Source organism: Prinia subflava, assembly GCF_021018805.1.
Source record: "Prinia subflava isolate CZ2003 ecotype Zambia chromosome W unlocalized genomic scaffold, Cam_Psub_1.2 scaffold_31_NEW, whole genome shotgun sequence".
Classification (NCBI taxonomy): domain Eukaryota; kingdom Metazoa; phylum Chordata; class Aves; order Passeriformes; family Cisticolidae; genus Prinia; species Prinia subflava.
The window spans coordinates 2,993,626-3,065,478 of NW_026960608.1; the positions used below are offsets into that span (position 1 = coordinate 2,993,626).

Genomic DNA, 71,853 nt, shown 5'->3' on the forward strand with positions numbered 1-71,853 from the left:
TGGGTTGATCAGAGCAGCAGCAGGGGAGAAAATCCCCGCCTTGTTTATTACTTCCTATTTTATACTTCTCGCAAGGTGACCATGGATTGGAGAGTGGGCATTCCCACCTCTTATCCACATTGGTCAAGGAGGCTGTCATTCAACCCCCCCTTCTCTTGGAGAAGGAATTCATAACAATGGCAGTATTTACAAAACACGATCTTCTGTTTACATTAAGGAGCATGAGAAGGTGCACCCTTCTACTTTAATATGAATGCTCAGCAAACTAGGAAGATCTCATGGTGACAGTCAATTACCAGGTTAACGATGCTGCACTAATGCTAGGGAAGAAATGCCCTCATTAGAAAGAAAAATACATCTCACCATCAACCTGAACACCGCAAAATGGGGGAGAAAAAAATACCTACAAGTGTAAACACAGATAGTTAAAAGGGGAACTAGAGAGACAATGGGTTTGTGTTGATTTGGCACGGCCTGATTTTTTTTGGTAGCGAGGGGAGGGCCTCAGGGGCAGCTTCTGTGAGAAGTTGATAAAAGCAGCATGTCCAATAGAGCCAATCTCTGATGGCTCTGAAGATGGATATGCTGCTGGCCCAATTAGAGGTTGGTAACGCCTCTGTGATGACATATTTAAGAAGAAAATCAAAACAGTGCACATGATACAATCCTCCTTGAGGCCAGCGTGTTATGAGCCCCATGGAGGTGTATCAAGCTCTGAGGGTTGACCAGCAATCTCCCAGAAATGGCTTAACAATAATTAACTAGACAGCTGATCAGGTGTATTTTGAAAAAGCAAAAGGGTTTAATTAAAGACAAAATAATGGAATATACAGAACAAAAGAGTAAAAGCCATGCACAGTGCAGGGAAGGCCCTTGCACCTGCTAAGACACTCCAAAAAGTCCCGAGAACGTCTCTGCTCTTTCTTACGTATTTAACAATTTAGGAGGGATTTTTGGCTTGCTGTCCAATAGAAAACAGCCACATACCTTGAGGGACAGCTAAAGATCCAACAGGTGCCTTTGTCCTGGCACTGGGTCAATTACAGTGAGAGAAGCATAGAAGATTTTGGTTCTTCTTCCCTAAAAGTTCCAGGGGTGTAACTTAAATTCTTTTCCTAATACAGAAAACACCTACTCGGTGTGTGGGTGTTCACTGCAACATCTAAACCTTTTTTATTACAAAAAAAAAAGAAAAAAAAAAAGAAAAAAAAAAGAAAAAAAAAAAAGAAAAATAGTTACCTATAAAAAGTTCTCACTCTTTTTGAAAACTATATTTGTGCCAATAACTTATTATTGCTTTACAATTTGGTTCTATAACTTAACTGTAATTTTTATGGATTAAATTATTTTGAATTTGTTACCCTTTCTTCTCTTCCAGCCAATTATTTCAATTATTAATTTTTTAAGATTAAAATTCAGTCTCTCATTGCTTTGGAACTATAATTTGCCTTTTAGTCTGTTGAGATGTTTTCAAGTGAACTATATTCTCTTCTTCATGTAGAATTGGGACTAACAGAACCTTTTAACTTTTTTAACATACACAAGTTGAAAACAAGAAAATAACATTAACATGACAGAAGTAACTTAGAAAAACTTGCTTAGTGCAAAGAATACTGTGCTGAGTAATCTTTAACTAGTGCAAATTTTATAAAAACTCAGTCTCTGCTTTGAAAATGTTCCAGTGTCCATACTGCTGGTTTTGTCAAGGTGTGGGAGTCTTTTTGAAGCCATGGTCTGTGGTCTTTTGTGTGGTCTTCTTCAGGTGTGTTCTGCTGCTCTTTCATCTGCTGAAGTTGTAACTTGACATCTTTTGCAGGAACTCACTCAGAGCCTGCACTTGTGGAAACATGCAAACCTCTCCCCCATGCCACAGAGGACAGGCTCCAAAATTTGTTCTGTTTCTGGATTTTTTATGAATATAAGAGATTAAAAGCATATATAGCTCTGTTCAGTCTTTCTATAGACTGGCTTTTGGATAAATTAAGTATATTTGTAGTATTTTTGATGTCTTACATGTTGAAAAGATTGTGCAGTTTGTAAGAAATGTATGTTTTGGAAATGAGAATGCTTACAAGAAATGTTTGATTACTTTTTTGGTCTTTTTTCTGTTATGTGCTGATGCAGAAATTGCTCTAGAAAATGTGTTGGTAAGAAGATGTATGTGTTTGAATGTTTTAAATGGCTGATATTGTGCTACATTAGTTTGCCATTTCTGTAAGCTATTTAAACTTTGGGAGTCATTATTGTTTTTGTGGTATAGCTAGCTTTTGGTAGTCTGGGTATAATTGGACTTGTGGATGCATGGCTGGAAAAGCAGGGACATGTGCACAATCCTGCTTTTAGCCTAAAGGATGAGTAGAAGCTGAAAAGTCCTTGAACTGTTCTTTAGATGGGATAAGGATGAAGTAAACTTTGGAGCAATAGCTATAACAGGATGCTAGACAGGATGTGCTGAACACAAGTTGGGGAAGGCTCACAGCATCCAGCCGCGTGGACAGAGCTTCTAAGCCAATTATATATACTGCAAGGACGCATGAACAGTATGGTTTAACCAATGATGTTCAGAGTTAGGTGCATGATATGCTTAGCACAGTATAAATGTAAGCCAAATAGCTGAATAAATGAGCAAGATCTTTAACTCATATTGAGTGCTGTCTTGACTCTGGCTGATCTCCGGCAACATGGACTATTGCTTTAGCTTGATTTTGAGATATGTGAAATATTTTTTACAAGTGTTGATGCATTTTGAGGAAAGATGCATGGCTTATTCGAGCTTGTTTAATATCATTTAGTAGTGTGGTTAGGATTGTCATTGCCACAAGGTCTGTTATGGCATTGCCTTCTGCTTGAGAATTTAGTGTGTAGTTTAATGTGTGTTGTAATATGTGTAAAGAAGTAAAGTTGCTGTTGAGAAGAAAGAAAAAAGATTAATTTGTAAGTAAATTGTTCACCTGGTTACTAGAAATTTTTCTTTGAGCAGAGATCCCTTGGCTTTTTCTAGTAAACCTGCAATATAAAAAGAATTTGTTAAAAGGAAACACGAACTTAGAAAAAACATGCAGAACAGCTGCTAGCTTCATCATCTGAGTGAGGTTTTTACTTTCTTAATATCTGATTTTTATTTTTTGGTGTTTGGATTCTGCTATATGACTACAGGGTTTTGAGATTTTATTGAGTTATTTGTAGCAAAGGGTAATTGTTTTTAGGGGTGTATGAGTTTTTAAAGGTTTCTGAGTTAGTTTCAAAGACGAATTTAAGAACTTATGTTTAAGATAATGACTAGAGATTTTTCTTACAAAATTTGAGGGCAATTTGTAAAACTTTTTAATTTTGAAGTAACTATTTTAGATAAATATATGTGGCAGGCAAAATATTTTTGCAAAATCTTTTCCTGTAAAGGAAAAATATTTAGGACATAGCCTTTATAATTAGTTGTGATATAGATTTCTTGGGCAAGTTGTGATAGTTTTACCTAATTGACAAAAGAAAAATACTAGTTATAAAATTATTAGATGGTTCTTTTCTTGAGATTACACTGGAAATTAGCTTATAAAGTAGTGAATTTTCTCCTAAAACTGCAAATAAAATTTAAAAAGATAGGTTAAGGTTACAACATTGTTTCTAGCATATTAGGATGGCTCGCAGTATTTTTAAGGTATCTTGAGCTTCTTTGGTGAATTTGTGATATACAGTATGAAATAATTCATGTTTAATAAAATATATGGTATAAAGTCATTCATGCTTAAGAATAAAAAGTGTTCAGGAATTGTGAATGCCCCTGCCAGTGGCAGGGGAAGGGACTAAAATTTGCAATAGAAAGAAGGGTAGCACCGAAGAGATGGGCCTTCTCCGGAGATGGACCTGACCCAGCAATTAACACTCGACATGGATCTAATCTCCATCATCCAGGGCATGCATCCCAATACCCGGTTACCAGAAATAGAACTAAGTATTCACCCCTTCTCGGAAGGCTATTCAGCCAACCGGCAGCAAGGAAAAGAGGCGACATGAATATGTTAAAGAAACAAGAGAAACAAAAGAAGTATGAAGCAACCCACTGTCCAGCCAAAAACTGTATATAAACGGACTCTGCAAGGACTGAATTCGTGAACTCGGGGAGCTTCAGTGCAATAGAGGCCGAAGCTGAGGTTCACCCAGTGCTGACCCTGGGCTCGGCACTGATTTTTGCTTGTGGCTTTCTCCAACTTCTATATTGCCATTTTTCAATAAAATTCTTTGTTGATAAAATTGGCTAATCATTTATTACAAATTCTTGTGGTGAATTTAATGTGCCCTTTTTTTGATTCTGTAAATTTTGTATCTTGTCCTGCTGAGATGGCATGGTTAGCTGTTTGTTGCATTGTAAAGTCTTTTCATCTTTCTAAAGGTTTTCAGTTCTTACTCAGAGTTGCTTCTCTCTGCTGCAGCTTTTGTGATTCATTTGCTAATGAGGCTGTTTTTCTGCTTCACAACTCAAACTTGCCAAACCGGTTTGGCTGTCTCAAACTTCTTGTCTCAACACTCCCCCTCTCGCTGCTGTTGCTTTGTTCTTCTGGAGGGTCTGAGGAACGAGAAACCATTGCCTCGGTCTCGTCCTGCCCCACTGCCGCCGGAGCTCAGGGGCTGGTCTCCATCTCTCGCTGGGCAAGGGAGGTCGGGGGGAAGCCCCCCTCTCGTCGCTTGTGCTGGTTTCATTTGGGCACTTTTGAGAGCATGCCACTCTGCACCGCCTCTCCCCATTCCCCGCCAGGGATCTTCATTGACTTGAAAAGAACAGGGCTTATGCCTTTATTAATATTCAGCTCTTTAATAAAAAGTCATCAGCTGGATGGTAGGGTCTGACAGGAGTTTTTCACGCTGCTGTAGCAATCCAAAGGAGCAGGTGCTGTCCCAGTTCATCACTCCACTGCAAACAGTAGGTGCCGAGTCCTTGTTCCCATGGGAACAGCCAGAAGCTCTCTCTGGTCAACCATCAGAAGGCAGAGTGGTGGAGGTCTGTCACTGAAGTGCGGAGTAGCAGACGTCAGCTCTTTACCCTCAGGGAACAACCTTGAGAGTTTCCCGCTCTCTCTCTCAGTCACTTGAGCTGGCCCGCTCCCATTCCATTCAGACTCTTAATAGATTATGGCGAGTCTTCGAACCAGGCCAGGGGGGTGCGTCCACTCCTTCCTTGGCCAGGGCACCACCTGGATCTTTTCACTGTGTCCAGTCTTCCATTTTGGGGTGCCTTTCATCCCCAAAGAAGTCTCTCCCAGTGTGCTGTGTTCGTCTTATTTGCATATGCCCTCTTCAAGTAGGCAGCATGGGGGGGGAAACTAGGTAAGCTCCGATTACTGTAGGCACAGCTAGGACAATCACCTTGCTTTTAACATGCTAATGCAGGAATGCAGGACTGGCAGGATGGCTGCCCAGCCCCGCCAGGGACAGGGGGTCACCTGTCTCTGAGGCGCCGGGGCACCGGCACCTCCCATTGCCCCTTCCAGAGCTCCACAGAACCATGCTCAGCCGCCGCTTCCCGGGGGCAGGGGCTGCGACATCAGCCACGGCTCCCGGCCAGCACGTGGGAGAGGGGAGAGGGGGCCGAGACACCAGCAGCTGCAGTGGCTCCAGGCAGCCGCCAAGGCATCTCCCCAGGGCAGGGCCCCGCTTATAGCGGCGGGGGTCCGGCAGCAGATCTGTCAGGGCTGGGGACGGCGGCAGCAGTCTCAGGAGTTCTAGAGACATAACCCCGCCACATCTCGGGCTACGGCGGATACACAGGGGCAGCCTTTGGAGCATCCACATTGTGAAAAATGTGAAATGATTAATTCATGTTCTTATAGTTAATGAAATATTATTGAAAACTATAAAACTGTATATCTGTGTGTGTTATATGAAAATGTAAGTTTCAGGACACCTTGTAACATTTGGCTAAACCAAATTGTTGAAAAGGCAGGCGCCACCCGAGGAACTCCCATTCAGAAAGAGACAATAGGATTACGGGAAACCTACAGCCTCCTCGAGCACCGGCAGGAAACCCATCGAGATAAGGTGGTTGAAACATCAACGGTTCCTGACTACTCCCTCTCCGGTCATCATCCATATCTCGACCCTTCATCAGCCATAAGGATCTATAGAAACTGGACATTAACATATGAACTGAGAAAAGAACTCTTTCCAGCCTGGTCGGAGAAACCCTTGAATTTGAATAGCTAGCCGGGAAACAAAGGGAAATATGGGGAAATATTGCCGAGGGCAGAATAAAGTGTATAAAAACTAAGCCCCGAACCGGGCAAATTTGTGAACCGTTGGGGGAGTGTTGGGAAGGATGAAGTAGAAAGACCTTGCAAATATGGTGGTTTAGATTCTGGGAGTCTGAGTTCAACAAGCGAGATAGAAATGAAAGCAAGCTTTGAGATTTAGGGTGTGGGGTGCAGGGCCATCAGCTTGTGAACAACGACCTGCTAAGCTGAGGGCCAGCCCCCTTGATTAAACAATATACTCCTGCTAAGCTGAGGGCCAGATCCCTTTGATTAAACAATATACTCCTGCTAAGTTGAGGGTCAGATCATTTGATTAAACAATCCCCTTCTGCTTGCCTTGGGTGGTGAGACATTTCTATTGGCTGTATGTGTTGTTATCTTGTATTAGATTGGTTAGTCCAACTCATACTATTCAACTTGGAAAGATATTTAATGTACGGTATTCGGGACCTCGCTCGGTTGCTCTACTCTCTGCTCTCTCAGCTCAGTTCGCTGTTCCTGCTCTCCTGGCCTGCTTTAGCTGTGCCTAGCAGCTACAAGCAAGGCCCTCACAATAAACCACGTGCTACCCCTGCACATTGCTTATAGAGATACTTTGTCGCCGACTCTACCGTCACAGAGATACTCCTTCAGGGGAGATAGCAGACTGCCAGGTTCTGTATCTCACGGTTCACCCTTGGCATTTTCCTGGGAAAAAGACTGTCAAGTATCTCCGCTGTTGGTGGGTTTATCGAAGTTCTGTAATTCGATCTTTATTAATAAACCAAATTATTATTTTAATTGGAGTATCGTATTGGCATTTATAACACACACTCACTGAGAATTCGTTCATAACAGACTGACAACCGAAACTCATCCTCTGATGCATCGGAGAGACCGCAGGATGCATGGGGATTTCTATGGTTCAATCTCCGAGTTTCTTTATTTTTTTCTGGCATGGGAGCAGCCATTTTGGGACAGGCAGTTTCCGGGATGTCAGTTCCGGTTCTCATGCTCATCACAGCCAGGGCGTGTCTTTTCGGGCTGTGGGCAGCAAAGAGGGGTGGTGACTGGGACTGGGGACGGCCCATTAAAGGGGAGTGTCTCGCGCTGGATTGGGACTGAGTGGCGCCTTGGTCTGGACGTGCTGCAAGGGAGGCTAGATGGTACCAGCCCACAAAAGGGGAAAATCCCATGCCACAGCAAAATGGCTCCGGCCACATACGTTTCCTTTGTTCACATGGGATTCATTTTCGGTGCGGTCTTTTTAAATTCACAAACTTGATTTTCTTGGGACTACTACTAGAAGGAGGATAACAGGAACATGAAGGGACAGAAGAGAGAAGGGGACGGAGAGCGAGTTTCGAGTGGCCCATGCTAACTCCCCGCGCGGGAGGAAGGAGGGGGTGCATGTTGGAACTGTCCAGACCGCTCCACTCTCTGCCTTTCAGGGTCGGTGTGAGGAACAGACTGCTTTTTAGAGTCGGGGGATTACAGTGTACATTTTTATATTCACTTCTACTTCGAGTTGGAGCGGCCTTAGCTTTTTAACTTGCTTTGCTCCATTTTTTTTTCTGTGGTTTCAGGTATGTTTTAACTTGTACTGAAACATGAGATTGGAAACTAGACAATATTAACCACAGAAACTAGAAGATATTTATTAAGAATAGGCATTCAGATGATGTGTGTTGCTTAATACTTGCTGCTCTGTATGATGCATCAGTTGCCTAATGTGATAAATAACCTGGGATAATTCGTGTTATAGTGTATATAAAATATGATGTAAGATATGTTTTAAAAATAAATGAAGCAAGCAAGCTCAGGCTTGTAGCAAATGCATTTAGGATGAACAACAGCCACTGTCGGGAATCCAAGGTGGAGAATACCCTGGCTGGAAATGCGAGAAACACCAAAATTAACAACAGAAAGGAAGGTGGGCTGAGAGCAGATCACGCCTTCTGGGCGGTGGAACTGTGAAGTGCCTGTTAGCGTAGGAAAACATATAACCACACGAAGGCGATCATATGCGGTTCTTTATTCAAGCGCGCGGGACACAGGGGCATCCAGTGCCCAAATCTTGTGCCCAAGAATACAGAGTTGACTTGTGATTTTTATAGTTTAAATTATACACATGTTAACTGACCTCTGTTGCAGGGAACAGTTAAAGATCGGGGACTAAAGAACGGGGTCTGACCCAATGTGGGTATATCACACGTTCTTCCCTTTATTCCTTGAGATGGCAGGTTAAATACAGACAGAATAGTTTACAAGAACAGGTGCATTCTGATAGGCAGTGAACATACAGAAGTATGTAAGCTATTGCAGTTTAAGGTAGCCACCGTGTCTTCCCAGTAACTGTTCCATGCTAGTAGCACCCCTACCTTAACACATTCCCAGTACCAGATAACCTTATCTGGTACTACATATGCTGGACGTACTAGGCCTACTAGGCCCTGGCCTGAGGCCTGGTCTGAGGCCCAGCTGTGGATAGCTCTGCCTTATGATCTAAGTTATCCTGTTCCTGCTACAGACCTCCACCCCTAGATACTGATTATCCTATTCCTTAGTTACTATCTTAAATCATACCTACGCTTCTACCCTGATCCACACTTGATTTGGTTAAAACAATGCTTCTCAATTATCTCCTGGGTTGCAGTCACACTTGATTCGGTCATTACAAAAGCATGGAGCTGGTTGCAGAAGCTGACGCTTGTTCCAAAGCCGAGCTGCGTCAAGTTCCAGTTGTACGTTCTCTACCTTTCTCCCCCCCACACATACCTCAACTTAACCCCGTGGTTAACTTATACAGAAATTATATTTTTAATCCTCCACCATCATGCCCAGCCATCAAGAACGATATGGATCTGGCAGCAATATCGGGAAAGACGCCCCTCTATGCAGAATTTCATCTCCCTATTCAGGCTTTCTGAGAAACGGACTTATTATTCATCTTTCCCTCGGAAGCCCCATTCAGCAGACTGGACGGCAGAAAGAGACTCATATGAATATGAAGGAAAAGAAGGGACAAAGAACTATGGGGGCCACAGGCAAAATAAACTGTTTATAAGGGGACCCCTAAACGGACTGAATTCGTGAACAGGGGTTCACCCAGTGCCGATCCCTGGACTCGACACTGAACTTCTGATTGCTGGCTTGTCCAAAATTTCTGTTTGTTAATTCTTTAATTAATAAAAATTATTTTATTAATTGGGAATTGGCTGAGTATTTATAACACCTAAGGAGGGAAGAGACAGGGCTATGTTTGGGAACAATAAAGAGGAATGCAAGGATGTCTGACAAGGTGAAGGATGTTTACCAAAACAGGAGACAAGAATACAAGATTATCAGAGATACTGAGATAACGAGGCTCCTCAGGCCCCCAGGACCAGATAAGACTGGCCTTATAGCTTAAACTATGACCAGAGGATCAGTGAGCATGCGCAAGGCAGAAGGGTCAGAAGTTCATCTCAATAGGAAGACTATTTTCTTCATCCCGAAGACTCCTGAGCAGACCACCAGAGGCAACTACGAAGGCACAAAAGACTGATAAGCTAATTAACATAGGAAGGGGGGGAGCCGAGGGATGAATATGCATGGGGGTATTGCGAAACTTGCTGCATATGTAACATACTATAGGATAAAAGAAAACGTGAGTGAGCGAGGGGCTGTACATGCCTTTGAGAGCTATCCCGCATCGCCCCCAGCGCTGAATAAACTACATACCTACTTTAAAACTCACTTTGTCTCTGAGTTTTAGAGTTTTTCCGCGGGTCAGTACTGAGGGCTTTTTCACCTTCTGATGTTACAAAGTCTACAATAGTCCGAAAATGGGACATCATTTCAAAGTAGGTCTCTCTTTTTTCTCCAGATTGTATAATTTTCACCCCAATCTGTCCTAAAAGTCCCATATAAGTTTTTCTGCTGCCATAGAGTTCTGGAACTGTTTATAGACTCATTTAACAAGTTTTTTGATCTCTTTCTTCTCAAAATTTAAGTCTTAAATTGCTAACTTACAATTAAAATAAAAATAAATGTCTCTCTCAACTACTGAAAAACTGGGTGCTTCTTTTCACTCACCGAAATGGCTTTCTGAGGCTTCCCCAGCTCCCTTGGTTTATTCCTGAATTCCTCAGAAATGCGGCGATTTTCCACCTGCAGTCTCAGCTCTGCGATGAAATGCGACAGAGGAGAGAGAGGGAGAGAGAGAGAGAGAGAGAAGGGGGGGGGAATAGCTACCAACAGAAGAGACTAAGTCCTCGTGGTTGTCCGCCAATAGATCCATCTTCTTCTGTGGGGAGATCTCAAATTTCGGTTTACTTAGAGAGTTTTTTAGTCTTTCCAAAGCGACAGGCAGCTGGCCAAAAGGTGGGGAGATCTGTATGAGGTCCATTGAGGGGAACAGGTACAGGACAGGCCATTCTGCAGCAAGCATAGCCAGTACAGCGTGACTTACCCACTGTTCCTGCATGGGTTATACCGGTTTTTGGTCCAGCGAGCACACCTGCAGGCAACACTTGGCTGACATCCCCCATCAGCCAGGCCGGAATTTCTGTGTTGGGGTTTTAGGGTTTCAGTCTCTGTCTTTTGGCAATGGTCATGAGGCAGATGAGGGATCTTCAGACCATCTCTTACAGGGAATCATCTCCGAAAGGCGTGACCGCGCCGTAGAAGGTTCTTTGCCCTCTGTTTATTTCCCAAGATCTTACATACAATACATATGCATAACCCCAGCATCTCCCATCCCCGCTCTGTATTAAAATGAGGCTATTAGTCCTTCATGCCTGGGCAATTCTTCTCTTGAATTGGGTCAGTGGTCTTGAAGGATAAAGTAAGGAATGTCTTCATCAGGTCTCCGTGACCCTCTGGCACGATCCAAGGTCCCCTGCTTCATGACTGATTAATATAAAGTCCAGGTGCTGGTCATTGTTCTACTGGTTTCAATCTGTTCTTATAGCGGTTCACTTACTCCACTTCCTTCTATAAACAGAACTGAAACAAGCTCATAGTGGCAAACAATATAACAATTAGCTCTAGCTTAAGCATCTAATAATCATTAACCTACTTACATCCTGATCAATATAAATTGCTTCTAACCCTTAGCTAAAATCTTAACTCTTTAAAATGATGATTCATTTCCCCACTTCTTCAAGGTTAGTAAATTCTTTTACTAATATATAGATTCTTCCTAATATATCTAAGTTGTGTGGTAGGTGTCTCAAAACTGTACCATATGCTCTTGATAGTGAAGTCAAAGCTGCTACTCCTTGCAGCATTGTCCAATTCCAAACAAGTATTATAACAGACAAGATCAAACTTACACCAACTAAAATGAGCAAAACAACAATTGGATGAACCAGGGTATTGAGTAAGCCGGTTGCTGTTGATGACCATCCAAAAAGCACATCCCACCAATGATGGGATGGGTCTTCTTCTAATCTTTTAAATACTCTCTGTATAGTCTCTGTGTCATGGTGTATTGTAATCAAAGTTGTCTTTCCTTCATTTTTAATTTCTTTAAGAATTTCCTTTAATTCATTATATTTCAACAATTGTGCAACCAAAGTTAAGTTCAGTTCATCCTTAGATGTTGCAATGTGTAATTTTGTGGTTTTATACCCCATGGTTTATTCCTTCCCCCTCCCCCCCCTCCCCCCCGGGTGGTGGTTTAGTCTGGGTTGTCTGTCTTCCCTGATACCTACCTGTATTCCTGAATGTTCCCTGTCCATCCTCCCCGGTACCAGCCCCTGTCTGGACTGCCCCTTGGGGAATCCCCCATTCTTCAAAGCTCCATTGGTTTGTTTCTATAAACCTCCTTATATTAGCCTTCACACTGGCTTTATGTTTTGTAAACTTCACTCTGTGTTCCTCCCTGGTCTTGTCCCTATTGGCCCCTTGACCCTAAACCCCACCTAGATTCTGTCCCTTAGAACCCACGGTCCTGGCTTTGTCCCTGGTCTTGACCTCTGCACAATATTCGAGTTATGTGACGTGATAATAAAGAAATCTCAGACTGCATGTGAAGCCCACTTTGCTCCTTTCTACACTGACCCAGCAGCAACCGCTTAGGACTCTTAGGACCCCGGGGGCTGTGTCGTGCCTCTGCAAAGTGCCTTATCACCAGGCACATGACGGCATTTATAGGCACAGGCAATATTTTTTGGACAGTAGTCAAGTTCACCTTTATATGTTGGTACGATATGACAGGTGCCTGGTAGGAAAAGTCACATCTTTCAATTTTGACAAAGTTACAAATGCACAGGTTAAACCGAGTTTCATTCACAATGATCTCATCCACCATTATAGTGGGGCATGCTGTTCTGAGGCAGACACAACCTTGTCCTGTTTAGATAAGCAGGACTGTCTGATTAATGGGATGCATTTCAAAGTAACAAATGCTTTGTTCTGTATCTAAACAAATATCTTTATCATCACCTACACTGCCTTTACATATAAGCCCTAATCGTTCCCTCATTGAGCAGGATTCTAAGTTAACAGTTCGCCACCTTCTTTCAACTTTCCGTGCCCACATTCTGTGTTCAGAAGGATATAGTATGGTCCCTTCACGATTTAGCTCTAAAGCAACAATTGGATGTATCACGCTTACTGATGCATCATATATGGTTAAAACAAAAGCCGTTACCGTATTTGTCATGGGATTATAAGTAAAATTAACTGGAACCCACCAGGATTGGAGCTCTTTTTCTAGATCTGAGGCATTATCCCAAACAACTTTATGGATTTCGACAAGGAATATGCCTTCTCCCCCGTCCCTAATGACTGAGGCCGCCACTGATTGCATCCATAACTGTGCTTGTGTACACCTAAGAGCTAAAGAAATGTTCTTACTAGCTGTGCCTAAGGTGTTAATTATCATCTGATGATTCTGCTCTTCTGTGTTTTCTCAGTCTGGTAATATTTTGGACAACTTTCACTGGCTGGTACCTAATGCTAATAAGGAAGATTGTAAAGGTTGTTGCAATTTGACTATATTACTGCCATTTACTGTCAATTTGTTCATTAATACTTCAGAATCCATTGTGTTTAAAACCCTTAGTCCTGTTACCAATAACCTAGTAAGGTGTTTCCTCTGTCTGGACATATAAGGCATATGCTTCTGCAACTAGCTGGTCCAATCCATGAAAGAGGTCCTTAAGAATGGAGCACACTCCGGTCGAATGGCAGAGGCATTCATGTGTATTGCCATCTCTACCCGTTTTAATGACCACTTTGGATTAACTAGCAATTTTTGAATTCCTGTCTTCTTAACAGCATATGGCCTAATTTTGGTAATTATGGGAGCTATGGGTTCTAAAGTGATTTGAGTAGCCGTGGTTTCTCTTAGTGTTGGCATTGGTTGAGTTATCTTAACCTCATTTTTTTGGGGATCAGTACAAATTTGGGTTATAGTATAGTCAATCTTAAAATCCTTAATTGCACAGCCTTCTGTTTTGAGCCTAAACTTAGAACAGTTGGTTAAACATTTGTCACAGCATTCAGGACCAATTCAAAAAGGTTTCATGAGTTCTTGATGAAATTCATGAAATCTATCCTGGACAAACACACCGCAACACGGACGGGCACTTTTTTCCTCCAGGGTTGGGGAGGCGTCATGGCCGCCACTGTGGTGGCCTCCATAATGGCACAGCCTGCAGGGATACATGACCCTGGCCGTTGCCATCTCGGCGCGATCCATGGCAAGCCTTGGCTGCCTGGCCGCCCCTAGCTAGCCGGTGCGAGCAGAAGGGCAGAGACGGCGGTGGCGGCAGCAGCTTCCCCTTCCCAGCACCCCACATGAAAAGAGGCATTAAACAGCACTAGCAGGGTCATCTGGCCAGCAGCGACAGCATGACCAGCAATTCCCCAACAGGGAACCTAGGCGAGATCAACTTCTCAGCGCTGCAGGATCTTGCAAGAATCTTTGAATTAGTGGAACCTGTTGACAATGATACCTACAAGTAGCAGGTTTTTTCTAGTCAGAGAAGAAGAGAAAGTGAGGACATTGGAGCTGACATTCCTCTGCAAGCTGTTGTGAAGACTATAGTAAAACAAACTGTCCCCTTGTAATGCATGAAGGCCACAGGGGATACAAAAATCCACTTGCAGCCCATGGAAAAAGTGCTCATGCCAGAGAAGATGGATATTAGAAAAAGCTGTGGTCTAGTTAGAGACTTGAATAGAGAGAGAGAGGGCCCTTGCTTCCAAACTAGAGGAGCCTATCCTTCAAAGACTGCACCCCGTGGACAAGTGACCCTAGCCACAAGAGTTTTGGGAAGACTTTGCCCATGGGAGGGACCTCATGGCATAGCAGATAAAAACCTCCTCTCCCAGAGAGAATGGAAAAAGATCTCCAGTGACAAACTGACCAAAACCCCCACACCCTGTCTCCCAGCTCTGTCGGTGGGAAGGAGGGAGGAACTGGGGGAAAAAAGGTGTTTTAAAGGCTTATTTTACTTCTCACTATCCTCCTCTAACTCTGTTAATAATAAATTTACTTTATACCTTTAAATTTGAACCTATTTTGCCCTTAAAGTGTTTTTTTATCCTAGTCCTTAACTCATGAGCCCTTCATCAATTTTTTTCTCTCTCCTCTGCCCAACTGTAACAGAAGAGGATAAACGAATGACTTTTGTAAGTGCCTGGCATTTAGCCAGTGTCAAACCATGACAGGGATACAGCTTGTGGTGCAGGGAAAGGAGCATATAGCAGGAGTCGGGAGGTGAGCTGCAATCCCTGCTCATCCACCAAGATGCCTTAACCTCTGTGATCCTGTTATCTGAAAATGGGGATAATCATTCTTACCCACCTAGACCCCTTGAAAGGATGTGATGGGATTAGTTAGCAGCAGATCTAGAAAATTCAAATTGATAAGCACACTAACGAACCGCACAAGTCTCCACTCTGGTGCTGGCTCAGGGATGGGATGGAACAAGCTCTGCTCTTCCCACTGTCTTTTTATCTTTCATTTGTGGATGCCCAGAGGAGTCCAGCTGCACATGGCCATCAAAAAGCAGAGCCATAAGGATACCTAAACCCATGCCCAGCTTGTGCAGGGATAGATAGCCCTTATCCAGGCAGCAATTCTGTCACGGGATGAGTGGGAGCTTCAGACAAATCCTGCTTTAGCCTCATATTTTGGCAACAGTTTAAATTTAAGGACTCACTCTGGTCTGCAAGTTCTAAGGATGGCAGATCAGGTCTATTTATAAAATGAATTATTTATTAAACAGACAAGAGATAACAGGTAAAAGATCTCAATCAGAGTTACTGCACAGTATAAAACTAAAAAGAACTACCAGTAGATTGCAACATAACATAAAACAGTGCATGATATTAAGGTATCTGTATTAAAGCTAGCAAAAGAAATAGTATTGATTAGGAGTCAAATGTAACTTACTACCGAAATGATGATAATGTACACAGATTCCTTTTACTTAATCCCTGGGGAGTAACCTCGAAGCAGGCATCCCTACTCATGGGGGAAACACCACACATTTCCAGGGAAACCTATAGAAAGTTTCTGCTTTGTGAAAGTTTGGTGTGGCTTTTTATAGTTTTAAAGTGAGGTGTCTGTCAGTCAAAAATCCAGCTTATCTTCCACTTCTTGGGAAGTGGGAAATCAGACTCATGGGGTAAGATGAGGGCAGCTCCCATGGGACTGTGGGACCCTGTTGCATCTCCCCCTATGCAAAGGCAAGCTCTGAAAAAGGCATCAAGCAAAGACTCAGTGTCCCTCAGCCAGACACATCCCATCATGACACCTCTATTTTAGCATCTAGTCTGGGGAAATTTCTCTTTTCTCCTTCTTTTTGAGCACCAGATCAGGATAAAGCAAGAGCTTCAACGTGGTCTGGTTACCCCATGAGCACGCCTTGCAACTGGGATGCTGCCAGATGACAGTGCAACCACCAACACTGTGCCAGCAAACATCAAACCCCAGATATTTTATACTAGATTTTAAAGGCTAGAAAATATTTTATTTACAAATCTGCAAGTTTCAGAAGGGGAAAAAAAATAAAAGCAAAAAATTGATGAAACCAGTTGTGAAATCACTGACATTTGCCATCCTCCCAGGTGTCTTGGTTTGGAAAGACAGGTATCTGTCAGAGAAAACTGGAGTTTCCCTTGCAATGGAGAATGTAAAACTCTTTCCTTCCAAATTATTACAATTTTGCAATTAGGAACATTCAGGCAAAAATATGGGAATAGGAGTAACAGTTCTTTACCGGGAATATTAAAAATGCAAGCGCAGTAATACAAAAATAATAAAAAAAAAAACCAACAGAAAAAAAAATCCCACAAAAACCAAAAAAACCAAGCAAGCAAACAAAAAAAACATCTTAGAAAACCTTGACAGAGTCAGGAATACAACCTGACACCCTGTTGGCCAGGGTGTTGGAAGCAGTCCAAATAAGTCCTCCTGGAGTGACAGATGTGGTTCTCTTGGAGTAGAGATGATGACAGATGTGGTTCGATTGGAGTAGAGATGATCTTGAAGTGGCCGTGAGATGAGTCTGGTCTTCCTCTGAGAATCTAGTGGAAAAGAGGATGCCCTGCTGTTCTGAATTTCAGGTTTTATCCAGGTAGGAATGCTTGGCTCCTCCCACTGGGTGGAGCATCTCACAATGGAATGATTTAATTTTATCAGTCATATGATGAGCCTTAATGGCTCATTAACAGCAGATATCCTCTTGGAGGGAGGATGCATTGTGGAAGAGATAAGGAACATTGCTCCCCTGGTTTTAACAACTGGCCCATTAACAGAAGGCATCCACCACCCTCCCCCCTGGAGTCACAAGAGATAAAGGAAAAAAACAACATCTTCCCAACTGGTTTCAACAGATGAAATAGAACACACATTTTTTGGTTATATAACCTAAGACACCAGGACACTCTGCAGACTGCTGCCAAGATTGTTTAAACCACACAAAGCAGAAGATGCTGCTGCTGGAGAACTGGGTTAAACATCTACCCAGTTTCACTCTAAAATCCAACTGGAAGTCCACATGTGCTTGCCTCCCCGTGGCACCCTATGCACTGGGCCTCAAGGATGTAGGGAAATACTCACCCAGCACCATACAGAGAGGGACTGCAGTCACACTATTATTCTTCAGGATGTGGTTCTGACAGAAAGCATGACCAGTAGAGGCTGGGGTTCATGTTGCTAACCCTGTGTGGGGACAATGCTCTTGGGAAAATTGTCTTGGGTGCCATGGCCAATTCAGTGCTATTATTCCACCCACGCAGTTTAAGTCTGTCTAGGCTAGGGTAACTGATACAGGGAGGCAAACTCCCCTTCCCCACACCTCCTCTGAAGATGGGGAAGAGAAAGGAGAGGGACAGAAATGTAGGGGACCTGGCTTGACTGCAGGCACTGACCCAGCAACTGATCTAACTGATCTGAGATACAAAGCAAAGCCTCTACACCATCAACTTGAGAAGCAGCAAAGAATAAAAAGCCATTTCTAACAAAGTTAAGCACATACTGAGGATGACAGAGGAACAGACACACGGAGTCAGCGTGCCCTCAAAGGGAAGGCTGAAATCAGTAACATTGCTAAAAATAAAAATCTTTCTGGATGACACTGCAGTTGTCGGGCTTACGCAGGAGAGATGGGACCACTGAGCGATGTTTCAAAGCATGATTTATTGCTACAGTCTCATGAAGGAGTCAGAATGTCTTCACCACATGAGACAGAGGTCAGCAATCTGTGGTCAGTGGTCACAAGACCACAGGTTACAAGGTGTTTTAAAGGTTTATTAGCCAATAAACTACTGCCACACAGATTATTTCTACTTTCACACCAATAGCTAATTAATTTGTATCACACGACTTGCTGCAATGTGGACTTTCTTAACCAATCATATAATGACACACAAAGCTACTTGCTACACCTTAAAACTTTTTACTATTTCTGTAACTACTTCTATATCCAAACTTTAAAACCTTAAAACTTTCCACTACCCAGCTTAACACATCTCTGTCTAAACTATAAACCCACATTCTTGCTTATGGTCTCTAAAGCAGATAGCCTTTTCCAAGGTCTCAAGTCGAACCCTGTATTCATTTCTGTGTTTGGGCCTGCATGCACAAGGTTTTGAGAATTTTCTGTGCCTGGATTTTCCATATGCAGTTGCAGCTCAAAACAATCAAGTTGTACACAAAGGCTTCATCTACTGAGAAATCACAAAATAACATATAGTCCTGCCTCCAGTTGTCGCTGTGGAGTCAGAGACAGGGACGAGACATTAACACACTGAGATCACACAGCAAAAGCAACGTTTATTGTCTGGCAGCTCATCTTATAGGGTTTCCAAAATTCCTGCGCTTACAGACATGATTGGTTAAGGGTTTTAACTCCGCCTAGCTCACTGGCCAATGATATGGGTGTATCTGTGCTTCAAAGGGGTTGGTGGAGGTCCTCTGTCTGGGTTTGAATCCAACCTATTGTTATCGTGTCCAGGGATGTTACATTCCCCTGTGGGAATGGTCTCTCCCCCCTCAGGGACCCCTAGAGCTTGTACCATGTAGTTTGACCCTTCCTTCCCTTTCTGACCCCATTGGCTGTGTCTCAAATTGCCCCTCCCTGGCAAGAGTTGAGAAAAGACCCTGTTCCTCTGTGCACGCCCTCTTTCCCTCTGGAGACCACCTGGAATAAACATCTTGATCTGTAGCTGAGGGTCAGAGCCTCTTTTGGGTCCTTTTTCTTGTCTATGAAATATTCCTCCAAAGCCTGAGAAGGCCTGAGCTAGCTTGGAACTTCGCAGGGATTAAAAAGGAGGATTTATTTTCAATTTGTGCCCAATTGGGTTTTTATGAATTTCTAGAAGCCCACGTGTGAGCTGGAGACCCCCAAACAGGGTCTCAGAAGCTTTTGGGAAGATCAATTCCCCTACGGCATTTTTGGCCACATTCTGTAGCTATAAGTGTGTAGGGATAGAGCTCGTAGCTTGTGTTTTCGCCCAATCACGAGTGAGCTTAAGGCAGGACCTTCAATTGCTCCTGGCTCAGCACCACACTCCCACAGAACAGGTAAGTACCTCTGTTTGGCTGTTACCCCGGGAATAGCCTTCAAACTGGGAGGGAGTAACTTCTTACCATCGGGACTGTGGTAGGCGGGCGGGCACTAGGACCCTGCGGCCAGAATTGCGGTTGTTTCTTTTTTTCTTATTTTTTTCCTCCGGTCGCAGCCCGCAGGCCCCTGGAGCCGCTCTGCCCCAGGGAGCCGTTTTTTTCGGGGAAACCCCGGCTCGGGCAGGTCCCCCACAAGCCAGGCAAGGCTGCGGGACCACCCCGGTGCCACCGGAGCTGAAAAAAAAAAGGCGCTAAAAAGCGATCTCAGCCCCGGAGTTTCCCTGCCTGTATTCTCGGTATTTAGGAGACACAGGACTGTAGAGCCAGATTATTGCATCCGGAAGGTGGATTTTGAACAAATAGCTTTCAGAAATATCGAAAAAAGGGCATTCAGTTATCTGTTCACCAAAAGAGTGTATTAAAACAGCTTCAAGATCTTTTCATTAATGTTAGAATTTCCAAAAGGCTGCAGAAAAAAATCGTTTGCTGGCTGGAAAATGAGTTCCCAGAAGCTGACCTCTTGCAAATAGATACTGTATCATTCTGGGACCACGTAGGTAGTGTTATTACAGAAAGAGTACAGGGTAATGATCACACTGCTTCCCTATTTATTCCCATATTTTTGCAAGCACGTAAACATCTCCTGGAGTTACAAAAAAACAGCCAGCCACAGAAAACCTCCCCATGTAACCCTCTCTCCGACCCTCCCTTATACCCTGGTTTACCATCCTCACAGTACCCCTTTAACACAGCAGGTTTTTCTCTGGCAGACTCCTCCAGGGGTGGGATGCCTCTCCAGGGCTCTGGCCATGCTGCAGATCCCCTGGAAGCAACACTCCACGTGCTGGACAATAATGGCAGCTGCCAGGCGCCCAGACCTTCTTCCCATAATCCCTTTTTCCCCCCGATCCCCTCCCCTACTCCATACCCCTTTCCCAATCCCTTTTGTCCCTTCTGCAGCCCCGCCCCACCGCTCCTCCCCCTGCCTCCCTCTTGGCTGTGGCGGCGGCAGCAAAGGGGGCGGGCCCGTCTCGCCTTACAGCCACAGAGGAGGGTGTGATTGCCTCACAGTGGGGGGGGGGGGGGGGCGAGTCCCTTGCAGCGGGGGGAAGGGAACAGCCTCCTCTGCCGAGCCAGGACAGAGGGAGAGAGCCTCCTTTTCCCAACCCCCAAGGGATTGCAAACGCTGTACCTCCTATGCCCCAGACACTGGGAGACCAGCAGAAATTTTAAGACCTTTGGCAAATGTGGATGAAAACATTTTCTCTGTTGCTCCTGTCACATATGTTGGTAGAAAGCATGGAACCAGGCAATACCAGCCACTTTCCTACCAGGATAAGAAAGAACTTTGCAAAATTCAACCTGAATTTGGCAGATCTAGTGCAATATTTAAGGGCATGTTTCGAGCCACATTTAATTCTAATGAAATGGTGCCTAGGGACATCAAAGACTTATTTAGATGTCTCTTATCTCCCTCAGAGTATGATCTGTAGGATAGTATGTGGAAAAGAGCTTTAAGAACATTATTACAGGAGATGCATCAAACCCCTAATGCAGCTAAGGACACTGAGGGACATGATATTACACTTGAACATCTGTGTGGGGAAGAGGCCTGGCATTGCCCAGAAAAACAATCTTGAGTGTTATCCAAGCCAATTTTACTTAAGATTAGTGCTGTTGCAGAGAAAATGTTTTATCAGCTACCAACAATGGAAGGGAAAGGCAGTTACGTCAATATTAAACAATTTGCTACAGAGAATTTCTTGCAGTTTGTTGATCGTCTGAGGACACAGGTGGAACAAAAAGTACAAGACCCCGTGGTGCAGGCAGAACTGATTAAGGAGATGGCTCAAAGGAATGCTAACGAGACCTGTCGTAGAATTATTCTTAGCCTTCCCCTAGAACCTCCGCCTAATCTGTCCCAGGTGACAGAGGCTTGTTCAAGGAGGGCGGAAATGTTCTGCACATCTGAAGGAAATCCAAGACCTGCACACCCACAGCCTAAAGCACCTGCGGTACCAAACCCAAACAGGCAACCAATGTCAACAGATGAGCTGAAACGCATCAACTGCCTCCGCTGCAAGAAACCAGGACACTTTGCCAGAACCTGCCCTCAGACCCAGAAGCAGAAGAAATTCAACAAACAAAAAACCTGAATTTACAGCGCGTACCCGCTGCTGATACTACAACGCGCAAAGATATAAATACAGCCGGACTCACATTGGGAAAAGCCTCTCTCTTAAAAAAAAAGGAGGAGGACGGGTCACATGGTGTGGGGTTGCGGAAAAATGTAAATGTTAAATGTTCAACTAACAAGGTTTGGCAGCCACTAGGCCGATTCAAGCTTGTGACTACCAAAGGTTTTCATTTCAGATCTACTGAGTGGATGGTCATAACAGTGGACCTGTCAAACATCTCACAGGACCTGATGGTTTACCACATGGGATTGGACAGTGAGTATTTTGTTATTGGGGACACAGCACACACACCCTTGGAAATTGAGATAGCTCCCATGACCATTAAGGGAAAAATAATAGGCCTCATGTTGTTGGTACGCTGCATGCACCCACCCTTTTATCTTGTAGAGGGGCAAATTCTTGCCCAAGCCATTCCGGTACCAGCAGAGATCACAGCAGATGGAAAATCACCAGAGGTCTACTGGACAGAAGTGGTGGGAGAACCTAAACCCTCTATGGCATGCAACATTACTTGTGGGTCAGAGCGCCTCCTAGTGGCAGAAATTTTAGACACAGGCGCGGACATAACCGTATTCCCACAAAGCATGTGGCCATCAAACTGGGAATTACAACCTGTGGCTGGCAAACTTCAGGGCATAGGAGGAATCACATTGGCAAGGATTTCAAAAAACATCGTGCAAATTGAGGGACCTGACGGAAAGGTGGCAAATGTCCGCCCATTCGTAGCAGATTATAAGGCCCCACTGTGGGGGAGGGACACCATGTCCCAGTGGGGAGTCCAATTGGTCATTCCTAAGACACCCCAGGATTTTTGCAAATAGCCACTGTGGAGCGCCCTACCCAAAAGTTAAAGTGGTTGGAAAACACCCTGAGATGGGTAGCACAGTGGCCTTTGAGAAAAGAAAAACTCAAGGTGCTTGAAAAGCTCATGGAAGAGCAATTGGCTCAGGGACACATTGTGGAGACAACAAGCCCCTGGAATTTCCCGATCTTTGTAATAAAGAAACCGGGGAAGGACAAGTGGAGGTTGTTCCATGATCTACGAGAAATTAATAAAATAGTAGAAGACATGGGACCTCTCCAACCAGGGATGCCCACTCCAACAATGCTCCCCCGAGATTGGCAATTGGCTGTCTTAGACATCAAGGACTGTTTCTTCCAAATTCCATTGCACCCTGAAGATGCCCCACGGTTTGCTTTCTCAGTTCCCACTGTTAATAGACAAGCCCCAATGAAGCGTTATCACTCGAGGGTCCTTCCCCAGGGTCTGAAATCGTCTCCTTTCATATGCCAACAATATGTAGCCTCATTACTGTCTCCGATATGCGCCAAGAGAAAAGAAGCCATCATCCTTCACTACATGGATGATGTGCTTGTGTGTGGCCCCAATGACTGTACTCCAACACACGCTTGACCTAGTGGTTAAAGCTTTAACCTCTGCTGCATTTCAATTACAGGAGGACAAGGTTCAAAGGATGCCACCTTGGAAGTACCTGGGTTTGCAAATCACTGCAAGGACTGTTGTTCCGCAGAGCCTAGAAATTGGTTGCAATCCAAAAACTCTAGTAGATCTCCAATCCCTGTGTGGGTCTTTGAACTTGGTAAGACCCTGGCTAGGCCTCACAAATCAAGATCTAGAACCCCTCTTCAATTTATTGAAGGGGGAGAAGGAGCTGATGTCTCCCAGGGAGCTGACCCCAGAGGCGAAGACAGCAATCGAAAAGGTACAAAAAGCCTTGTCAGAGAGGCAGGCTCATCGATGCGAGCCAAAGGTGCCTTTCCATTTCATTGTGCTAGGAAAGCTGCCACATCTGCATGGTTTGATTTTTCAATGGATAGAGGAGCAGAAAGATTCACTCTTGATCATAGAGTGGTTCTTCCTCTCTCACCAAAAATCCAAGACCATCACAGAGCCACAGGAGTTGATAGCTCAGCTGATTCGGAAGGCCAGGGTAAGATTGTGTGATTTGGCGGGTTGTGACTTTGCATGTATTCACCTCCCGGTCAGACTTTCAGAGGAGGGAAAGAACTCTCCTGAGAGATTGACCAAAGAGATGTTTGAGCATTTGCTGCAGAGTAATGCCAGTCTCCAATTATCTCTGGACAGCTACAGGGGACAAATATCAGTCCATGCCCCGTCCCATAAGTTGTTCAATGAGGAATTCCACCTCATTCCTCACGAGAAGCGGAGTCGGAGACCACTCAAAGCTCTCACAGTCTTCACAGACGCATGTGGGGCTTCCAGCAAGTCGGTGATGACTTGGAGGAACCCATGGACTCAGCACTGGGAAGCTGATGTTGAGTTTGTGGAGGGATCCCCCCCAAGGGGCTGAACTGGCCGCAGTGGTAAGAGCTTTTGAGAAGTTCTCAGAACCAATTAATTTGGTAACCGACTCTGCCTATGTGGCAGGAGTAGTGTCCAGAGAGGAGCAGGCTGTGCTCAAAGAAATAGAGAATGAACATCTCTTCAGGTTGCTTTCAAAGCTAATTTATTTGGTTTCTCATCGAGAGCATCCGTTTTACGTGATGCATGTGAGGTCACACACTGATTTGCCAGGTGAGATCGCAGAGGGGAATCGTCAGGCAGACTCCCTTGCTGCACCAGTTGAAAAGGCACATCTCCCTGATGTCTTCCAACAGGCAAAACTGAGTCACCAACGCTACCATCAAAATGTGTCGGCTCTGATCCGACAATTCCAGCTAACACGGAGCCAGGCTTGAGCCATCGTGGGTACCTGTCCCAACTGCCAGCTCCAGGCCATGCCATCGATGGGCGTGGGGGTTAACCCCAGGGGCCTGGGCAGCCGTGAAGTGTGGCAGACAGACAGCACGCACATTCCTAGTTTTGGTCGCCTCAAATATGTTCATGTGAGCATTGACACATATTCGAGTGCAGTGTATGCCTCTGCCCACGCAGGAGAAAAGTCTGTACATGCCAAGCAGCACCTGGTGCAAGCTTTTGCAGTGTTGGGAATTCCAAAAACAATCAAAACTGATAACGGCCCAGCGTATGTGTCCAAGGAGTTTCTAGAATTTGTCCAGCAGTGGGGAGTGGAGCATAAAACTGGCATCCCCCACTCCCCCACAGGTCAAGCTGTGATTGAGCGTGCACACCAGACTCTCAAGCAGGTTTTGGCTAGGCAGAACACCTCAGCTGCATGGATGTCTCCACAGCAGAAGCTCTGCAAAGCCATGCTTACCATCAATTTTCTGAATTGTTCATTTGAGAACGAGTCCACCTGTGGTACGTCATTTTAACAGTGGTAATCAGTTTAAATTGTCTCAGCGTCCACTGGTTTTGATTAGGGATCCTGAAACTTGGGAAACCAGAGGTCCCTATGAGCTTCTGACCTGGGGTTGTGGCTATGCATGTGTGGCTACTCCCTCAGGCCCTCGGTAGATTCCCCAGAAATGGGTGAAACCTTTTGTCCCCAAAAATCCAGCTCCAGCAGAAGGGGATAAGAAGCAAGTAAGCGATGCTTCAAAGAGAAGACGCCGCCGGATGGAAGAGAGAGAATCTTCCTAGGTGTAGATTCCTTCTGGCAGAAACAGGAACTTTTTAACATGTTTTAAAAATGTTTATTTTTCCCTTCTAGAGAAAACCTACCTCCCACTCAACCCTATGATGAACCCCATCCAAGTTGTCATCCTGCTAATGCTGAACAGTCTGGCAGCTGCATGGATCGTCCCTCAGAACGTCTGGGTGACCCTGGCACAGACACTTCAGCAGGAAAACATATGTTTGTCCACTGCAGAAGCTAAGAACCCTATGTCCACCTGTCTGGTAGGAATTCCTTTGCAGGCTGGAGAATTTCAAGCAGGTTTGAACAAATACAGGTCCAACGAAATTCCAGAGCCACACACCCCCCAGCCACACAAGGATCACCAAAAGCAAGCTGTGGTGGCCATGAACCCCTTAGAGGAATGGGTGCGGAGTTTGCCCAAGGTAGCTCAGGAGCCCCAAGAGTTAGAACTATTGGGTTCCTCCCCTGCAACATACTGCATACATTTTTCTGTCATCCCAAAACCTTCTAGCACTGACGCGTACCACCTCATAAGACAATTCCGGGGAGAGTTTACTGCAAAGAGGTGGTGTCATAATATAAGCCACATTGCAGCAGACAACCCATCTCACTCTAGCCCCAGAAGCCTCCCTAAGGGATTGTTCTTGGTTTGTGGGGATCGGGCATGGGCAGGAATTCCATCCCGGCTTTTAGGAGGGCCATGTACCATAGGGCGATTGTCCGTATTGACACCCAACCAAACTTTAATTGGCGAATGGACTCACAAAAACAAATCAGCAAACAAAATTCAGAAGAGGAGTGCTGATAATCTGGACCCAAATTGTAATTCAGAAATTTTTCATTGGGCAAAGTCAAAAAGAGTTGCTGTATCCCTGTTTCTTCCGTGGGTAGCAGCAGCCAAAGCTCTAGGTGAATTGGGCCATCTAGAGTGCTGGGTGGTCAAACAGGCAAACTTAACATCCATCGCCATCAGCTCTCTCCTAGAAGACGAGGAAATTACCAGACAGGCCACCATCCAGAACCGCGCCGCTATTGATTTTCTTTTGTTACTGCATGGACATGAATGCCAGGAATTTGAAGGACTCTGTTGCATGAATCTGTCCTCAAAAGCTCCAAACATCCATGCTGCCCTCCGAAGCATAAACAACATGATCAGACAAGTGAAGCAAGAATCTGAAGATTGGATCAGGGAACTGTTCAAGGGCTGGGGATTCACAGGGTGGTGGACTTCTATAGTTAAAACAATTTTGTTATTTTTTATTATTCTTTTCCTTGTAACAATAGCATTCGGAATCCTACGCTGTTTGATTTTCAAGGCTATTAACAGCCTCATACCTTCTACCTCAGAAGTCAACCACATAGAGCTGGCAAACCTAAAGCGGTCTGATTTCCCTACCAATCATAAGTGGTGGGAAAACCCACACTCCACGTCAAAATTAACTTGATGGTTTTTCTTGGTATCTTTTTAAACAAAAAAAAGGAGGAGATGTTACATTCCCCTGTGGGAATGGTCTCTCCCCCCTCAGGGACCCCTAGAGCTTGTACCATGTAGTTTGACCCTTCCTTCCCTTTCTGACCCCACTGGCTGTGTTCCAAATTGCTCCTCCCTGGCAAGAGCTGAGAAAAGACCCTGTTCCTTTGTGCATGCCCTCTTTCCCTCTGGAGACCACCTGGAATAAACATCTTGATCTGCAGCTGAGGGTCAGAGCCTCTTTTGGGTCCTTTTTCTTGTCTATGAAATATTCCTCCAAAGCCTGAGAAGGCCTGAGCTAGCTTGGAACTTCACAGGGATTAAAAAGGAGGATTTATTTTCACAGGGACTTGTTTACTTCGAGCTATGCTGGTCGAGCTGCTATCTGTTAAGCCAAATCATCTGTGGAGATATAGTCCAGCTGTATCTGTTACATCCAGTTTCCTCAAAAACCAAGCAGTTCAATAGCCAAGGATGGGGGAAGGAGTTTATTAGCTATTGGAACCAATGAATTCAAAGGTTAGATTTAAGAGTGGGCACAGTATGCATAGCAAGTAAAAGAACTTATGTAAAGATGATTCAGCAGAAAAAGTATATAAAATGGATGGGTTTTGTTTGTTAAGTGGAACACGTTTTTGGAGGCGTTATCCCCCGTGTTCCTGGCTTCTGAAGAAAGGAGTGCCTGCTTATTCACATCAAATTGGTGTTGGATGCATCAGGAAAATTAATCCACTAACACCAGAGGTTTATGTCCCAAAAGGAGACAGAGGAGTCCTCTAACTTTATTCAAATAAAGGGAGAGGCCATGGGGCATTTCTCCTGGAATCTCTCAAATTTTTGGAGGACGCAGTCTCCTTTTAATCCTAATTTCCCAGCTGCATTTTCCTCTCTCTTTCCCCATTGGCTTAGGTACTTGAGAGGTACAGACTTCTCAAGATGCCTAATACCTAAGTGTTGCAATATAAACAGACAGGACTCTAGTTTCTTCATGCAGAAAAGCCCCATCTTTGTTGCACAGCTCATATTTTTATAGGAATATCAGAAGGCACCGTGTTAAATCCAATCGGTTTACAATATACTGACACTCAGTTTATTGGTCGGTAAATGGCCAGGGTGCATGTCCATCAAACCTTTCTGTTTCTAGATAGTTTACATATTTTGTTCACTGATTCTCATGGGATAGATTTCTTGTTTTTGCAGGTGTAACCTATTTTTCTTGCAAGAATAGATTGTTATGCAAACTGATTTTCATTCTCATAATTCTTTCTCATGGGAATTGAACAGACTAGCTGCTAGCTGCACTTAGCCGGAGTAGCAGGCCTAAGCCATGATTTTATAAGGCCCTTTCTTTTGTAAGGTTTTTACCTATATGCAACGGTTACCCCTTCTGTTTGTTAAAAGTAAACAACTTATGTAGTCTGATATTAGAACAGTTCACTCCTGTGAGGTTATTATCTTGTTAAAGTTATTGCTGGTTATCTATTAGATACGGGATAAGATACATGAAAGACAGATTACAATCAACAAAACTTATTAAATACAATCATGTCACTGATAAAGAGACTCCCAGTATAGGAAAACAAAAAGATAATGTCCAATGTCTCCTAGGAAGTGGAAATAGATGGTTACTGTTCTACAGTTCATATGACTGGAACTCAGGAGTTGTGCTGTTTAGGCAGGAGGAAGCCCATTAGCTGGAAATGTTAACTCTGACATGACTGAATGTCTTTCTGGGAGCCTGGAACAGGGAATAACTGAGGAAGGTTAGTAGGAACACAATACCATGACGAATACTGTAGGACATAAGGCCTCTGTTGATAGGTTGTCTCTCTAAGTCTCCAGACACAGTTATGTTCTGGCAGTCCTACTTCTGTTCCTGTCCTGGCTACAAAGGCTGAATAGTGACTAGGTCACCTCTCTTCTCACTGGGCCTCATTTTCTCAGAGGTGACCAATGTCTGTTCAAATGAGCAGGAAACCACTTTTAACCTGTTGGTGATAAAAACATATGCATACCTTCTCCCTAGGTTAGTAAATCAGCTAGGCCTTGCCATTGCACACTCAGTTGGTGTGGGAATACACAAGACAGAGAGTCAAACAGACTTGATTAGCATAGCTGGTTTGATAACCAAGATGCCATGGCAGGAACAAACAGAACTGTGAAGATTACAGAAGATGGGATTACACCTGCTTACTGGAAGAGAGAGGATTCAATCAACTTCTGCGAGCAAAGAATTGTTGTAAAATGCATGAGTTTTCTGTGTTATTTTTAGCCTGATTATTGTGGTAGAAATTATTAGCCTGTTTGAATTAGTATATAAGCTTTTGAGAAACCTGAGCAAAATGGAATTCTGATCACCGAATCAGTCTTCCCGTCTCTGAATCAATCGCCAATAAATTGGGGATCAAATTTGATCATCTTTTTAAAATATTGCATTATTTAAAATGATCTGCTGTCAATATTTCTAGTATATATACTGCATTATTTGAATGTTCTTAAGGTGTCAATTCTCCCTTCTTTTTTTGTTTTAAAAATAACACCCATGTATCTTGTTATGAACATGAAAGGAGCATTAAAATAAAACCATAAATGTAGTGAAACAAGAAACATTAAGCAAGAATGAGGTAGATAGTGCACGTAATTGGCAACACAGATGACATAGGGTGGTATTTGAAAACAATGGATTATCGATTCCCTAAATACTGTACCGTCACCCAGAGTCTGCAACAGCTGACAACCCTTGTTTCAGTGAGGACATGGATAACCATTCCCGGGAAAGGTTTCCAGGCTCACTTTAAAAATAGATCCAGCTGTCATATTGTTATAGGGTCAAATTGCCAAGTCAAAGTGACTTGAATATAGTTTTGGTGCAGAAAACACCTGGGTTTGCTGGACTATTTCCTGACTAGGTAGGGCCAGGGCTTGGCCAAGACCCAGGCCTTAATTGGTAGGGTCTCCCCAACATATTCTAGAAACATGCCTCTCAATAAGGAGATAGCTCAGGTGCAGCAAACTGCTAGAGTGCATCTGGGAAAATGACTGGGACTACATCTGATTACCAAAGAGTGGAAGCAGCCTTGCCATTAAGAAGTTGCAGCTGTGTTCAATAAGGATGTGTATTATAAAAGAGTCAGTTAGCTGGTCATGTTGTGAGATGCTGCCTGTGGAATTTCACAGAGAAAAAAAAAAAACAAAAACAAAAAGATATGAAAGTTTTACTGTAGGATAATAAATGGGTGATGCTTGCCACCATTTTTGGTGTCCGTCATGTGACCACTGTCAGGATTGCATCCGCATCCCGTGTTCCATCCTCTCTCACAAGGACCACAAGACCATCACTTTAGATGAGGCTTTTGATGAAATCCAGATATCTTATCCTGGAACTCTGGAAATAGGTAAAAATCATGAAACAGCACTGGATCAAGCAATAGAAGCTTACTGAAACAAGAGAAGAGACTAAAGACTGAGAAGAGCCAGTGCAGGGAAGAGCTAGAGAGCCTGTTCAAGGAGATGCATCTGGAGCTAGAGAACAAAAAAGAGAGGTCCCAAAATGACACGTGTCTTATAGATAATTACACAAAGATATGTTAAAGTTTATGAAACAGCCGGCTACAAGTAAGGTAATACTATCTTATGAATAATGTCTGTTATAAAAATCAGTGAATTCACGTCATGAGATCAAAACATCAGTAGCAACTGTCTCAGGAAATTGAGATAATATTTTTCCAAACATTCATGTATCTATGACAGGAAAATGAAACAAAGGAAAGCACTAAACAACTTACAATTGATAACAACCATAACTGTAGAACCATCACTCACTCTTCTGTGTTACCTATGGAAGATAAAACAGCAGAGATTGCAATAAATGATCATGTTAAATAACCAGCGCAAAGCATTGACACCCGTCGAATCTGCGAGGAAATCAAGGATTTAATGAACCGCATCTTCTTATATCCATAAGCAGGTGTTAGCAATGTTTCATTACAGCTGTTTCAGTTGGCTCCATCTTATCTCTAGAAGAAAATAACTGTGTCTTGTAATTTAGACAAGCATATTTTAACAAAACCCAGGATAATTTAGATTAAACAACACTTAAACTCGGTATAAATTAATTTTGGCAGAAATAAATCTTTAACAGAATTAAGTCAATAGAACTTAGCCATAACAGGATATCAAAGTAATAAAACATAACATGACTCAGATCTAAAAATAGTGAATCTTAACCTTGCTCAGTGTTACCAACACTAAATTCATACTAAAGTAAAACATAACTGACACGGCCGGAAGAATCCCAGCTAGCTCTGAATCTCGGCTGTGCCAAGGACCGGTCCCAAATCTGCCAGCAGATTCAGGTAACGGTGCAGAACAAGGCTGTTCTACGGCAACAGGTGTTGCGGTGCCTAGACTTCGGAGCAAGGACTAGAGAAGACTCCTTTTCATACTATTTCTCAGAGACCTTTATTCCCCAAGAGGGGGGCACGAGAAGGCGCAAGGAACAAAGCCCACGCCCGCTTTTGAAACCGAGGGGTGGGGGGTGTGGAACAAGCAGGTGATTGGTCCCAGGACAGATGGACAGGGGTTTTTCCATAACATAGGACAGGGTCAGGGAAAAGATGGACAGCTGACCTGAGCTTCTAGGGACAGGGCAGGGGTAGGAGAGGTAGACAAAGAGACAAAAAGGGGGACATGCCTGGACAGCACCCGACGCATCGACCAGGGGGAAACAGGGAAGAACCATTGAGATACAGAACTCAAAACAGCTTAACAAAAACCCACTGCCACACAGAACTAAAAATCAATATCTTTAAAGGTTCTAGATACAACAAAATATAACTCAATCTAACTCTGTTATAGCAGCAATATAAATTTACTGGAGGGACCAAAAGTTTGTAACAAGTAAGTTGATTCTAAGTAATTTAGTTGTGAGAAAAACTCATGGTAGCCGCAAATCTTATTGAAAATAGGCATGTGAGAAACAACGCTCACTTTTAAAATTTAAAAGGTTTATTAAACCTTAACAAAATACAACAAAAGATTGAATAAGGACAAAGAGCAGCGCTGGGAATCTCTGTGACCAGCAGCCACATGCTCATCTACAAAATGGCTGCACCGCCTTTTATACTCCTGATGTTAAACCAGCCAAGCTTGGCCCCTCCCAAAGCCTGTCAGTCAACTTCTCTTTGCGGTCCATTGGTGGAGATCACTTTCTTGCAATTTGATTGGAGGTTAGGTGTTGCCATGCTGCGTCTCCTAGTAACAAGCCAGCCCTCCCCAAATGCCCCGACTACCAAGGCCATCCCGTGACAACAGTACAAGAGGGAGGGGAAAGAGGACTATGGGAGGGCATATCACAATAACATAAATATACATCAACAAAACTTCTTCTAACATACAGAGGATATTTATTCCTTAATTGTGAGAGCCAACCATCTCATTACTCCTCTATTACAGGCATTTGTAGTAAGGGTTTTCCTCGTGCAAGCATAAGTAAGTTTGCTAAGACCTTTTAAAGTACATTTTTTTCTAATTGTTGTGGTAAAAAGCCAGCACCATTATAACTTTGTTAGGGTACACACAGACAATTTGGAATTCCTCCAGTAAACAGGGTGAAAAACTGTAAAAAATCACAGTTCCCTAAAAGCACAAAGTCAACTTTAAAAATGCATTTCAATATGTCTTCAAAGAAGTCTAAAAACAGTGAAACATAGCCCCAACAAAAGGAGCCAGTCGGGCGGGAGGGGCACCACGCTGCAGCGGGGGGGGGGGGGGGGGGGTGGGTGGGGAAGGAACTTGAGCCGCCGCCGGGAGAAAACCGCACTGGGGGAAGCCAAGCCACCCGGGGGGGCAATCACTCTGCAGCGGCCAAGCCGTGCGGTGCTGTACCCATATCTGCAGTAAGTCTCCAGGATGAACAGTCTCTGGCATTCTGGGACACAGTCGATCCCGCAGAAGCCTGCAGGAGCCCCAAGGAGAGGGGCGCACCCCACACTGGGGCTCAGAAAGAGGCTCGGCATCCCCCACACGAGCCCCAGTGCTTTGCGCAGAGTCACGTGACGATTTTACTCACTACGCAGACTAGCACAAATAAGTTCCAGTTCCGTTTCTTGGTTCTTCTTTGTTCCCCGCACGCCCAATGTGGTTTGGATACTTTGGGTAGTATTTTTTACATCTCTCTACCTTTAATACTTTTAAAAATTCCAAAAGCAGTCGCAAAGCGGCCACATCATTTCTAACAGTCTTTTCAACACGAAAAACGGACTTGCAAGGTAATTTTCCTGTTGCTCATAGGCAGAGGGAAAAGGAATGGTCCTACGGAAACAGGTGGTGCTGTGTCAGAGTCCAGGACATCCCTCTGGCTGCCCTGGAGGGTTTGGAGACCGGACAGGGGGGTCTGGGATCTGTACAAGGGCGTCAGCCAGCCTCACACAGAGCCCAGGAGGACACTGCCTCTGATCCCTGGCCATGGGAGTGAATGCCCACATTGTATGAAGAATCACAAGCTGAGAGAATTCAAAATAAGTAGTAGTTAATCACAGAGTGTGAATGTAGAATCTAGGATTTTTAGTATATGGGCTTGAAGAGGCAAGATGGAGGAATTGGGGAGTGATCCTGTCCTCCTTGTTCTTGTTCTTTTCCCCCATTTTCTGCTGAGTTGTATCACAAGGATTGGTGTAGAGTAGAAATGACATGTTAACATAGGTGGTAAGTATTGGTAACATATTGTAAATAAAAAGTACGTTGTGGACGGTGGTTGGACCAGGGAAATGGTACAAAGGGTCCTGGACCCTCTGATCCGCCCAGTCCAGATCCGCATGTCCTGCTCTGCTGGGGACGTCTGGCAGAGCTGAGAAAGAACTGAGAGATAATGAAGAATAAACAACCTTGGAAACATGCACTAGCGGACTCAGCTTGTCTTCTCTGGCTCCGGCGTGAGACCTTTTGGGCAAGAGAAGCTCAAAAGCCTTATTACCTCTGGGAACAGCAACCCAGAGGAAAGTCTCAGGGAACAGCAACCCTGAGAGAGTGGCGCCCAACCATCTGAACAGCTACGAACCCTCAGAAAACTAGAAGCCAAAACTTCAGCACTAGAAGATAAGAAGAGACTCAGCAGGTCACTGATCTGGGAACTTCAGCCAGACCAATGTGAACTCAGGGGCCCAGGGCTTCGTCATCCCACAGCTGCTGGACAGCAAGGGACAACACCAGTTCCAGTTCGACAGGGAGGAAGAACTTGCACCTAGGTGAGACCGGTCAAAAACCCAGAGTATGGGGGGGAATGTATCCCAGAAGTAGCTACATATCTTATTACCTCTGCAGAGCATAATTGCTGGATAGCCTGCAGCTCTATTTAACAATGAGCCAGCAGCTCTTTAACAATGGATTTGCCTCGAAATTCCACACTGTAGAATGGAACTACTGTTCCAAAAAGAATTTTGGAAAGAGGTGAAAAAAAAACTATATCAAAAAGCCATAACGAGAGATAAAGCAGCTCTCAAATGTTTGGCACCAGCAAGAGCACTTCTGGAAATAATATCACAACAAACCAGGGAAGAAACAAATACTCCCACGGCAGCAAAGAGGCAAAGAGGAATCAGATTCCCAGGCCTCTGAACAGCAGCCACCCCAAATCCCTGCCATAACCCCAGAAAGGGGAGGCGATGCTGAAGCTTAGTCTCTAGCAGTTTCCCCAACTCCACCACAATCTATAAGCCTGCCACAAACCTCCTCACCAATTCCAGGAAAATTACAGCTCCTCATTCATCCTGCTTAGCAGGAGAACCTTGATATGATATTTTATGAAATTGAGTCCTCTGCACCAAGTGTAAACCTAGGCAGAGGCATTTGAGTGCCCCAGAGTTCAAAACCCCATCGCCCACTCCACACGCTACCCCGCACCCTGGCAAGGACAGCGAAGCGGGCTGCCCGCGGCCATGTCGCACTGCCCTCCCCATCCCCCACTGCAAAACGGGAGGGAGGGGGAAGACTGGGGGAAGGGACGCCAGCCGCTCCGCTGGGACCGGCACGAGCACACACAGCACGGGGGAGGGCGGTCCACAGACGCCCTGCACTGGGAAGGAAACATAAGCAGGGAAGAAGAGGGGTTGGAAGCAGGGGGTGAAGAAATAGAATGGTGAGAAGGCGAGCTTTCACAGTTGCCTTTGAATCCGTCAGAGCAAGAAAGTGAGGAGAATGAAAAGTTTCTGTGTGGTTTTCATGAAATACGACTGTCCTGGGGTGACAGTGCTTTGTATCCCAATCGTGTGTTTCTGTTCCCGTGCTCTCGGAGAGGTTTTTTTGTTTTGGCTAATAGCCGTGCCCCTCCCCCAGCTGCTTGCTTGCTTGCTTGCTCGCTGCTGGCTTTAGGCTTGCTTGCTGGCTTTGCTCGCTTGCTTTTTTGCTTGCTTTTTGCTGTTTTTCTGCTTTTGTTTTTTTTTCCCTTCTTTCCTTCCTCCCCTTTCCTGAAGACATCCGAACCTGCTCCGGACCTTGATCTGGGAATGTCAAAGAACCCCTCCCGGAGTCTGCATCTGCGAGAGAAGCTTGGCACCCTCCCCAGCAGAGACTGCCCAAGTTGTTCATCCTCTCTTGGACTGATGAAAATGTTTGTTGTCATCTGGGGCTGTTTTTTTCTTGTGTTGGGGAGTGGGTTTTTTCTTTCTTAATAAACAAGTTTTTTTCCACTTTTCCTCTGAGGAAATTCTTCCCAAACCGGGTGGTGGTGGTGGTGGGAGGGAGGAGTAGTGGGGGTTTGTTTTTTAAGGGGCTCCTTTTGGAGATTTTCCTCTAATTTGTCCTAAACCAGGACAAATAGTATTTTGGTGGCCCGTACGGGGAGGAGTGACCAGACAAAGTGGAAAAAACTTTAATAATATTTTGGTTTCAATTGTTTTGTGGGCATATTGGTATGTCTCTTTTTGAATTTATAATGTCATCTGGGGTGGAAGCTTGCCTCTATTTCTGGCCCCTAGGGTTTTTTTAAGTTTTAATACCTTTGTGGTCCCTAGGTTTATTTTCTTATCCAGAAATAGCTCCGGTATTGTCCCTAATGCGTAGTTTTTGTAGCAGAGGGGCACTAACCAGAATATTTATCAGGCTGGGCTTGGTTGTGATGATTTGCAGGAGGTTTATAAAAATGTTGGAATTGGTTCCCGGAAGGTATAGTTCATGTTTATGGCTGTGTACTCAGTTTGTTAGGGGAGTAGCAGAGGAGGAGGCTTTTCAGCCTTTGCTCTCCTTCTTCTCCTGAATTATTTACATCTCTATTAGAAAATGTTCGGTTCTCCCTGACTGCCAAGGACACCATCTTTCTGGTATTTAATTTAGTAAGCTTTCTCTATACTGTCTGCAGTTTATATAAGATGAAGGCTGAGATTTCTAGAGGGGCTGGTGAGACTCCTGATTTAGGAGTAAAACCAAGGGTGAAGAATTCTGAGTGGTGTGGAAAATGGGAGGATATGGGCCAAATTTTAAAGGAGTTTTCTGATCCTATAGTCTGGGACTTTCCATCTGAACAAGTTCAGAACCCAGCTGAGGTGGCAAAGTACCTGAAAGAGAGGTGCCATGGTAACACTAAGGAGGAAAGGATCATTGCAGTGAGCTGGGCCCTGGCACATGCTTATCGCACCCTGCTAGATACTGTAGGGCAGCAGATAGAGGAAAGGGAACAGGGAGATAAATTAGTTACTATCCCAGTCACTCAGGCTGCAGCCAACATCCTAGGCTCCAGGCCAGTAGTTAAACCAAAGAGTAAGCCTCAACCAATAGCTGTTGCTGCTAATACAAGAGGTGGAAAGTGCAAAGGCGAGACTGATCGAAGGGGGGAGGATGATGATGATCCAGGAAAAGGACCTTCACCAACATCAGAAGCCACACCAAGTGGCACAGATTCCGGAGCCAATATTGATTCCTTCTCCCTGAAGGACCTTCGAGGCCTAAGGAAGGATTATAGGCGACAGCCCGATGAATCTATAATTAGTTGGCTAGTCCGCCTTTGGGATGCGGCAGGGGAGGCTACAATTCTGGATGGCACTGAAGCGAGGCATTTAGGATCCCTGTCACATGATCTGGTCATTGACCAAGGCATGATGAGGAGGGCCAGCCCTCACAGCCTCTGGGAACGGGTCCTGGACAGCGTAGCACAAAGATACCTGTGTGCAGATGACCTTTATATTCAGCAGACACTGTGGAAGATCATAGAACAGGGGATCCAATGCCTGAGGGAGATGGCAGTGGTAGAGATCATTTTTTCAGATGACATAACAACTAGGAATCCAGACTTCGTACCGTGTACACCTGTAATGTGGAGGAAACTTGTGCGACTTGGGCCACCTGAATACGCTTCTGCTCTAGCAATAATGAAGCAGGATGAGGTATATGAGACTGTGCTCGATATGGCGAAGAAGCTTCAGGCATATGCGGATGCTGTACATGGCCCAACTCATGCCAGAATTGCAGCTGTGGAAACACGACTGCAGAAACAAGAAGATAAAATAGAGGAAAGTCATAAGAAACTCAGGGAAGAGATTAAGGAGGACCTCCTCCAAATCTCAGCTGTACAACTTAGAGGCCCTGGTATCCAACGCAGGGGAAAGAAGGTACACCCCATGATCTGAGTTGTGGTTCTTCCTACGTGAGTCTGGAGAAAACATGAGGAGATGGGATGGGAAGCCTACTGCTGCTCTGGCACAACGGGTGCGTGAATTGAAGGAAGGTAGGAAAAGGGAAGCATCTCCAGTTGCCCGTAGTCGAACTGTCAGGCATAATGATGATGATGACTTGTCCGATCCCCTTGAAGGAACCTCCAAGACATATGTCTCAGGAAAGAAGGATAACCAGGCTTAGAGGGGCCCTGCCTCTAGCCAGGTAGAGGTTAGGGAAAACCTCGTCTTTTGGACTGTGTGGGTTCTATGGCCTGGCACATCAGAGCCACAGAAATATAGAGCTTTGGTCGATACTGGTTCGCAGTGTACCCTAATGCCATCGGAACATGAGGGAACAGAACCTATTTCTATTGCCGGGGTGACGGGGGATCACAAGAATTGACTCTGTTGGAAGCTAAAGTGAGCCTGACTGGGAAGGAGTGGCAGAAACATCCGATGGTGACTGGCCCAGAGGCTCCGAGTATTCTGGGCATAGACTATCTCAGGAATGGCTATTACAAAGACCCTAAGGGACTCAGGTGGGCTTTTGGAATAGCTGCTGTGGAGGCAGAGGGCATTAAGAAATTGAACACCTTGCCTGGACTGTCAGAGAAGCCATAGGCAGTAGGACTCCTGAAGGTAGAAGAGCAACGAGTACCTGTTGCCACCTCGACAGTATCGAATGAATTGAGATGCTGTGATCCCCATTCACAAGATGATTCGAGAGCTGGAGAGCCAAGGGGTGGTTAGTAAAACCCACTCACCCTTCAACAGTCCCATCTGGCCTGTTCGTAAATCTGAAGGAGAATGGAGATTGGCCATGGATTACCGTGCATTGAATGACGTGACACCACCACTGTCGGACATGCTGGAACTCCAGTACGAGCTGGAGTCCAAGGCAGCAAAGTGGTATGCCACAATCGACATCGCCAATGCATTTTTCTCCATTCCCCTGGCTGCAGAATGCAGGCCTCAGTTTGCTTTCACCTGGAGGGGCGTGCAGTATGCTTGGAACCGACTGCCCCAGGGGTGGAAGCACAGTCCTACCATCTGTCATGGACTGATCCAGACTACACTAGAAAAGGGTGAGGCTCCAGAACATTTACAATACATTGATGATATCATTGTGTGGGGAAACACAGCAGCAGAAGTGTTTGAGAAAGGAGAGAAAATCATCCAAATTCTCCTGGAAGCTGGCTTTGCCATTAAGAAGAGTAAAGTTAAGGGACCTGCCCGGGAGATCCAGTTCCTGGGAGTGAAGTGGCAAGATGGACGGGGCAAGATTCCTACTGATGTCATCAACAAAATCACCGCTATGTCCCCACCAACCAACAAGAAGGAAACACAAGCTTTCTTAGGTGCTATAGGTTTCTGGAGGATGCATATTCCTGAGTATAGTCAGATTGTGAGCCCTCTTTACTTGGTTACCCGTAAGAACGATTTCCATTGGGGCCCTGAGCAGCAACAAGCTTTTGCCCAGATCAAGCAGGAAATTGCCCATGCAGTAGCCCTTGGCCCAGTCAGGACTGGACCAGATGTGAAGAACATGCTCTACTCTGCAGCCGGGAACCATGGCCTGTCCTGGAGCCTTTGGCAGAAGGTGCCTGGTGAGACCCGAGGCCAACCACTGGGATTCTGGAGTCGGAGCTACAGAGGGTCTGAAAGTAACTACACCCCAACAGAGAAAGAAATCCTGGCCGCGTATGAAGGAGTCCAAGCTGCTTCAGAGGTGATTGGTACCAAAGTACAACTCTTCCTGGCACCTCGACTACCCATGCTGGGGTGGATGTTTAGAGGAAAGGTTCCCTCCACCCACCATGCCACCAGTGCTACATGGAGCAAGTGGATTGCCCTCATTACATGGTGCACCCAAATTGGGAAACTAAATAATCCTTTGATTTTGGAGGTAATTACAAATTGGCCTGAGGGTGAAAACTTCAGTCTCACTGGTGAAGAGGAAGAAGAGCAAGTGACCCGTGCCGAAGAAGCTCCACCATATGACCAACTGCGGGCAGAAGACACACGCTACGCTCTTTTTACTGATGGTTCCTGTCGCCTTGTAGGGATGAACCGGAAGTGGAAAGCAGCCATATGGAGCCCCACACCACAGGTTGCACAAGCCACTGAAGGAGAAGGTGGATCAAGTCAACTTGCGGAGCTCAAAGCTGTTCAATTGGCCCTGGACATTGCTGAAGCAGAGAAGTGGCCAAAACTTTACCTTTATACTGATTCCTGGATGGTAGCCAATGCTCTGTGGGGATGGCTGAAGAGATGGAAGGAGGCAAACTGGCAGCACAGAGGAAAACCAATTTGGGCTGCTGAAGAATGGAAAGACATGGCTACCCGGTTAGAGAAACTACCTGTGAAGGTTCACCATGTAGATGCCCATGTCCCCAGAAGCAGAGCTAATGAGGAGCAGCAGAACAATCAGCAGGTAGATCAGGCTGCAAAGATAGGGGAGTTGAAGATAGATCTTGACTGGGAGCACAAAGGAGATCTGTTCCTAGCACGATGGGCCCATGATGCCTCAGGCCACCAGGGTAGAGATGCCACCTATAAGTGGGCACAAGACCGAGGGGTGGATCTAACCATGGAGAGCATTTCTCAGGTTATTCATGACTGTGAGACGTGTGCTGCCATTAAGCAGGCCAAGCGGGTGAAGCCCCTCTGGTATGGGGGGCGGTGGTCCAAGTACAAGTATGAGGAGGCTTGGCAGATTGATTACATCACGCTGCCTCAAACCCGCCAAGGCAAGCGCCATGTACTAACCATGGTAGAAGCCACTACGGGATGGTTGGAAACCTACCCCGTGTCTCATGCTACAGCCCGCAACACCATTCTGGGCCTTGAAAAGCAGGTCCTTTGGAGGCATGGTACTCCTGAGAGGATTGAGTCAGACAATGGGACTCATTTTAAAAATAATCTTATTAACACCTGGGCTACTGAACATGGCATTGAGTGGGTGTACCACATCCCCTACCATGCACCAGCTGCAGGTAAAGTGGAGAGGTACAATGGATTGTTAAAGACCACCTTGAAAGCATTGTGTGGGGGGGGTCTTTCAAGAACTGGAAGCAGCATTTAGCAAGGGCCACCTGGTTAGTTAACACTCGAGGTTCCACCAACCGAGCAGGTCCTGCCCAGTCTGAGCCCCTTAATATAGTAGATGGAGATAAAGTTCCAGTGGCCTATGTCAGAGGTTTGTTGGAGAAGACAGTATGGATTAATCCTGCCTTGAGTACAGGCAAACCCATTTGTGGGATTGTCTTTGCTCAAGGACCAGGTTATACCTGGTGGATAATGCAGAAAGATGGAACAACTCGTTGTGTACCTCAGGGAGATCTGATTGTAGGATGATATCATTGTTTGCTGAACATTACCACCATTGTCTGTACGTTAGATCATACAGATATGAGACAGAAGGAAACGTGAGTGTCAAAGGTCTGAGCAAGTAAGATGGAAGAAAATGTGTAAGTGTAGAACGTTTGAGCAAGTGAGATGAAAGTTTTTACATTGTGTTCATTAACATGTTCACGATATGGGATAAGGGGTGGAATGTCCTGGGGTGACAGGACATTTTCATGCCTTGTATCCCAGTCGTGTGTTTCTGTTCCCATGTTCTCAGTTTGTTTTGTCTATAGCCGCGCCCCTCCCCCGGCTGCTTGCTCTTGCTTGCTGCGGCTAGCTTTAGGCTCGCTTTGCTGGCTTTGGTCTCTTTTGCTTTTTGCTTGCTTTTTGCCATTTTTCTGTTTTTGTTTTTCCCCCTTCTTTCCTTCCTCCCCTTCCCTGAAGACATCGGACCTGCTCCGGACCTTGATTCGTGAACGTCAAGGGACTCCTCCGGAGTCTGCATCTGAGAGAAGCTTTGGCACCCTCCCCAACAGCCTGCCCAAGCCGTTTGACCTCTCTTGGACTGGTGAAAACGTTTGTTGTCATCTCGGGCTGTTTTTCTTGTGTTGGGGAGTGGTTTTTTTTGTTGTTTCTTAATAAACAAGTTTTTTCCACTTTTCCTCTGAGGAAATTCCTCCCTGACTCAGTGGGGGTGGGGGGGGGGGGGGGGGGAGGAGTTGTGGAAGTTTGTTTCCTTTAAGGGGCTCCTTTGGAGATTTTCCTTTAATTTGTCCTAAACCAGGACACCCACGGACACCAGAGCTCTATTCAATACTGAGTATGTTGATCCCGTGTCAACTAAAAATTCCACCCTCTTTCCTTCTTCCCCCAGCCTCATTGATATAACCAGGGGATCCTCTGGGGTAGGATCTCCCGGTCCTCTTCAATCCTCTTTGACACCAGCAATCATTCCCTTTCCTTTGTCCCTCCTCCATTTGGGACACTCATTTTTCCAGTGTCCAAATCCTTTACAGAAGGCACATTGATCCCTACCCAGTCGGGGTGGACCTGCCTGATGCCAGCTTTGTCTTCCTCCTCCTTTCTCTGGTCTTACTACTGCCATGAATTTGTTCATATTCTGTTTATATGCTTCCTCTCTATTACTATACACCCTCCATGCCTCATCTACTAATTTTTCCAGGTTCCTTATATCAGGCCCTTTTAATTTCTGAAGTTTGCGCCTAATATCAGCTGTTGATTGGCCCAAAAATAGGTGTACCAATTGTTGAATCCCCACATCTTCTCTAGGATCTAAAGTTGTATAGCGGTGCATTGCATTCCTCAATCGTTCCAAAAACTCAGATGGTGATTCCAAGGGTCCCTTGTTTGACATTATATAACTCTGACCAATTTATGGTTTTAGGGATTGCTTGTTCCATCCCTTTTGCTATCCATTCCTGATAACCTTGTAGCTTCTTCATGTCTTCTGATTTGCTTGGTTTCAAATCTGGTTTCTGAAGGGGGAAATAGTCCTTTACATCTAATTGCTGGTCCCTATAATAATCCCCTTCTAAATCTCCTGCTGTTTTCAAAACTAACCACTTTTCCATCTCAGTTAATGACTCCAGTAGTAATTGTATGTCAGACCAGTCTGGATTATGTTGTTGTTGGGGGTTAGATTTGGTTTTTTTTCTTCTCACAGAATTTTTTCCCATAAGTTTCCAAGAAGCCTTAATGACTACTTAGTCAGAACAAAAAGGGGTACTTGAGGGATATGGCAGCACAAGGCTACACCTATTGTTTCTGAGTCCCTGGGAGTGTCCCTCAGAGGGGAGAGATGATGAGCTTTGGGAAAGGCAAAAAGACAGATCTGGGGAAGGGGGAGGCACTCTTGCTCTCAGCGCCGAGGAGGACGGTCAGGCTGCCCTCTGCCTCTGCCTCGTCCTGGGAAATCTATCGTCATCTGCTGTGTACCCGGGAATCCTGAGCTCGCTTTCTCCAGCCTCCCCCCACCGCCGCTGCTTCTTCGGAGCTTTGAGGTTCCCCTGCTACTCTGTAGCCCTGCACTGCCCAGCCCTGCCGGGACACCCCTGCTGCTCCAGCTGCCAGCGCAGAGCTCCTCATCTCATCCACCAGCCCGGGACTTTCCTTCCTTCCAGCTCGGCCTCTCGGAGCCCTGCAGGGGCACCGAGATCAAACTGCTCTGGGCTTTTGTAAAAGAAAGCCCTCAAGGTTCTTGGTTCTGTTTATTATTGATGCTGTAGTTGTTGTTTGTTTGTCGTTTTGTCATATATACTAGTAAAGAACAGTTATTCCTACCCCCGTACCTCTGCCTGAAAGCTCCTTTAAATTTTTTTTAATCGGAATAATTTGGAGGGAGGGGATTTGAATTCTCCATCTCTAGGGAGGTCCTGCCCCTTCCTAGCAGATATCTGTCTTTCAAACCAAGACAGTTGTTTAATTAAATAACGCAGACACTGTGCTGTAGCTGCTGGATCATCACGGTAGTTCTTAGCAACCTTTTGCCATGATTCTAAATCAATACTTGAAAAAGGTGCTTTAACTATTAGTGGGTCCCCGTGTGGTCCTACTGCCTCCCGCAGAGGTGCTATCACAATCTGTTGTCTGGTCCTGGATGATACTGGACTGCTAGGGGGTGATCTGCCAGGAGATGGTCTCCTACAGGATACTCTGCTAGGAGGTAAGCTACTAGGAGATGATCTACTGTGGGATGCTCTGCTAGGGATTGAGTGAGTCTAAATCTGCATCCCTTTCCTCCCCTTCCTCCTCCTGTCTCTTAGGAGGAGGTATCAGTAGATCGAATGGGTCTTCGTCCTGATCTTCCACCCAGTATACCTTGTCTGATTTTATACATCTTTGCCTGATGCTACAGGCTGAACAACATCTCTTTAATTTCTCCTTCTTTGCTTTATTTTCTTTTTCTAAAGCTAACATCAGAGGGTCACGAGGCGCCCTAATCCCACAATCCCTCTGCCATTCAGGGTGGTCTCAGAGAGAGAAGAACATATCACAATATGAGACTTGGCTCCACTTGCCCTCCCTCCTTAAAAATAACATTAATTGTAACAAAGTATTGTAGTCCAACTTCCCTGTGGGAGGCCACTTTACATCTTCGTCTAATCTATATAAGGGTCACCACTGACTACAATATTTTATAAGGGTGGACTTATTTTCTGTGCCTCCCGTTCCCGCAACTTCCTTCCAATGTGCTATAACACAGCCTAATGGGCTGGCTTTAGGAACTTCTATGCTCTGCCCAGCTCCCATTATCTCTTTCTTTGCACCTTGCTTTGCCCCTGTCCAAGTTTTCCTCTCAAAACTTTATGGTCACTCTCAGTAATTTCTCAGACCTCCCACTCTGCTGCAATTATATCTTTTGACACAAGATGACTGTTGTATCACAAATGAACTAAGAAAAATATTCACTTAATATATTGCCTCGAAAGAGAACAACGATAACACAAAGTACCAGGATAAAGTTACAGTAAAAACAACAATAGCACGACAATGAAGCAAAACCCAACAACAAGGAGGACACGATGACGAGGCAACAATATAAGTAACAACAAAGCAACAATAAGATAGATCTACTCCTCCGTTTTTCTCAATGTGCAAACCACAAACTTAACACACTCGAATGCAAAGCATATCACATGATTATTCACGCTTCTATCAACAAACACTCTGCTCACTTGTATCCCACTCTACACAATACTCCTGCTTTCTTTCACCCAAAAAACTAGATGGGGGTAAATAATTCCTCACTCCACTCACCCCCTCTCAGGACATGTTTCAGTCACTCCCACTTTTCCACACTCTTACAATGCCCAGGCTCACACACACACTACCTTTGGCTCCAATAATGCAGGAACAGGAATCCACTCGACCCAGTGAAATCAAAGCCACTGTTACCTCTAACTCGTGGAAAACTACCAGGGGGGTTAACATGGAAATCAACAAGCTGAGCAATTTGTGCTCTTTCAGAAATTTGACACAGGGGTACAGGGGTCCAAACCATTATCCTAATCTCCCCAGTAAAATCCCAGTCTATGAGTCTAGGGAGAAAAAAAAATACCCTGCTTTGTGGTCGGCGGTTGACCAATCCCAAGTGGACTGCACTCCCGGCTCAGCAGTTCCCGGACATCTGAAGGCAAAGTGTCCTGAAGAGTTACTGTGACAGCGGAGGCCAGGTCCATGTGGGTGCCGCCTACTGTCCTGGCACGCAAAGGGTTTGCGGGGATGAGTGCAGCAGGGCTTGATTTGCTATCCACATGCGGCTCCCCCGAGGAAGGGGCCACCCGTCCACCCAGGTCTTTTCTCCAGCACAGCTCACGAGGGTCAGCAGGAGACAGGAGCCCTGGCTGCAATGGGAGCAGCAGGATCAGCGCAGGTGGCCATGATGAGGTGTCTTGCTGGGCTCCACTGGTGCAAAAGATGGCGGCTGGGCCTACCCAGGAAAATCTTGCTGCACCCGAGGAACAGAGATGTGGCACTGCCCCTGCTGGTGCCACCAGGCTCCCTGGGTTGCTTCCTCACTGCCCACACACAGAGAGCGGCTCTTGTCCCACTGGACCCACTGTGTCACCAGCACAGCGCTCACCGCTGATCTCCTGCCGTGCCATGTGCTCATGGCCACAGCGTGGTTTTGCCATGTGCTCGCCGCCATGTGCTTGCAAGTGCACACTTGCCACCGCCTCTATGGCGCTGAGCTCCTGCGGCCCTGCACACTTTCTCTCCCGCTGCCTCTGCTGCCCCCAGTACACTTGCAGAGGGCAGGCGGAGAGTAAACACGCTGCCAGGAAGGGCCCCCCAGCTCCCACCACTTGCAGTGACATGGCTCCAGCTGATGCTGCATGGTACAGGGTGACGAGAGCTCTTCTACGATACGGTCACGGTCCTCTCCAGGATCAAATGGGTCGGGGCACCAGGGGCCATCTTCTGATTCGCATCCCACAGCCGCGACAGACTTAGGGTCATTCTCTGGCAGCACAGAAGGGGTCAGCATGGCTGCCAGGGTGGCACAAGCGTCCTTCTTTGTCTGGTCTGTGGGTGCTGCATGGGCCATGCCCGCTTCCCACACAGTCTGCCAGGAATACAAAAGCTTTGTCAGCATTGTGTCAATGCGCTTAACTCAGTCCCACAATACGTCCCCCAAAGCGTCCCATGTCCGAGGGTCAAAAATATTAGTAGTATCTAAAGTTGGGTCACAGTCTTTTGCCCAGAACAAGAGTCTGTTCAAATCTGTAGACTCAACTTTCCTGCCACGTTTCTGCAAAATCCATTCCAATGTCTCCGTGACGTTCTTTAGCTCCTGGGAAACACCACTCCCCACACTTCTCGGCTGCTACCCTCAGTCCTGCAGAAAGGTCAGTTGGTGCCATGAATTTCGTTTCAGCTCCTGAGATTTGTTTCAGCCCCCAGGCTACCTTTCAGCCCCTCTGTAAAGTTCAGCTGAGTCGTTCTCACTGGAGCAACCATAAGTTGCCTTTCAGTCCCTGATGCAGGGCACCACTGTGAGTGACCGAGACACGGACTCAGACCAGCAGGGAATCTGAATCTTTTATTCAAAAGAAACGAGCTGGGTTTATGTTGGAGTCTAGAACATCCCTCTGGCCACCCTGGAGGGTTTGGAGACTGGACAGGGGGGGTCTGGGATCTGTACAAGGGCGTCAGCCAGCCTCACACAGAGCCCAGGAGAACATTGCCTCTGATCCCTGTCCATGGGAGTGAATGCCCACATTGTATGAAGAATCACAAGCTGAGAGAATTCAAAATAAGTAGCATTTCGTTTATCATAGAATGTAAATGTAGAATCTAGGATTTTTAGTATATGGGGTTGAAGAGACAAGATGGAGGAATTGGGGAGTGGCCCCTGTGCTCCTTGTTCTTGCTCTCATCCCCCATCTTTTGCTGAGTTGGATTTTAGAGTTTGGTTTAGAGTAGAAATGACATGTTAGCATAGGTAGTAGGTATTGGTACAATTTTGTAAATAAAAAGTACGTTTTGGACTGTGGTTGGGTCAGGGGTACCATACATAAGGTGCGGGACTCTCTGATCCGCCCAGTCCGCCGTGTGTCCTGCTCTGCTGGGGATGCCTCACAGAGCTGAGAAAGAACTGAGATAATGAAGAATAAACAACCTTGGAAATATGCACTGGCGGACTCAGCTTGTCGTCTCTGCCTCTGGTGTGAAACACTTAGGGCAAAGAGAAGACTGAAAACCTTATTACCTCTGGGAACAGCAACCCAGAGGAAACTCCCAGGGAACAGCAACCTTGGGGGAACCCTTAGTACCTTGGGGAACAGCAACCCCAAGGAGAATCTCAGGGAAAATTAACCTTGAGAGGTTTATATACTTTCTCAAGGCACAGTATTTCCTTATATGGTAATTCTCACTACGTGACCTATCCCCATGTTGCCATGTCAGCAACACGCGTTCTAAATGTCCTTCTATGGGGTGATCACATGCTGTTCACCTGTCTGTCAGCTTCTGGTAGGTTCCTCTCCCGTAGCTGTCTGCCGTGTGACACCTCCTCCCCCCAAGGTCCAGAGGGAACAAGCCTCTCTGTGCTGCCATGTGCTGCTTTGTGTTGCCATGTGCTTCTGCAGGCGCCTCCCACAGCCCACAGTTCAACTCAATCCCATCTCTTCCTACACCTGCCTCCCTTGGCAGGCACCTGTCATTTAAACCAGGACACCTAGTTACAGGGATAGGAGGTGGAGTTTCAGCACTATGTTGGGGTGTGTGGAAAAAATCACAACAACAGAGGTTTACATCCAAAAAGGAGATAGAGGAGTCCTATAACTTTATTTGAATAAAGGGAGAGGCCATGGGACATTTCCCCTGGGGTCTCTCAAATTGTTGGGGGGCGAAGCCTCCTTTTTATCCTATTTTCCTGACTTCATCACCCTCTCTCTTTCCCCATTGGCTGAGGTACTTGAGAGGTACAGACTTCCTGAATCACCTGCTACATGTCTGTCCCCCCTCCCCTTCCCTATCTCCTTTGTTCTTCTTTAAATTCAGGATTTTAACGCTGCCTTGGTTGAGCAACAGTCTATGTCAATTACCAATGTTCTGAAATTTATGGATCCTCCCATTGCTTTTCTCACCTATCAGTCTCTGGCTTTATCTACAGGCAGACTCACAGTTTGTAAAGACACATTTGTCTCACTTCTTTCAGGGGTGACCACACTTTGTATTCCACACCCTCTACGTTGTGTTTTTATGGACTGTCTGTGCTGGTTTAGCACAGAAGTGATTTTTTCCAAGGAAGTTATAGCAAAATGTTGACAGCTTGATTGACCAAATAAATATGGGATACGCCTCTGGGCTACACAGGTTAAATATCAGAGGAATTCTGGGAAAGCTCCTTTTTGCTCCCAGCCTCAAGACAGGTAACAGGGGCCGGCCCCACTCCGCCACGTGGCCCCCAGGCCTGGCCGGCTGGCAAGGCCCTGCCACTGAAGCCGTCTGGGCCGGATTGGGCCTGATGACTCCCAGGCAGAGGGAGGGAAGAGAGTATGACCTGTTCTGGCCAAGATTGGGCCCAAGTCGCTCCTAACATCTGCTGCTATGCCGCACCTCTATCGCGGCCCGGGCCAAGCCACCTCCTCCCCTTCCATCTTCCTCCAGCGGCTGCCGGGCAAGCCAGCCTCTGCACGACCTGAATTTACTACCTTCAGCCATTTCCCAGGGAAGGCCCAGCATACTCTCTGCAGACCTGGGAGAATGTTAACTCTTTCCTTGACAGATAAAACTTGCAGAACATTAAATTCTCTCTCTGAGTGAGAGAACAGCCAGAGTGAAACATGGAGAGACACAGCATGAGACGGAAGTCAGAGAAGAGAGAGTAAAAGTCCGAGGTTGGAAAGAAGATTGAGTAGTTGCCTTGTTTGGGATGGACTTCTCCTGTGAGGCCATGGAGACTGGACTAAAATATATCTTTAAATAGTGGAAAAAAATATGCATTGGGGAGATGATGAGAGTATTTAAATTGTAGAGATAAGCAAAGGCATTAGTGATGGACTAAGTAAATATTGAAGTAGCTGTGGTCTTATGAGAAGCTTGAACAGAGAGAGGGATGAGATGAAGATGAGGATCTGCCCCTAGAAAAATATCTCTGTTCCTCAAGATGAAAAAGTCCTTTGCTTTTGGAACCGTTCATCTTTAAAATGATACCGCATGAGTAGGCATGAGTCCATGGCCCATATGCAGTTGCTGGAAAAGCTGCCTATGGGAGGGACTTCACATTTTGCAGAGTTTCCAGGCGGCTGCAGATTCGTGACATGGGAGCCACCAGAGAACTATTTCTTGTGGGGATTTCTAAGAGAGGCTCCTCTCCCTAAGAACTGATGAAAGACTATTTTAAAGCAGTGAAACTGACTGAAAATCCCAGGTTTTGTCTTTTTATGTTGTTAGTGGGAAAGTGAACAGCTGTAGGGAGGAGGAGAAGTGTTTTGAAGGTTTCATTCTGATTTTTATTAATTTATTTTCTCTCTTATAGTTTTGTTAATAAACCTGTCTTTATACCTTTTAAGTTTGAGCCTGCTTTCCTTTTCTCCTAATCCTATCTCCCAGCAGAAAAAGAGTAAAAAATTCTAGTGAGCACTCAGACCACTACAATAATTTTGGGAAACAGAAATTAGCGAAAGTGAAACCACTACATGAATTGGCGTTTCCACCCAGTTTCGATCTAAAACCATCACACTGTCTCTTTAAGACCCTAGGCCAGAAACAGTAGGACAGCCATTTTTTGCTGCTGCATGAGCAGGAGAGGGCTTGTGGGATCGGGAGTCAGGACGGCATGGTCAATTGGAAATGGGAGAGGGAGAGTTTGTCATACCACCGCTGTCAGGGCCACCACAGCTGCTGCCAGGGACCGCTTTTGCTAGCCACTGCCATGCTAGGACCCAAGCCAGCATCTCAGCAGAGCAAATCCCTTCGGATGAAATAGCCTTCCAGGTTTTGTTTTGCCCCTGTTCCCTGTCGCTTTGTCTGGCCGAAAGGGCGCTGAATTGAGGAAATTTGTTTGCCACAGAACTTCCTTTGTTCGCCTGGACCTCATGGCACTTTTGGTTTTGCCCTAGGGGTGGGGGGTGGGGGGGAAGGGGGGGGCAGGTAGCCTTTTGCCTTTGCTGTTTTTGTAGGTAAACCATTTTATTCTGTATTGTTGTGTTGTTTGCGATTTTTGCCACAGTAAAATTGGGACTAACATTTCTGAACTCTAGCAATCTTGTTTTCTGTTTTCTCCTCTACTGTTTGAGGGAGGGGCTTGAGCAGTCTTAGTTTTTCCCCACTGAGTATTTAAACCAGTACATTATTTGGTACCCAATGTGGGACATGAGAAATCAAGGCATTTGTGTGTTGGTGTCACCAAACGGGACGAAAGAAACGCATCTGAAAGGAATGAGGGACTTGTCTTTACAAACAAACTGTGTGTCAGCTGGTAAATAAAGCTAGATACTGAGAGATAAAAGAAACAATGGGAAGGATTCCACTGATTGATAAATGGAGGGAGAGATTTGTCTTTACAAACAAACTATAGGTCTGCTGATAAATAAAATTGTATACTGAAAGATGAAAGAAACAACGGGAAGAACAATAAATTCCCTAGGAATTCCACTGATTGACACTAGGAAAAGACAAAGGGGGGGAGTGTACATTAGAAGGGGGTCTTACATGTTGCATATAGGTAAAAACCTTACAAAAGAAAGGGCCTTATAAAATCGTGGCTTAGGCCTGCTACTCCGACTAAGTGCAGCTAGCAGCTAGTCTGTTCAGTTCCCATGAGAAAGAATTATGAGAATGAAAATCAGTTTGCATAACAATCTATTCTTGCAAGAAAAATAGGTTACACCTGCAAAAACAAGAGATCTATCCCATGAGAATCAGTGAACAAATCTCAGGTTCCTATCCCCGAGATTCAGTGGTAAAGTGTCCTTTGCCCTCTGAAACACCTCGTGCCAGAGGCAGAAGAAGAGTCAGGAGTCGTCATCTCAGGTTTTCCAAGGTTGTTTATTCTTTCGTATCTCATAGTTCTTTCTGTGCTCTGCCCAGGTTCCTGCTGCAGCAGAGAACTCGTGGTGACTCCCCCTTGGTCAGGCAGTCTCAATCTTTTTGTACCATTCCTCCGGCCTAACCATGCTCCCTAACGTATTCTCTATTTACAACTAATTGCCAATACCTATCACCTATGCTAACCATGTCATCTCTACTCTAAACCAATCCCTTGTGACCCAGCACTGCAGAAGATGGAGGGCAAGAACAAGAAGGAAGAAGGACAGGTCCACGCCCAGATTCCTCCATCTTGGCTCTCCAGCCTCCATTCTAAGAAACCCCAAATTCTACTTTTTCACCCTGTGATAAACTAACTACTACTCATTTCACACTCTTGAGACTAGTAATTCCTCCTAGGCTCTGTGCCAAGGTTTCCAACCTCCCTGTACAGACTTCAAACCACCCTGTACAGGTTCCAAACCTCCTGTTTGGGGCCCAGACCCCTTTGACAGGGTCCCTGACCCTCCAGGGCGACCAGAGGGATGTCCTGGACTCCAACAAACAAAATATGTAAACTATCTAGAAACAGAAAGTTTTGATGCACCCTGGCCATTTATTGTCCAGTAAACTGAGTATAAGTGTATTGTTAACCGATTGGATTTAACACGGTGCCTTCTGATATTTCTATAAAAATATGAGCTATGCAATAAAGATGGGGCTTTTCTCCATGAAGAAACGAGAGTCTTGTCTGTTTATATTGCAACATTTGGTGACCTCCAAGGTGATAACAAAAGGAAGACTGCAGCTGGTCTCAGGATCAGGTGGCGAGACGGGACTCAGTGGCTAATACACAAAGTCATGGAACTCAGGCAGGCTCAGCCCAGCGACAGAAGAAACGTGAAAAGAAGCAAGCCGGCTTTACGAGCATGGCAGCGAAACCAATCTCCCAAGAAGGCGCACACCCAGTGAGACAGGGGTCTAAAACCACAGAATAGAATCACACGCACGTGGAAGACACACTTATCGAATGTACAGTTATGAGAAAACACCCTGTAGAATGGAATTGCAAGCGGAAGTCGCATGTGTAGACAGAGCACAGTAACAGGCAGAAATCTGAACTACAATTTAAAGAGGCAAAAAATTGGGGAAACATGGGAGGGCGGATATTGGCTGAGGAAAAAACGATACTAAATTTATGGATACTTATGCTGGGCAGACAAGGGATAAAAGACAATAAAATAAAATTGAGAACTTTGCTGGTATGCTGTAGGAAAAATGGCTTGAAAATAGATGTCCAAAATGACTTTTTTGTTGAAATGTAGGACAGAATGGGGCAGGTGTTGTGGGCGGCGGCTATAAAGGGAGACAAAATAGCCACAAAATCGCTACCTACATGGTATTTAAGTCGAAATTCATAAAGGCAATTAAAAGCTGGTAGGGAAACTGCAGCTGCTGCGGCAGCTGCCTCCACTCGGTTTTCGGAGACCTACTGTTCAGCTCTTGCAGGGTTGCTGTTCCCTGAGACTTTCCTCTGGGTTGCTGTTCCCAGAGGTAATAAGGCTTTTGAGCTTCTCTTGCCCAAAAGGTCTCACGCCGGAGCCAGAGAAGACAAGCTGAGTCCGCTAGTGCATGTTTCCAAGGTTGTTTATTCTTCATTATCTCTCAGTTCTTTCTCAGCTCTGCCAGACGTCCCCAGCAGAGCAGGACATGCGGATCTGGACTGGGCGGATCAGAGGGTCCAGGACCCTTTGTACCATTTCCCTGGTCCAACCACCGTCCACAACGTACTTTTTATTTACAATATGTTACCAATACTTACCACCTATGTTAACATGTCATTTCTACTCTACACCAATCCTTGTGATACAACTCAGCAGAAAATGGGGGAAAAGAACAAGAACAAGGAGGACAGGATCACTCCCCAATTCCTCCATCTTGCCTCTTCAAGCCCATATACTAAAAATCCTAGATTCTACATTCACACTCTGTGATTAACTACTACTTATTTTGAATTCTCTCAGCTTGTGATTCTTCATACAATGTGGGCATTCACTCCCATGGCCAGGGATCAGAGGCAGTGTCCTCCTGGGCTCTGTGTGAGGCTGGCTGACGCCCTTGTACAGATCCCAGACCCCCCTGTCCGGTCTCCAAACCCTCCAGGGCAGCCAGAGGGATGTCCTGGACTCTGACACAGCACCACTTGTTTCCGTAGGACCATTCCTTTTCCCTCTGCCTATGAGCAACAGGAAAATTACCTTGCAAGTCCGTTTTTCGTGTTGAAAAGACTGTTAGAAATGATGTGGCCGCTTTGCGACTGCTTTTGGAATTTTTAAAAGTATTAAAGGTAGAGAGATGTAAAAAATACTACCCAAAGTATCCAAACCACATTGGGCGTGCGGGGAACAAAGAAGAACCAAGAAACGGAACTGGAACTTATTTGTGCTAGTCTGCGTAGTGAGTAAAATCGTCACGTGACTCTGCGCAAAGCACTGGGGCTCGCGTGGGGGATGCCGAGCCTCTTTCTGAGCCCCAGTGTGGGGTGCGCCCCTCTCCTTGGGGCTCCTGCAGGCTTCTGCGGGATCGACTGTGTCCCAGAATGCCAGAGACTGTTCATCCTGGAGACTTACTGCAGATATGGGTACAGCACCGCACGGCTTGGCCGCTGCAGAGTGATTGCCCCCCCGGGTGGCTTGGCTTCCCCCAGTGCGGTTTTCTCCCGGCGGCGGCTCAAGTTCCTTCCCCACCCACCCCCCCCCCTCCCCCGCTGCAGCGTGGTGCCCCTCCCGCCCGACTGGCTCCTTTTGTTGGGGCTATGTTTCACTGTTTTTAGACTTCTTTGAAGACATATTGAAATGCATTTTTAAAGTTGACTTTGTGCTTTTAGGGAACTGTGATTTTTTACAGTTTTTCACCCTGTTTACTGGAGGAATTCCAAATTGTCTGTGTGTACCCTAACAAAGTTATAATGGTGCTGGCTTTTTACCACAACAATTAGAAAAAAATGTACTTTAAAAGGTCTTAGCAAACTTACTTATGCTTGCACGAGGAAAACCCTTACTACAAATGCCTGTAATAGAGGAGTAATGAGATGGTTGGCTCTCACAATTAAGGAATAAATATCCTCTGTATGTTAGAAGAAGTTTTGTTGATGTATATTTATGTTATTGTGATATGCCCTCCCATAGTCCTCTTTCCCCTCCCTCTTGTACTGTTGTCACGGGATGGCCTTGGTAGTCGGGGCATTTGGGGAGGGCTGGCTTGTTACTAGGAGGCGCAGCATGGCAACACCTAACCTCCAATCAAATTGCAAGAAAGTGATCTCCACCAATGGACCGCAAAGAGAAGTTGACTGACAGGCTTTGGGAGGGGCCAAGCTTGGCTGGTTTAACATCAGGAGTATAAAAGGCGGTGCAGCCATTTTGTAGATGAGCATGTGGCTGCTGGTCACAGAGATTCCCAGCGCTGCTCTTTGTCCTTATTCAATCTTTTGTTGTATTTTGTTAAGGTTTAATAAACCTTTTAAATTTTAAAAGTGAGCGTTGTTTCTCACATGCCTATTTTCAATAAGATTTGCGGCTACCATGAGTTTTTCTCACAACTAAATTACTTAGAATCAACTTACTTGTTACAAACTTTTGGTCCCTCCAGTAAATTTATATTGCTGCTATAACAGAGTTAGATTGAGTTATATTTTGTTGTATCTAGAACCTTTAAAGATATTGATTTTTAGTTCTGTGTGGCAGTGGGTTTTTGTTAAGCTGTTTTGAGTTCTGTATCTCAATGGTTCTTCCCTGTTTCCCCCTGGTCGATGCGTCGGGTGCTGTCCAGGCATGTCCCCCTTTTTGTCTCTTTGTCTACCTCTCCTACCCCTGCCCTGTCCCTAGAAGCTCAGGTCAGCTGTCCATCTTTTCCCTGACCCTGTCCTATGTTATGGAAAAACCCCTGTCCATCTGTCCTGGGACCAATCACCTGCTTGTTCCACACCCCCCACCCCTCGGTTTCAAAAGCGGGCGTGGGCTTTGTTCCTTGCGCCTTCTCGTGCCCCCCTCTTGGGGAATAAAGGTCTCTGAGAAATAGTATGAAAAGGAGTCTTCTCTAGTCCTTGCTCCGAAGTCTAGGCACCGCAACACCTGTTGCCGTAGAACAGCCTTGTTCTGCACCGTTACCTGAATCTGCTGGCAGATTTGGGACCGGTCCTTGGCACAGCCGAGATTCAGAGCTAGCTGGGATTCTTCCGGCCGTGTCAGTTATGTTTTACTTTAGTATGAATTTAGTGTTGGTAACACTGAGCAAGGTTAAGATTCACTATTTTTAGATCTGAGTCATGTTATGTTTTATTACTTTGATATCCTGTTATGGCTAAGTTCTATTGACTTAATTCTGTTAAAGATTTATTTCTGCCAAAATTAATTTATACCGAGTTTAAGTGTTGTTTAATCTAAATTATCCTGGGTTTTGTTAAAATATGCTTGTCTAAATTACAAGACACAGTTATTTTCTTCTAGAGATAAGATGGAGCCAACTGAAACAGCTGTAATGAAACATTGCTAACACCTGCTTATGGATATAAGAAGATGCAGTTCATTAAATCCTTGATTTCCTCGCAGATTCGACGGGTGTCAATGCTTTGCGCTGGTTATTTAACATGATCATTTATTGCAATCTCTGCTGTTTTATCTTCCATAGGTAACACAGAAGAGTGAGTGATGGTTCTACAGTTATGGTTGTTATCAATTGTAAGTTGTTTAGTGCTTTCCTTTGTTTCATTTTCCTGTCATAGATACATGAATGTTTGGAAAAATATTATCTCAATTTCCTGAGACAGTTGCTACTGATGTTTTGATCTCATGACGTGAATTCACTGATTTTTATAACAGACATTATTCATAAGATAGTATTACCTTACTTGTAGCCGGCTGTTTCATAAACTTTAACATATCTTTGTGTAATTATCTATAAGACACGTGTCATTTTGGGACCTCTCTTTTTTGTTCTCTAGCTCCAGATGCATCTCCTTGAACAGGCTCTCTAGCTCTTCCCTGCACTGGCTCTTCTCAGTCTTTAGTCTCTTCTCTTGTTTCAGTAAGCTTCTATTGCTTGATCCAGTGCTGTTTCATGATTTTTACCTATTTCCAGAGTTCCAGGATAAGATATCTGGATTTCATCAAAAGCCTCATCTAAAGTGATGGTCTTGTGGTCCTTGTGAGAGAGGATGGAACACGGGATGCGGATGCAATCCTGACAGTGGTCACATGACGGACACCAAAAATGGTGGCAAGCATCACCCATTTATTATCCTACAGTAAAACTTTCATATCTTTTTGTTTTTGTTTTTTTTTTTTCTCTGTGAAATTCCACAGGCAGCATCTCACAACATGACCAGCTAACTGACTCTTTTATAATACACATCCTTATTGAACACAGCTGCAACTTCTTAATGGCAAGGCTGCTTCCACTCTTTGGTAATCAGATGTAGTCCCAGTCATTTTCCCAGATGCACTCTAGCAGTTTGCTGCACCTGAGCTATCTCCTTATTGAGAGGCATGTTTCTAGAATATGTTGGGGAGACCCTACCAATTAAGGCCTGGGTCTTGGCCAAGCCCTGGCCCTACCTAGTCAGGAAATAGTCCAGCAAACCCAGGTGTTTTCTGCACCAAAACTATATTCAAGTCACTTTGACTTGGCAATTTGACCCTATAACAATATGACAGCTGGATCTATTTTTAAAGTGAGCCTGGAAACCTTTCCCGGGAATGGTTATCCATGTCCTCACTGAAACAAGGGTTGTCAGCTGTTGCAGACTCTGGGTGACGGTACAGTATTTAGGGAATCGATAATCCATTGTTTTCAAATACCACCCTATGTCATCTGTGTTGCCAATTACGTGCACTATCTACCTCATTCTTGCTTAATGTTTCTTGTTTCACTACATTTATGGTTTTATTTTAATGCTCCTTTCATGTTCATAACAAGATACATGGGTGTTATTTTTAAAACAAAAAAAGAAGGGAGAATTGACACCTTAAGAACATTCAAATAATGCAATATATATACTAGAAATATTGACAGCAGATCATTTTAAATAATGCAATATTTTAAAAAGATGATCAAATTTGATCCCCAATTTATTGGCGATTGATTCAGAGACGGGAAGACTGATTCGGTGATCAGAATTCCATTTTGCTCAAGTTTCTCAAAAGCTTATATACTAATTCAAACAGGCTAATAATTTCTACCACAATAATCAGGCTAAAAATAACACAGAAAACTCATGCATTTTACAACAATTCTTTGCTCGCAGAAGTTGATTGAATCCTCTCTCTTCCAGTAAGCAGGTGTAATCCCATCTTCTGTAATCTTCACAGTTCTGTTTGTTCCTGCCATGGCATCTTGGTTATCAAACCAGCTATGCTAATCAAGTCTGTTTGACTCTCTGTCTTGTGTATTCCCACACCAACTGAGTGTGCAATGGCAAGGCCTAGCTGATTTACTAACCTAGGGAGAAGGTATGCATATGTTTTTATCACCAACAGGTTAAAAGTGGTTTCCTGCTCATTTGAACAGACATTGGTCACCTCTGAGAAAATGAGGCCCAGTGAGAAGAGAGGTGACCTAGTCACTATTCAGCCTTTGTAGCCAGGACAGGAACAGAAGTAGGACTGCCAGAACATAACTGTGTCTGGAGACTTAGAGAGACAACCTATCAACAGAGGCCTTATGTCCTACAGTATTCGTCATGGTATTGTGTTCCTACTAACCTTCCTCAGTTATTCCCTGTTCCAGGCTCCCAGAAAGACATTCAGTCATGTCAGAGTTAACATTTCCAGCTAATGGGCTTCCTCCTGCCTAAACAGCACAACTCCTGAGTTCCAGTCATATGAACTGTAGAACAGTAACCATCTATTTCCACTTCCTAGGAGACATTGGACATTATCTTTTTGTTTTCCTATACTGGGAGTCTCTTTATCAGTGACATGATTGTATTTAATAAGTTTTGTTGATTGTAATCTGTCTTTCATGTATCTTATCCCGTATCTAATAGATAACCAGCAATAACTTTAACAAGATAATAACCTCACAGGAGTGAACTGTTCTAATATCAGACTACATAAGTTGTTTACTTTTAACAAACAGAAGGGGTAACCGTTGCATATAGGTAAAAACCTTACAAAAGAAAGGGCCTTATAAAATCATGGCTTAGGCCTGCTACTCCGGCTAAGTGCAGCTAGCAGCTAGTCTGTTCAATTCCCATGAGAAAGAATTATGAGAATGAAAATCAGTTTGCATAACAATCTATTCTTGCAAGAAAAATAGGTTACACCTGCAAAAACAAGAAATCTATCCCATGAGAATCAGTGAACAAAATATGTAAACTATCTAGAAACAGAAAGGTTTGATGGACATGCACCCTGGCCATTTACCGACCAATAAACTGAGTGTCAGTATATTGTAAACCGATTGGATTTAACACGGTGCCTTCTGATATTCCTATAAAAATATGAGCTGTGCAACAAAGATGGGGCTTTTCTGCATGAAGAAACTAGAGTCCTGTCTGTTTATATTGCAACACTTAGGTATTAGGCATCTTGAGAAGTCTGTACCTCTCAAGTACCTAAGCCAATGGGGAAAGAGAGAGGAAAATGCAGCTGGGAAATTAGGATTAAAAGGAGACTGCGTCCTCCAAAAATTTGAGAGATTCCAGGAGAAATGCCCCATGGCCTCTCCCTTTATTTGAATAAAGTTAGAGGACTCCTCTGTCTCCTTTTGGGACATAAACCTCTGGTGTTAGTGGATTAATTTTCCTGATGCATCCAACACCAATTTGATGTGAATAAGCAGACACTCCTTTCTTCAGAAGCCAGGAACACGGGGGATAACGCCTCCAAAAACGTGTTCCACTTAACAAACAAAACCCATCCATTTTATATACTTTTTCTGCTGAATCATCTTTACATAAGTTCTTTTACTTGCTATGCATACTGTGCCCACTCTTAAATCTAACCTTTGAATTCATTGGTTCCAATAGCTAATAAACTCCTTCCCCCATCCTTGGCTATTGAACTGCTTGGTTTTTGAGGAAACTGGATGTAACAGATACAGCTGGACTATATCTCCACAGATGATTTGGCTTAACAGATAGCAGCTCGACCAGCATAGCTCGAAGTAAACAAGTCCCTGTGAAAATAAATCCTCCTTTTTAATCCCTGTGAAGTTCCAAGCTAGCTCAGGCCTTCTCAGGCTTTGGAGGAATATTTCATAGACAAGAAAAAGGACCCAAAAGAGGCTCTGACCCTCAGCTGCAGATCAAGATGTTTATTCCAGGTGGTCTCCAGAGGGAAAGAGGGCATGCACAAAGGAACAGGGTCTTTTCTCAGCTCTTGCCAGGGAGGAGCAATTTGGAACACAGCCAGTGGGGTCAGAAAGGGAAGGAAGGGTCAAACTACATGGTACAAGCTCTAGGGGTCCCTGAGGGGGGAGAGACCATTCCCACAGGGGAATGTAACATCTCCTCCTTTTTTTTGTTTAAAAAGATACCAAGAAAAACCATCAAGTTAATTTTGACGTGGAGTGTGGGTTTTCCCACCACTTATGATTGGTAGGGAAATCAGACCGCTTTAGGTTTGCCAGCTCTATGTGGTTGACTTCTGAGGTAGAAGGTATGAGGCTGTTAATAGCCTTGAAAATCAAACAGCGTAGGATTCCGAATGCTATTGTTACAAGGAAAAGAATAATAAAAAATAACAAAATTGTTTTAACTATAGAAGTCCACCACCCTGTGAATCCCCAGCCCTTGAACAGTTCCCTGATCCAATCTTCAGATTCTTGCTTCACTTGTCTGATCATGTTGTTTATGCTTCGGAGGGCAGCATGGATGTTTGGAGCTTTTGAGGACAGATTCATGCAACAGAGTCCTTCAAATTCCTGGCATTCATGTCCATGCAGTAACAAAAGAAAATCAATAGCGGCGCGGTTCTGGATGGTGGCCTGTCTGGTAATTTCCTCGTCTTCTAGGAGAGAGCTGATGGCGATGGATGTTAAGTTTGCCTGTTTGACCACCCAGCACTCTAGATGGCCCAATTCACCTAGAGCTTTGGCTGCTGCTACCCACGGAAGAAACAGGGATACAGCAACTCTTTTTGACTTTGCCCAATGAAAAATTTCTGAATTACAATTTGGGTCCAGATTATCAGCACTCCTCTTCTGAATTTTGTTTGCTGATTTGTTTTTGTGAGTCCATTCGCCAATTAAAGTTTGGTTGGGTGTCAATACGGACAATCGCCCTATGGTACATGGCCCTCCTAAAAGCCGGGATGGAATTCCTGCCCATGCCCGATCCCCACAAACCAAGAACAATCCCTTAGGGAGGCTTCTGGGGCTAGAGTGAGATGGGTTGTCTGCTGCAATGTGGCTTATATTATGACACCACCTCTTTGCAGTAAACTCTCCCCGGAATTGTCTTATGAGGTGGTACGCGTCAGTGCTAGAAGGTTTTGGGATGACAGAAAAATGTATGCAGTATGTTGCAGGGGAGGAACCCAATAGTTCTAACTCTTGGGGCTCCTGAGCTACCTTGGGCAAACTCCGCACCCATTCCTCTAAGGGGTTCATGGCCACCACAGCTTGCTTTTGGTGATCCTTGTGTGGCTGGGGGGTGTGTGGCTCTGGAATTTCGTTGGACCTGTATTTGTTCAAACCTGCTTGAAATTCTCCAGCCTGCAAAGGAATTCCTACCAGACAGGTGGACATAGGGTTCTTAGCTTCTGCAGTGGACAAACATATGTTTTCCTGCTGAAGTGTCTGTGCCAGGGTCACCCAGACGTTCTGAGGGACGATCCATGCAGCTGCCAGACTGTTCAGCATTAGCAGGATGACAACTTGGATGGGGTTCATCATAGGGTTGAGTGGGAGGTAGGTTTTCTCTAGAAGGGAAAAATAAACATTTTTAAAACATGTTAAAAGGTTCCTGTTTCTGCCAGAAGGAATCTACACCTAGGAAGATTCTCTCTCTTCCATCCGGCGGCGTCTTCTCTTTGAAGCATCGCTTACTTGCTTCTTATCCCCTTCTGCTGGAGCTGGATTTTTGGGGACAAAAGGTTTCACCCATTTCTGGGGAATCTACCGAGGGCCTGAGGGAGTAGCCACACATGCATAGCCACAACCCCAGGTCAGAAGCTCATAGGGACCTCTGGTTTCCCAAGTTTCAGGATCCCTAATCAAAACCAGTGGACGCTGAGACAATTTAAACTGATTACCACTGTTAAAATGACGTACCACAGGTGGACTCGTTCTCAAATGAACAATTCAGAAAATTGATGGTAAGCATGGCTTTGCAGAGCTTCTGCTGTGGAGACATCCATGCAGCTGAGGTGTTCTGCCTAGCCAAAACCTGCTTGAGAGTCTGGTGTGCACGCTCAATCACAGCTTGACCTGTGGGGGAGTGGGGGATGCCAGTTTTATGCTCCACTCCCCACTGCTGGACAAATTCTAGAAACTCCTTGGACACATACGCTGGGCCGTTATCAGTTTTGATTGTTTTTGGAATTCCCAACACTGCAAAAGCTTGCACCAGGTGCTGCTTGGCATGTACAGACTTTTCTCCTGCGTGGGCAGAGGCATACACTGCACTCGAATATGTGTCAATGCTCACATGAACATATTTGAGGCGACCAAAACTAGGAATGTGCGTGCTGTCTGTCTGCCACACTTCACGGCTGCCCAGGCCCCTGGGGTTAACCCCCACGCCCATCGATGGCATGGCCTGGAGCTGGCAGTTGGGACAGGTACCCACGATGGCTCAAGCCTGGCTCCGTGTTAGCTGGAATTGTCGGATCAGAGCCGACACATTTTGATGGTAGCGTTGGTGACTCAGTTTTGCCTGTTGGAAGACATCAGGGAGATGTGCCTTTTCAACTGGTGCAGCAAGGGAGTCTGCCTGACGATTCCCCTCTGCGATCTCACCTGGCAAATCAGTGTGTGACCTCACATGCATCACGTAAAACGGATGCTCTCGATGAGAAACCAAATAAATTAGCTTTGAAAGCAACCTGAAGAGATGTTCATTCTCTATTTCTTTGAGCACAGCCTGCTCCTCTCTGGACACTACTCCTGCCACATAGGCAGAGTCGGTTACCAAATTAATTGGTTCTGAGAACTTCTCAAAAGCTCTTACCACTGCGGCCAGTTCAGCCCCTTGGGGGGGATCCCTCCACAAACTCAACATCAGCTTCCCAGTGCTGAGTCCATGGGTTCCTCCAAGTCATCACCGACTTGCTGGAAGCCCCACATGCGTCTGTGAAGACTGTGAGAGCTTTGAGTGGTCTCCGACTCCGCTTCTCGTGAGGAATGAGGTGGAATTCCTCATTGAACAACTTATGGGACGGGGCATGGACTGATATTTGTCCCCTGTAGCTGTCCAGAGATAATTGGAGACTGGCATTACTCTGCAGCAAATGCTCAAACATCTCTTTGGTCAATCTCTCAGGAGAGTTCTTTCCCTCCTCTGAAAGTCTGACCGGGAGGTGAATACATGCAAAGTCACAACCCGCCAAATCACACAATCTTACCCTGGCCTTCCGAATCAGCTGAGCTATCAACTCCTGTGGCTCTGTGATGGTCTTGGATTTTTGGTGAGAGAGGAAGAACCACTCTATGATCAAGAGTGAATCTTTCTGCTCCTCTATCCATTGAAAAATCAAACCATGCAGATGTGGCAGCTTTCCTAGCACAATGAAATGGAAAGGCACCTTTGGCTCGCATCGATGAGCCTGCCTCTCTGACAAGGCTTTTTGTACCTTTTCGATTGCTGTCTTCGCCTCTGGGGTCAGCTCCCTGGGAGACATCAGCTCCTTCTCCCCCTTCAATAAATTGAAGAGGGGTTCTAGATCTTGATTTGTGAGGCCTAGCCAGGGTCTTACCAAGTTCAAAGACCCACACAGGGATTGGAGATCTACTAGAGTTTTTGGATTGCAACCAATTTCTAGACTCTGCGGAACAACAGTCCTTGCAGTGATTTGCAAACCCAGGTACTTCCAAGGTGGCATCCTTTGAACCTTGTCCTCCTGTAATTGAAATGCAGCAGAGGTTAAAGCTTTAACCACTAGGTCAAGCGTGTGTTGGAGTACAGTCATTGGGGCCACACACAAGCACATCATCCATGTAGTGAAGGATGATGGCTTCTTTTCTCTTGGCGCATATCGGAGACAGTAATGAGGCTACATATTGTTGGCATATGAAAGGAGACGATTTCAGACCCTGGGGAAGGACCCTCGAGTGATAACGCTTCATTGGGGCTTGTCTATTAACAGTGGGAACTGAGAAAGCAAACCGTGGGGCATCTTCAGGGTGCAATGGAATTTGGAAGAAACAGTCCTTGATGTCTAAGACAGCCAATTGCCAATCTCGGGGGAGCATTGTTGGAGTGGGCATCCCTGGTTGGAGAGGTCCCATGTCTTCTACTATTTTATTAATTTCTCGTAGATCATGGAACAACCTCCACTTGTCCTTCCCCGGTTTCTTTATTACAAAGATCGGGAAATTCCAGGGGCTTGTTGTCTCCACAATGTGTCCCTGAGCCAATTGCTCTTCCATGAGCTTTTCAAGCACCTTGAGTTTTTCTTTTCTCAAAGGCCACTGTGCTACCCATCTCAGGGTGTTTTCCAACCACTTTAACTTTTGGGTAGGGCGCTCCACAGTGGCTATTTGCAAAAATCCTGGGGTGTCTTAGGAATGACCAATTGGACTCCCCACTGGGACATGGTGTCCCTCCCCCACAGTGGGGCCTTATAATCTGCTACGAATGGGCGGACATTTGCCACCTTTCCGTCAGGTCCCTCAATTTGCACGATGTTTTTTGAAATCCTTGCCAATGTGATTCCTCCTATGCCCTGAAGTTTGCCAGCCACAGGTTGTAATTCCCAGTTTGATGGCCACATGCTTTGTGGGAATACGGTTATGTCCGCGCCTGTGTCTAAAATTTCTGCCACTAGGAGGCGCTCTGACCCACAAGTAATGTTGCATGCCATAGAGGGTTTAGGTTCTCCCACCACTTCTGTCCAGTAGACCTCTGGTGATTTTCCATCTGCTGTGATCTCTGCTGGTACCGGAATGGCTTGGGCAAGAATTTGCCCCTCTACAAGATAAAAGGGTGGGTGCATGCAGCGTACCAACAACATGAGGCCTATTATTTTTCCCTTAATGGTCATGGGAGCTATCTCAATTTCCAAGGGTGTGTGTGCTGTGTCCCCAATAACAAAATACTCACTGTCCAATCCCATGTGGTAAACCATCAGGTCCTGTGAGATGTTTGACAGGTCCACTGTTATGACCATCCACTCAGTAGATCTGAAATGAAAACCTTTGGTAGTCACAAGCTTGAATCGGCCTAGTGGCTGCCAAACCTTGTTAGTTGAACATTTAACATTTACATTTTTCCGCAACCCCACACCATGTGACCCGTCCTCCTCCTTTTTTTTTAAGAGAGAGGCTTTTCCCAATGTGAGTCCGGCTGTATTTATATCTTTGCGCGTTGTAGTATCAGCAGCGGGTACGCGCTGTAAATTCAGGTTTTTTGTTTGTTGAATTTCTTCTGCTTCTGGGTCTGAGGGCAGGTTCTGGCAAAGTGTCCTGGTTTCTTGCAGCGGAGGCAGTTGATGCGTTTCAGCTCATCTGTTGACATTGGTTGCCTGTTTGGGTTTGGTACCGCAGGTACTTTAGGCTGTGGGTGTGCAGGTCTTGGATTTCCTTCAGATGTGCAGAACATTTCCGCCCTCCTTGAACAAGCCTCTGTCACCTGGGACAGATTAGGCGGAGGTTCTAGGGGAAGGCTAAGAATAATTCTACGACAGGTCTCGTTAGCATTCCTTTGAGCCATCTCCTTAATCAGTTCTGCCTGCACCACGGGGTCTTGTACTTTTTGTTCCACCTGTGTCCTCAGACGATCAACAAACTGCAAGAAATTCTCTGTAGCAAATTGTTTAATATTGACGTAACTGCCTTTCCCTTCCATTGTTGGTAGCTGATAAAACATTTTCTCTGCAACAGCACTAATCTTAAGTAAAATTGGCTTGGATAACACTCAAGATTGTTTTTCTGGGCAATGCCAGGCCTCTTCCCCACACAGATGTTCAAGTGTAATATCATGTCCCTCAGTGTCCTTAGCTGCATTAGGGGTTTGATGCATCTCCTGTAATAATGTTCTTAAAGCTCTTTTCCACATACTATCCTACAGATCATACTCTGAGGGAGATAAGAGACATCTAAATAAGTCTTTGATGTCCCTAGGCACCATTTCATTAGAATTAAATGTGGCTCGAAACATGCCCTTAAATATTGCACTAGATCTGCCAAATTCAGGTTGAATTTTGCAAAGTTCTTTCTTATCCTGGTAGGAAAGTGGCTGGTATTGCCTGGTTCCATGCTTTCTACCAACATATGTGACAGGAGCAACAGAGAAAATGTTTTCATCCACATTTGCCAAAGGTCTTAAAATTTCTGCTGGTCTCCCAGTGTCTGGGGCATAGGAGGTACAGCGTTTGCAATCCCTTGGGGGTTGGGAAAAGGAGGCTCTCTCCCTCTGTCCTGGCTCGGCAGAGGAGGCTGTTCCCTTCCCCCCGCTGCAAGGGACTCGCCCCCCCCCCCCCACTGTGAGGCAATCACACCCCCCTCTGTGGCTGTAAGGCGAGACGGGCCCGCCCCCTTTGCTGCCGCCGCCACAGCCAAGAGGGAGGCAGGGGGAGGAGCGGTGGGGCGGGGCTGCAGAAGGGACAAAAGGGATTGGGAAAGGGGTATGGAGTAGGGGAGGGGATCGGGGGGAAAAAGGGATTATGGGAAGAAGGTCTGGGCGCCTGGCAGCTGCCATTATTGTCCGGCACGTGGAGTGTTGCTTCCAGGGGATCTGCAGCATGGCCAGAGCCCTGGAGAGGCATCCCACCCCTGGAGGAGTCTGCCAGAGAAAAACCTGCTGTGTTAAAGGGGTACTGTGAGGATGGTAAACCAGGGTATAAGGGAGGGTCGGAGAGAGGGTTACATGGGGAGGTTTTCTGTGGCTGGCTGTTTTTTTGTAACTCCAGGAGATGTTTACGTGCTTGCAAAAATATGGGAATAAATAGGGAAGCAGTGTGATCATTACCCTGTACTCTTTCTGTAATAACACTACCTACGTGGTCCCAGAATGATACAGTATCTATTTGCAAGAGGTCAGCTTCTGGGAACTCATTTTCCAGCCAGCAAACGATTTTTTTCTGCAGCCTTTTGGAAATTCTAACATTAATGAAAAGATCTTGAAGCTGTTTTAATACACTCTTTTGGTGAACAGATAACTGAATGCCCTTTTTTCGATATTTCTGAAAGCTATTTGTTCAAAATCCACCTTCCGGATGCAATAATCTGGCTCTACAGTCCTGTGTCTCCTAAATACCGAGAATACAGGCAGGGAAACTCCGGGGCTGAGATCGCTTTTTAGCGCCTTTTTTTTTTCAGCTCCGGTGGCACCGGGGTGGTCCCGCAGCCTTGCCTGGCTTGTGGGGGACCTGCCCGAGCCGGGGTTTCCCCGAAAAAAACGGCTCCCTGGGGCAGAGCGGCTCCAGGGGCCTGCGGGCTGCGACCGGAGGAAAAAAATAAGAAAAAAAGAAACAACCGCAATTCTGGCCGCAGGGTCCTAGTGCCCGCCCGCCTACCACAGTCCCGATGGTAAGAAGTTACTCCCTCCCAGTTTGAAGGCTATTCCCGGGGTAACAGCCAAACAGAGGTACTTACCTGTTCTGTGGGAGTGTGGTGCTGAGCCAGGAGCAATTGAAGGTCCTGCCTTAAGCTCACTCGTGATTGGGCGAAAACACAAGCTACGAGCTCTATCCCTACACACTTATAGCTACAGAATGTGGCCAAAAATGCCGTAGGGGAATTGATCTTCCCAAAAGCTTCTGAGACCCTGTTTGGGGGTCTCCAGCTCACACGTGGGCTTCTAGAAATTCATAAAAACCCAATTGGGCACAAATTGAAAATAAATCCTCCTTTTTAATCCCTGCGAAGTTCCAAGCTAGCTCAGGCCTTCTCAGGCTTTGGAGGAATATTTCATAGACAAGAAAAAGGACCCAAAAGAGGCTCTGACCCTCAGCTACAGATCAAGATGTTTATTCCAGGTGGTCTCCAGAGGGAAAGAGGGCGTGCACAGAGGAACAGGGTCTTTTCTCAACTCTTGCCAGGGAGGGGCAATTTGAGACACAGCCAATGGGGTCAGAAAGGGAAGGAAGGGTCAAACTACATGGTACAAGCTCTAGGGGTCCCTGAGGGGGGAGAGACCATTCCCACAGGGGAATGTAACATCCCTGGACACGATAACAATAGGTTGGATTCAAACCCAGACAGAGGACCTCCACCAACCCCTTTGAAGCACGGATACACCCATATCATTGGCCAGTGAGCTAGGCGGAGTTAAAACCCTTAACCAATCATGTCTGTAAGCGCAGGAATTTTGGAAACCCTATAAGATGAGCTGCCAGACAATAAACGTTGCTTTTGCTGTGTGATCTCAGTGTGTTAATGTCTCGTCCCTGTCTCTGACTCCACAGCGACAACTGGAGGCAGGACTATATGTTATTTTGTGATTTCTCAGTAGATGAAGCCTTTGTGTACAACTTGATTGTTTTGAGCTGCAACTGCATATGGAAAATCCAGGCACAGAAAATTCTCAAAACCTTGTGCATGCAGGCCCAAACACAGAAATGAATACAGGGTTCGACTTGAGACCTTGGAAAAGGCTATCTGCTTTAGAGACCATAAGCAAGAATGTGGGTTTATAGTTTAGACAGAGATGTGTTAAGCTGGGTAGTGGAAAGTTTTAAGGTTTTAAAGTTTGGATATAGAAGTAGTTACAGAAATAGTAAAAAGTTTTAAGGTGTAGCAAGTAGCTTTGTGTGTCATTATATGATTGGTTAAGAAAGTCCACATTGCGGCAAGTCGTGTGATACAAATTAATTAGCTATTGGTGTGAAAGTAGAAATAATCTGTGTGGCAGTAGTTTATTGGCTAATAAACCTTTAAAACACCTTGTAACCTGTGGTCTTGTGACCACTGACCACAGATTGCTGACCTCTGTCTCATGTGGTGAAGACATTCTGACTCCTTCATGAGACTGTAGCAATAAATCATGCTTTGAAACATCGCTCAGTGGTCCCATCTCTCCTGCGTAAGCCCGACAACTGCAGTGTCATCCAGAAAGATTTTTATTTTTAGCAATGTTACTGATTTCAGCCTTCCCTTTGAGGGCACGCTGACTCCGTGTGTCTGTTCCTCTGTCATCCTCAGTATGTGCTTAACTTTGTTAGAAATGGCTTTTTATTCTTTGCTGCTTCTCAAGTTGATGGTGTAGAGGCTTTGCTTTGTATCTCAGATCAGTTAGATCAGTTGCTGGGTCAGTGCCTGCAGTCAAGCCAGGTCCCCTACATTTCTGTCCCTCTCCTTTCTCTTCCCCATCTTCAGAGGAGGTGTGGGGAAGGGGAGTTTGCCTCCCTGTATCAGTTACCCTAGCCTAGACAGACTTAAACTGCGTGGGTGGAATAATAGCACTGAATTGGCCATGGCACCCAAGACAATTTTCCCAAGAGCATTGTCCCCACACAGGGTTAGCAACATGAACCCCAGCCTCTACTGGTCATGCTTTCTGTCAGAACCACATCCTGAAGAATAATAGTGTGACTGCAGTCCCTCTCTGTATGGTGCTGGGTGAGTATTTCCCTACATCCTTGAGGCCCAGTGCATAGGGTGCCACGGGGAGGCAAGCACATGTGGACTTCCAGTTGGATTTTAGAGTGAAACTGGGTAGATGTTTAACCCAGTTCTCCAGCAGCAGCATCTTCTGCTTTGTGTGGTTTAAACAATCTTGGCAGCAGTCTGCAGAGTGTCCTGGTGTCTTAGGTTATATAACCAAAAAATGTGTGTTCTATTTCATCTGTTGAAACCAGTTGGGAAGATGTTGTTTTTTTCCTTTATCTCTTGTGACTCCAGGGGGGAGGGTGGTGGATGCCTTCTGTTAATGGGCCAGTTGTTAAAACCAGGGGAGCAATGTTCCTTATCTCTTCCACAATGCATCCTCCCTCCAAGAGGATATCTGCTGTTAATGAGCCATTAAGGCTCATCATATGACTGATAAAATTAAATCATTCCATTGTGAGATGCTCCACCCAGTGGGAGGAGCCAAGCATTCCTACCTGGATAAAACCTGAAATTCAGAACAGCAGGGCATCCTCTTTTCCACTAGATTCTCAGAGGAAGACCAGACTCATCTCACGGCCACTTCAAGATCATCTCTACTCCAATCGAACCACATCTGTCATCATCTCTACTCCAAGAGAACCACATCTGTCACTCCAGGAGGACTTATTTGGACTGCTTCCAACACCCTGGCCAACAGGGTGTCAGGTTGTATTCCTGACTCTGTCAAGGTTTTCTAAGATGTTTTTTTTGTTTGCTTGCTTGGTTTTTTTGGTTTTTGTGGGATTTTTTTTTCTGTTGGTTTTTTTTTTTATTATTTTTGTATTACTGCGCTTGCATTTTTAATATTCCCGGTAAAGAACTGTTACTCCTATTCCCATATTTTTGCCTGAATGTTCCTAATTGCAAAATTGTAATAATTTGGAAGGAAAGAGTTTTACATTCTCCATTGCAAGGGAAACTCCAGTTTTCTCTGACAGATACCTGTCTTTCCAAACCAAGACACCTGGGAGGATGGCAAATGTCAGTGATTTCACAACTGGTTTCATCAATTTTTTGCTTTTATTTTTTTTCCCCTTCTGAAACTTGCAGATTTGTAAATAAAATATTTTCTAGCCTTTAAAATCTAGTATAAAATATCTGGGGTTTGATGTTTGCTGGCACAGTGTTGGTGGTTGCACTGTCATCTGGCAGCATCCCAGTTGCAAGGCGTGCTCATGGGGTAACCAGACCACGTTGAAGCTCTTGCTTTATCCTGATCTGGTGCTCAAAAAGAAGGAGAAAAGAGAAATTTCCCCAGACTAGATGCTAAAATAGAGGTGTCATGATGGGATGTGTCTGGCTGAGGGACACTGAGTCTTTGCTTGATGCCTTTTTCAGAGCTTGCCTTTGCATAGGGGGAGATGCAACAGGGTCCCACAGTCCCATGGGAGCTGCCCTCATCTTACCCCATGAGTCTGATTTCCCACTTCCCAAGAAGTGGAAGATAAGCTGGATTTTTGACTGACAGACACCTCACTTTAAAACTATAAAAAGCCACACCAAACTTTCACAAAGCAGAAACTTTCTATAGGTTTCCCTGGAAATGTGTGGTGTTTCCCCCATGAGTAGGGATGCCTGCTTCGAGGTTACTCCCCAGGGATTAAGTAAAAGGAATCTGTGTACATTATCATCATTTCGGTAGTAAGTTACATTTGACTCCTAATCAATACTATTTCTTTTGCTAGCTTTAATACAGATACCTTAATATCATGCACTGTTTTATGTTATGTTGCAATCTACTGGTAGTTCTTTTTAGTTTTATACTGTGCAGTAACTCTGATTGAGATCTTTTACCTGTTATCTCTTGTCTGTTTAATAAATAATTCATTTTATAAATAGACCTGATCTGCCATCCTTAGAACTTGCAGACCAGAGTGAGTCCTTAAATTTAAACTGTTGCCAAAATATGAGGCTAAAGCAGGATTTGTCTGAAGCTCCCACTCATCCCGTGACAGAATTGCTGCCTGGATAAGGGCTATCTATCCCTGCACAAGCTGGGCATGGGTTTAGGTATCCTTATGGCTCTGCTTTTTGATGGCCATGTGCAGCTGGACTCCTCTGGGCATCCACAAATGAAAGATAAAAAGACAGTGGGAAGAGCAGAGCTTGTTCCATCCCATCCCTGAGCCAGCACCAGAGTGGAGACTTGTGCGGTTCGTTAGTGTGCTTATCAATTTGAATTTTCTAGATCTGCTGCTAACTAATCCCATCACATCCTTTCAAGGGGTCTAGGTGGGTAAGAATGATTATCCCCATTTTCAGATAACAGGATCACAGAGGTTAAGGCATCTTGGTGGATGAGCAGGGATTGCAGCTCACCTCCCGACTCCTGCTATATGCTCCTTTCCCTGCACCACAAGCTGTATCCCTGTCATGGTTTGACACTGGCTAAATGCCAGGCACTTACAAAAGTCATTCGTTTATCCTCTTCTGTTACAGTTGGGCAGAGGAGAGAGAAAAAAATTGATGAAGGGCTCATGAGTTAAGGACTAGGATAAAAAAACACTTTAAGGGCAAAATAGGTTCAAATTTAAAGGTATAAAGTAAATTTATTATTAACAGAGTTAGAGGAGGATAGTGAGAAGTAAAATAAGCCTTTAAAACACCTTTTTTCCCCCAGTTCCTCCCTCCTTCCCACCGACAGAGCTGGGAGACAGGGTGTGGGGGTTTTGGTCAGTTTGTCACTGGAGATCTTTTTCCATTCTCTCTGGGAGAGGAGGTTTTTATCTGCTATGCCATGAGGTCCCTCCCATGGGCAAAGTCTTCCCAAAACTCTTGTGGCTAGGGTCACTTGTCCACGGGGTGCAGTCTTTGAAGGATAGGCTCCTCTAGTTTGGAAGCAAGGGCCCTCTCTCTCTCTATTCAAGTCTCTAACTAGACCACAGCTTTTTCTAATATCCATCTTCTCTGGCATGAGCACTTTTTCCATGGGCTGCAAGTGGATTTTTGTATCCCCTGTGGCCTTCATGCATTACAAGGGGACAGTTTGTTTTACTATAGTCTTCACAACAGCTTGCAGAGGAATGTCAGCTCCAATGTCCTCACTTTCTCTTCTTCTCTGACTAGAAAAAACCTGCTACTTGTAGGTATCATTGTCAACAGGTTCCACTAATTCAAAGATTCTTGCAAGATCCTGCAGCGCTGAGAAGTTGATCTCGCCTAGGTTCCCTGTTGGGGAATTGCTGGTCATGCTGTCGCTGCTGGCCAGATGACCCTGCTAGTGCTGTTTAATGCCTCTTTTCATGTGGGGTGCTGGGAAGGGGAAGCTGCTGCCGCCACCGCCGTCTCTGCCCTTCTGCTCGCACCGGCTAGCTAGGGGCGGCCAGGCAGCCAAGGCTTGCCATGGATCGCGCCGAGATGGCAACGGCCAGGGTCATGTATCCCTGCAGGCTGTGCCATTATGGAGGCCACCACAGTGGCGGCCATGACGCCTCCCCAACCCTGGAGGAAAAAAGTGCCCGTCCGTGTTGCGGTGTGTTTGTCCAGGATAGATTTCATGAATTTCATCAAGAACTCATGAAACCTTTTTGAATTGGTCCTGAATGCTGTGACAAATGTTTAACCAACTGTTCTAAGTTTAGGCTCAAAACAGAAGGCTGTGCAATTAAGGATTTTAAGATTGACTATAC

At 45.3% G+C, this 71,853-nt stretch overlaps 1 protein-coding gene and 2 long non-coding RNA genes across 3 annotated transcripts; 2 read left to right on the forward strand and 1 right to left on the reverse strand.

Moving 5' to 3' along the window:
- Positions 1-15,384: 15,384 nt before the first annotated feature.
- Positions 15,385-20,133, reverse strand: LOC134565008 (uncharacterized). The gene is made up of 3 exons (XR_010083751.1): positions 20,033-20,133; positions 17,287-17,388; positions 15,385-16,751 (listed from the first exon to the last, which is right to left on the reverse strand). It is a non-coding gene; the product is annotated as an uncharacterized LOC134565008 (long non-coding RNA).
- A 425-nt stretch (positions 20,134-20,558) lies between these two features.
- LOC134565004 (uncharacterized) lies at positions 20,559-26,696 on the forward strand. The gene is made up of 2 exons (XM_063424355.1): positions 20,559-21,746; positions 25,088-26,696. Exons 1-2 carry the CDS (start codon positions 21,680-21,682, stop codon positions 26,458-26,460), a joined length of 1,440 nt encoding a protein of 479 aa, XP_063280425.1. The 5' UTR covers positions 20,559-21,679; the 3' UTR covers positions 26,461-26,696.
- A 38,581-nt stretch (positions 26,697-65,277) lies between these two features.
- On the forward strand, positions 65,278-70,096 carry LOC134565018 (uncharacterized). Its single transcript, XR_010083754.1, has 3 exons — positions 65,278-65,448; positions 68,093-68,194; positions 68,730-70,096. It is a non-coding gene; the product is annotated as an uncharacterized LOC134565018 (long non-coding RNA).
- Positions 70,097-71,853: the final 1,757 nt, after the last annotated feature.

What these genes read in the sequence shown, in the direction of transcription:
- LOC134565004 (XM_063424355.1), top strand. Translation starts at nt 21,680, where the DNA reads ATGGTCATAACAGTGGACCTGTCAAACATCTCACAGGACCTGATGGTT. An exon ending in TTACCACATGGGATTGGACA is followed by an intron (nt 21,747 to 25,087) that starts GTGAGTATTTTG and finishes TTTCCCTTCTAG; the next exon opens with AGAAAACCTACCTCCCACTC.